The sequence below is a fragment of the Limulus polyphemus genome, unplaced genomic scaffold (genome assembly GCF_000517525.1).
Source record: "Limulus polyphemus unplaced genomic scaffold, Limulus_polyphemus-2.1.2 Scaffold788, whole genome shotgun sequence".
NCBI lineage: Eukaryota > Metazoa > Arthropoda > Merostomata > Xiphosura > Limulidae > Limulus > Limulus polyphemus.
Window position 1 is genome coordinate 66,092 of NW_013666398.1, and position 68,457 is coordinate 134,548.

General features: G+C 33.9%; 2 protein-coding genes across 2 annotated transcripts; both read right to left on the reverse strand.

The window, feature by feature from the left end:
• Positions 1–16,918: 16,918 nt before the first annotated feature.
• On the reverse strand, positions 16,919–28,421 carry LOC106460529 (MDS1 and EVI1 complex locus protein EVI1-B-like). The gene is made up of 3 exons (XM_013920247.2): positions 28,196–28,421; positions 20,700–20,841; positions 16,919–19,525 (listed from the first exon to the last, which is right to left on the reverse strand). Exons 1-3 carry the CDS (start codon positions 28,218–28,220, stop codon positions 17,248–17,250), a joined length of 2,445 nt encoding a protein of 814 aa, XP_013775701.2. The 5' UTR covers positions 28,221–28,421; the 3' UTR covers positions 16,919–17,247.
• Positions 28,422–43,178: 14,757 nt separating this feature from the next.
• LOC106460530 (zinc finger protein 271-like) lies at positions 43,179–60,537 on the reverse strand. The gene is made up of 5 exons (XM_013920248.2): positions 60,208–60,537; positions 50,449–50,572; positions 50,033–50,249; positions 44,834–44,979; positions 43,179–44,218 (listed from the first exon to the last, which is right to left on the reverse strand). Exons 1-5 carry the CDS (start codon positions 60,535–60,537, stop codon positions 43,179–43,181), a joined length of 1,857 nt encoding a protein of 618 aa, XP_013775702.2.
• Between the last annotated feature and the right edge of the window lie 7,920 nt (positions 60,538–68,457).

Sequence of the window (68,457 nt, forward strand, 5' to 3'; positions counted from 1 at the left end):
CGAGTAGTTAGTTCCTATATTTATGCTCAAGTAAACTGACCATATTTATATTCTTGAGGTCATAGGTCACTAAACAATACTCATTACCACCGAATGTTAGTGTGGTAAATCACGTCTTTCTATAAAGAATGTTATAAGGCCCGGTTATTTTGAAACAAAACACTCCTTAGTATATTCCCGTGTCACTAGTACCACGCCCATGGTTGCCTTAGACGTGTGTCATATCTACACGCGCTGGTTATCTCGTGTTGAACTCGAGTCGTGCGTACCTACAATACTGTGGATTCACGTGCCTTTCACACTACTTTCCTTCTTATCCTCTAGGGGAGCAGAATCATTTCTGTTGGCAGTGTTATTATCATATTATCACATTTAACTTTGCTGCTTCGACCCCCGTGTTCACAACATTATTAAGAACCTACTGAAGCGTTGGGGGTCACGCAATAGCGTTAGAAAGACTAATTCTCATATATTACAACTTTGGACATTAAGCTAACTATTCGGCCTCGCGTGTAATTCACAACCTGAAAAGAAGCTGTAAACGGTCGTGCCTTTTGTCCTGAGTGGAACAATATGTCCTACTGTAAGATAAGAATACGAGTAACTGCTTACGGCGGAAAATTTTTTAAAGGTGTATAAATTCTAGCATTCATTAACAAAATTAATAGCGACTGACACATCAAATAAAATTTACAGATACAAAATGTAAGTATTATATATATATCCATCTTTCTGTCTGTTACCTACTTACTCACTTATCTACTTCTCCTAACTGATGTTTCTACTAAGGAACATGAATTGCTCTAAGTGAATTCATGTTATTCCTCAACACTCAGAACCAATAATGATTTTTTTTCAGAATATTTCCACTGCCTAAAATTCCTTCGAATGCCTTGATCAGATAGAATTGCGGATAATAAAAATATTTTTTAAAACAAAAAGACGTATTGCAAATGTAGTTTGTGTGATTGTTTGTATCAGATACTGTCTTAATAAAATAGATAACATTAAAACTAATGACAATCTCCTTTTCATGACATAGTATGACTGTCGAAACAAGATTGTGTGAAGAAAACCGACAGTCAGAAATCTGACACTCGTTCCTTTCAAACATCAGAGCTATGTTAGTCTTTGCGTGTAAAAACAGTTAGAGAGGAATTAACAGTTTGGTTTCTGTAAGGCGTGAAAACTAACAAGCAGGTGATGGGGTCAGCGCGAGCTCTTCAATCTCTCGCGGAGACATTGGCCTCCATCCATGAACCCTAGCAAGTGGAGCAGTCAGATGACTTTCGTAGCTGGACAGTACGAAGAAGGAGCACTGCTCATGAGGCGTGGATTGTGAATCACTTGGCTGGAGACAGGCCTAATTAGATTTCCACCACATGACTATAGTAAGAAAGAGAAGCCTGGATACTTCGACTAATTCCTCTGCGTGATGGACAGACTTTTAGTGGTAGTTAGTCACTTAACCCGGAGTACAACGTATCACATCCTTGATTGAAATGTTAGCTCCTGATTTTTGTGTGCTTGCAATTTTATGAGAGTACCGCTGCATAACTGTAACCTAAATTTAGACACTTCAATTTTAATTGCCTAAAGGAACATGGGAAAATATCCCGTTCAGGCTATATTTCACATATTCCCTAATGATCTTAAATCTATATAAAAATCAACTGAAGTCACTTTGCTGATATTAGTATCTAGAATGTCGTATTTCTGGCAGTTTCTTTTAGATTAGAGTAACGTCCATGCCCCCCCCCCCCAGTAGCACAGCGGTATGTTTGCGGACTTACAATTCTAGAATCCGGGTTTCGATACCCGTGGTGGGCAGAGCACAGATAGCTCATTATGTAGCTTTGTGCTTAATTACAAACAAACAAATACGTAACATCCACACACGTACTTAATAAAATATAAGGAGGTGAGTGTTTAAGCTTAGTGGTTTTGACCAAAGATTGTTGTCGTAAACCACCTGTGTAGAAACTTGCAGTTTCTATTCTGAACAAATAAAGGCTTCCAATATCTTGCTTCTCATACACGACCAATAATTAGTCTTAGTTGTCTTTATTGGCTTTCTTCAGTTCAATCTGGAGCCCTTTCTTTCTTTTTTCGTGTTCGTAAATGATATAATTTACAGGTTAATGTAAATTTCTCACTTGCACACACATAACATAGTAATACAATACCCAGCCAGCAGTGGCATGAGAAAGAAGGTGGGTTAGGCGCTCAGGTGAAGACCGGATGATGGATCACTAGGAGGGTGACTTGTTAAAATCTGTGAACTTTGAAAGTTTTCGTGGGAGGTCGTGCGACTAAGTCAACCTTTGGTTCCTGAGACAATCACGGGCCATTTACTTTAATTATCGGTTTAAAGAGTCGACATCTTGAACTTCTCACGCTGTTAGCCAGTCTTAAGTAGTGGCCTAGTTCAATCCGATTACATCATATAACTTGCTTGCTTCTGGCGGGATTGTTTAACGCCAGATATCTTACACTAAATTAAATATTCAAATTGTGTCGTTATGTTTAGCGAAAATGGTTGTTGAGTTAGAACCAAAGTCACATAAAAATGAATAGATCTTTTATATTCTTTGACTTAACTTTTAAAACGTAAATAAACGTAAAAAAGTTTTCATCTAGGAAAGCGATTAAGCATAAAAGTGTAAAAAAAGCTCAGGTATAAAGAACATATTTCTTTATAGTGTGCCGTGATGATACTAACTTATATATTTCATAAATGTTATTAAATAAAAAAATTGGCTGATTTTAGTTAGCAACAAACTATAGCTAGAATTTTCATTATTTTAAAAGACAAAACTTAATAAACAAAAGTAACGATTTGTTGAACACTGCAAGTGGTCAATTTCTCTACTAGACTTGTCTCTCATTTTAAAGTAAACTTTAAAATAACATGTTCTGAAGTGCATTAAGAATATGTTAATACTAATATGAGACTAGAATTAATAATTTCAATTTAACTAAACTTTTTTAATTTTGACCTCAGGTAAGATTTCCTCATTTTGATGTTAGTCACGATTTGAAATGACGATTGATGTGAATAATAATATTAATCCTCAGCTTATGTAAGCGATGTTAATTCTGACCTGGTGGAAAGTTGGTAATTCTAATGTAATGATATTTCCTACCTAATGTAAGAATTAATACTTCTTGACTAATGGAAAAGTTATACTCCTGAAATGAAAAAAAAAGGTTCTTTTTGACCTGAAAAAATAGTTGTAAAACCTAACGTTAGTAATTCTGCCTTGAAGCAAGAGATGCTAATTCTGACCTGATTTGTAGACTGTATTGGTATTTATGCCCTGAGAAAAATAAAATTTCTAATTCTGGAATAACCCAGAGCTGACAAATATGAGTATTTTGCACAGAAAACTAATTTCTTATAGCTGTACAACAGGACTGAATATTTCACTTTCAAAATCTAGATCTTGTTTAAAATATGTTATAAAATTAATATTTTTACACAAGAATTAAAGTTTATTTTACAACACCAGTTCTGTAAATTAAATAAACTATTTCTGACCTAGTACTCTAACGATAACCTAAAACCTCTTTTTCTTTTTATAAATTGTAATTTCGTTGCCTGGTAATATATATATTATGCCTGAAGGGTTCTTCCACTCGTTACCGTTGCTGCAAATATACATAGTATTGTTATATGATATAACAATTTGTAAGAGTTATTTGTTCGATTTCACAACCAGGTGGCGCTTGTTACTCTCGATAATAATCCATCTTGGTTATATCGTTGCCTGCAAAGGTCGACGTGAAACTGATTACTCCGCGATAAGGTGTTAGGGAAATAAGTTTATTGAAAGAAAACACCTAACTGTTTTGAGCCCTAACGGAAGTCTACATCATTCGTTCCCACTGCTTAATGAATATTTTACACACAGTGACGAAACGAGGTGAAAAGGCCGCGGTGTGATTCTTGTTTTCGCTCGAACACTTGACACCTTATCTGGTTAGTTATGTAAACTGTTCACTTAAATAACGTTAGTTCCCACCCAGAAATCACGGTTACCACAAAAGCCGGATTGCCTCTTTGGGAATATTACAGGTACACTTACGTGGCTGTGAATATATTACTATGGAAGCAGTAGGTAGATGTGTAGGTTGGTAAGCTATCCTATCACAAGCCGACCTTTGATGTCTATAGGTTGTATCTCGCCAGTAATGACACGACCCAAAGCAAGCACAGCCACGCCTGGCAATAGCTAACCCTGTAGCCTGAAAAGAAATGATTAAATGCACGTGCATGGATTGAAGGGTTTAGCGGACAGTTTGATGGATCAGATGAAATCAGATATCTTTTTCTTCTCGTTGTCCAACCGGACCTTCACCAGCCTTCATATTCAGAAACATGCTTTCTTTTCCGCCCCTTGAGGAACTGATGTGGTACCGATGGGTCCAAATTAGCATTATACAATTACACCTTTAAATATAAGTTTCTAGTGTTACAAATATTAAGTTTATTCAGCATTAAACTATTATTGATTTAGTTTTCAATGCCACTTTTCCTTTTAAACTGTAAAAGCAGCACTAATTAGGAGAACACAACAATCATTAGAATACTTAACATCTGGCACTTTGAGCATCTTTTTAACTCTCTAACAATAAGAGCATTTTTTATGCCAAATATATTGTAATACATAAGCTTATCTGCATAACAGCGAAAACAAAAAGTCTTCAAGCTCCGCCAGTTTTAGCATTAAATACACCCTCAGGGTTGTCTCTGATGATTGTTTTGTTTAGAGCTGTAACTGATACTTTTTGGGCATTGAGGTTTATCCTATATAATCATGCCAACAATTTACTTGAGAAATAATAAATATTAAAATAAAATAATAAACTTAATGATATTGATATTAAAAAAAGACAACAGCCTTGGCATTTCTGACATGTTACAAGCTTGGTCTTGAAATAAAAGCAAAAACAATTATTTTTTCGATCCCTTTTTAAGAGGGCGTTAGCAGTGTTCTTTCTTTCTTTTTCAGCGAAACTTTTCTAGGATAACCAGGCCAAATTCATATATATATATATATTTATTATATTTTGTGTGAATTGTTCTATTTCAAGATGTGTCTAATAAAATCTGGTTTTGAAGAGCGATCATTTATATACTCAGTTTCATGCACAAACAACATTACAAATATCTAGAATTCAATCCACAACAAATGCTGTTAACCATATAAGAGCCACTAAGAAAAAACTATCTAACTGTCATCTCTCTTTTAAATCGAGTTTATCCTCAAAAGCAAATTTTTGGTATTTATGATGCAATAAATAAAAAAGTTCAATCCGGCAAAGATTTTGTGAAATAAGATTCAGCAAGAAGAATTATTCAAGGATAATAGGCCTGGAATTGAAAACTTTGTCATCAAGAGTTAACAAGCAAAATAATCATGTAAAATATTAAATAATGCGATATTTTCAAATATACTGTTCGTTAGAGGTTGTTTATTTTCTTCTTATTCGTTAGAACATTTTGATAATAAAAGTAGAAAGAAAAACGACATTACCCTGCACATAATTAAAAGAAACCTTTTTATTTCAACATACGTTTCGCCATTGTAGTTTCATCATAGGTAGTACAAAAACTAATTTATATGAAAATATTTGATTATTTTTAAAATGTTCATTAAAAGTTTTAATTTAAACCATGATAACAATATCTGTCCAGCAGAATCCTACAAAACGTATGCATAGTTAACAAAAACAGAATGATAACTTGTAGAAAATAGTCCAATATTTATCACGTACATTTCAGGATGTCTGAATTTTACAAGTTAGCTTGACGCATGCGTATTATCTAGCTCAACCTTACCTTAATATTTCATTCTTAAGTAGTAAATTAGTTTCAAGTTTTAACTCAACACCCACGATCATGAGGTTAAAAGGTCGTAAAAACACCAACGTCATAGATTATATTAATATGAATGATAATGTTATATTGTTTGCTTACTAGATTAACATTTGTCCGATTACATGTATATTTATTTCAAAAGGTTTACATTATCTACGCCCTAATGATTCATTATCTGCCTCAAAGTAATTATCTATATATATATTATTACTTCAAAAACATGTTTTTTGAAGTGTTTATCATCAAACGAAATGTTCCAACCTACTTAACTAAGATAAGTATAGAAAGGTAGATAGAAAAAAGGTTGCACATGATGTACAGACCTATATATCTAAACGTGTTTAGAAATAATATAAAATATTATAATTTGACATTTGTTTGTTTGAAGTTAAGCACAAAGCTACACAGTGGGCTATCTGTGCTCTGCCCATCACGGGTAGTCCGCAGACATACAGCTGAGCCACTGGGGGGCTTGACATTTGTTTAAGACATATAATAAAACCAATCACCTAATACTCTTCCACTTCGAGAAAAATTAAAAACCAATGAGTCATCCTCTTTCTTTTATTTAAAAATAGTTCACGCAACTAGAAGACATAAATTTTACTTTGTTCTTGGTGAAACCTATACATCAAATACAACTTCCGACAGTTTAACACTGAGAAATTTAATTCAAACTCCTACTGATTATTCTACAGAGTTGTAGAAACGCGTAGAGGTTTTTTGTTTGCGTGTATGAATAAAGACCCTTATCTGCTGATTCATCTTACATTCCGACGTTTCGGTTTTGTACTTTTATCAAAGTCTATTACATATGCTTTATAAAACCAAAATATCGGAATTCAAGTAAAAAAGAAGATAAAAGTCGTTTATTCAGAGATTGTTTAAGATACTACGTCCACCACGCTACGTGCTCTGAAAAAAAAAAAAAAAGGTTTAGGTTTTGTTTTCCAATGCGACATTGCTGCAATAATTGATTTTTAGTTTCACAAAACAAAAAGGCCGAAAAAAATTATCATCTTCTTAATTTACATATAAAATTAACACGATATATTGGTTGATATGGTTTATAACGAAAATCTGCAAGGATAATCAGACAAGGACTTTATCGATAGATACTGTATTCACAAAGTAGGTATTATGTGTACACATCAATCAATATATATGAGATCTTTTTTCCTCTATACTTTTTCTTAGAAGTAAATATTCTGTTACTCTAAGATGTGTTCAAGCAATTTCATTATTTACAGATTCAAAAGTATTACTGTAGATTAACTCTTTAAAGTGATATTACAGGTCGTACTAGTTTATTACCATATAACCGTTTGGTAAGTCAGACTGTACCTTGCGTTTGTGGATATTAATATCTAATATTGCTTTTGTTTGTTTATTTCAAACTTACACCCATCAAATGCTAAGTTTTGGTAGTATAGTTTTTAGATTCTTAAAGTTATTATACTGTAACTTCCTTACATTTGTTTTAGAGGTCGTTGTAACCCAAACTTTTCGTTTAAAGTGTAAAGATGGAATCATATACTAGGAATTATCTCTCATTGTCATGATGTAACTACTAATACTAACGCACTTACGTAACAATAAAAACATTAACATTATTGTATTATTATATTAAATAGCCCCAAAACTCTCGTGAATAATTTTATGTTCACCACCTCAGGGGGAGGGGGAGAAAACAACCTGTTCTGATGATATGGGTTTATTAAATTCACTCCCATTCTACCAGATGGTACATATTATGATCCAATCATAAATATAGCCGGATTTGTCCAAGTTATCAGAACTTGTAAAACTAACGTCACTACGTCAAATGTGGAAGCGACTGATGTTCCGACTTAGATAAAGCCATCACCGGTAGAGCCCGCCCCACTGCCCGCGGTGAGCGACTCATGGTTATCTTCGGGAGTAGGTCTATTGTAAGCCGGTAACAGTCTGTCGGGCCGTATATCACCCAACCATCGATGGCCAGCGAAGTATTTAAATGACTATAAGCCACAATACGCCTGCCTATTTATCTCTGTCACCTTTTTGGAAGGGGGGGATGTCCTCTAAGCCGATGTGTATGCGGAGAATATGAGGATCGGGGTGGATAATGTGAAGGTGCTAGTGCATGGCTGCTACATGATGCACAAAGAGGAGAGATGTTTAGGACCCGTAGCGATCAGCCGTCTGCTGTGAAAGTTCTTTGTGTTATCTGGCCTTCGCCGGACGTCCAGCAGTCAACAATGGAGCGCCCTTCCTGCCATCATTATCGTTCTTTCTTAGTTTCTCTGTCCAATGTGTCCCTGGAGCTTAAAGAGTTGTAACTCATAATTGACACATCAGTGGAAACTGGGTGATGGTGACAATAACAATAACAATTAAAGATAGAAATATGTTGAACACAAACACCTTGAACTGAGTGTTCCCCTCAGCTGGGGCGGAATAGATGATTCTCTTTCTCTGGTGTTGACTGGAAGGGATGAAAATGTGGAGTTTAACGGACAGAACAACTCGGTGTTTGTCTGTTAGTGTTGAGAATACTGCTGATGCTATCATTTTTACTTATTGTTTGTTTAATTTCCACTGTTGTAGGAAACACATATGTTAAACACTTTTGTAGTAAAACAGAGAAAGAAAGTATTTGAGATTCTGCAATTTAGAACAACCTGCTATTCAGACTTAACGTATTTTCGTTATTAACTATCAAGAAACCCAATGAGCTTGATCTGGTTGTTTAATTTTGAATGCAAAGTGTCTCAAATTTCGAAGATGTAATTGATTTATAAAGTTCTTTAATCTGAAGTCTCATATAAGTGGAGCTGAAATACATTGTTTTTCAATAACAAATAATTTCACAGTTGTCCAAATAAGTCTATAGTCACAAAATCATGAAATAATTAACTGTTATAGCGATATAAAATTTCATAACAAACTACAACTTATCTATTACTTATTACAGATTTGAGCTTCTTGGGTTTAGGGTTTGAACCCGTATAGAATAAAGAACTCAAAGATTATTTTTAAAAGTAAAATAACATATTTAACTATTTCTATTCTATAGTATATTATTCTGCAACTTTATCAAAGGATGTTTTCACAGACAGAAAGAAATGAAAGGTCTATTCTTCAATGACGTGACAGGAAATATAAAAACACACCTTGACAAGGAAGCTATTTTTGAGTTCTGGAAAACAAAATATAAAGCTGTTTTTTAAGCTAAGACACATTCACATACCATTTTTGTAAAGACAAATCGTTTGAAGAATTTTGTTTTATTACAAGAACGCATCTTCATCCAAATGATAATAACCTAAATAAATTTCCATGTTAAACCAATACACTTCTGCTTGGCAATAAACAAGTTCAATAAATATTAACTTATTAACAACAACTCTTTTCTTCACGATCGATATAGTACTGACCTGAATGTTGGGATTCTTTCAAAACATGTGTAGATCCTTCGTACATACATTTGTTAGAATAGCATGAACGAGAAACAGTAAACAAATCGTGTCAGCTCATAACTGGACTGGCTCGGTCGTGAATAGCCCAACAAGGTTCGATCTGTAGATGAGTTTTTTCAAAGGCGATCATAAGCAGAGGGATCATTGTATTGTCCAGTTGAGGTCATAGCGATGATGAATTAATAGTCGTAGGTCTAAACTAAAGGGACGTGACGTCAGAATATGTGAGTTATCAGACATAGCTACCACGACTCTATCACAAAGATAAAACAAACTGGACTGTGAAAAGCTTCAAAAATTCACTGCAACTGTTTTGATCTTTAGACCGATGTGGCTAACTGTTCAGATTAACGAATTCTTCTTAATATAACTAGCCACTTAAAGGACTTTAAGTAGATTTAGATATGGTAGATAATATATACTGCCATTTTGTCCGCCGATGGTGTCACACAGTGGATCAGCGATAAGTTTCGGATTTACAGTGTAAAATCCAGCGTTCAATTTCCCATTGTGGACAAAGTGCATATAGCCCATTGTTTAGCTTTTCATAAAAGAAACAAAAATCCCGAAAGTTTGAAATAATGCTTTTCTTTAAGGGTTTCTTACAGTTGTATATAAATTTTGGATTCAGTCGTGTTGTGTTTTTTTGTCTTGCTGATATCGTAACCCTATTATCTGCGAATAAGAGTTTTAGAGAAGAAACGAACATAAACGATAAAGTTGTGATTTTGTTTCATTAACATTTTTCTTTACCACTGACACTAATCTCAGTTTGGCGGTGTTCCTTTTCTATTTTTTTTTCATTTTTTAATGAGGTTTCCTCTTGTCGAGTGCGAACTACTCTTGAATAACATCCAAAAAATGTTAACAAAAAAGAGGCTTAATGAGTTGTGCGTGTATAAGAAATATAAGATAGAATATGTAGTACTTGTTTAGTTCCAAGTAAATCCTTCAACAGCATGATGTTAATCCCATCAAAAAGTGTCACTGAATATACTTTCACATACATACACACACAGATATATATATATATACGCATACCTCAAGAAATATTTTTCATCCCTGTTGTTGTTGTTTTTTACGTTGTCAATGGCTGAAGATAGGAAGTTGCACCTCAAAGATACAACTTTTCTCATGGATTGTACTCTTCACGTAAATTGAATTTTTATATCACCTCATACCACGCGGTTTATTATAAATAAAATAGTTTGAACATTATACTTAATTAGCTATGCTCATTACTAGGTATAAATTTTTAGTTCTGATCTATGTAAGTAGGTTTATTTGATCGGAAGTTATTTTTACATAAAAAAATAAGAAATTCAAAAGGGCTGTAAAGTAAAAAATGATGCAGATTGATTAATTTGTTATAGGCACATGTGCATGGCCTCGTAAAAGAGTAATGTCACCATAAAGAAAGGTATTTCCCTTCAAAGTTTTCAAAGTTTGCTAGTTTCAAGTTTCACACAAGTCATGGAATATTAAAATACATGTTCCTTGCTTTTTATTGTGTATCTCAAAATAACCTAGTGTTGGGAATGTTGATTATGCCAAAACATGACAGTGAAAGAATTAAAACAATGTACCACATGATACTGAAAATCATTAACCCAATTTGTGTGTTGTTAATCTTATAAAATGAACCTATAAAAGTCATAATTGTCAGTGGTTGTTGTTTTTGTGTATGTTTTTGACAGGAGAATGTCAGCTATATGCTATTACTCACTGAAATGAATCCTGTAATGTAAATGTTCATATTGTCTGTTTAACATGTTCTAAACTTCTTCAACTTAATATTTCAATGGTTATTTGAAAGATAAAACAACAGTTTATATCTATATCTACGGGATGTTCGAAAGACACAGATAGGGCTGTTCACTTGTGTTTATTTCATGGTAATTGATATTCAGATATTTCCTTTCAACTTTCATTTGCGTGATTATTACATCGTGTATAAAATTCCATAACATTTTACAAACTAAAACAGAAGTAAGGTTGGGATTAGTTATTCTGTTAGACTGTAATTTAATGTGGCGTATTTTGAAATATGAACCTCCAACAGTAAAAATAGAAAGGCAGCACTAAATAAAAAAAAAAAAACCTAACTTAGAAATCATTGAAAACAAACGAGAAGGAACAGATTCGTCAACAGGAAAGGTGTGATTAATTTTTGTACCTTCTCTGTTCGTAACCAAGTATCCAAATGATAATGCTTACATGCTTTATCAGAGAAATCTGGTCGGAATTTCCCGTGATAAAGCTTATCTTTTGGGCGATAACAAATCAAAGACACCTGACAATATTAGTTGCGTATTACTATTGGATAAATGTACCATCCAGGAAATGCAACATAGTGATTCGGCATGCTGCTTGCCGACATTTAGCTCACTAATTTCTTGGGTGACGTAGAACTTCAAAACTTTCTGCCTTCAGAAGGTCTTGTAAAATGTTTTAACGGTAGGTCAAGAACATAAAATAACTCGTCATAAGTTTACCACTATATATATCGTATGTTTCTGTTTTTTATTAGTTAAGTATGACTTTTTTTTAGAAGTCTATCTTTATATCGGCATTTCAATAAAATCAAACAAAAGTTAAATATAAAGAAAGTCTTAAGCTATTCTGTCTTATCATATAGAATCAAAACTGATAGGCTGTTTTCCTGATGTCTCGTTAAAGGTTCGGTGTAAAAGAAATAAAAAAAAATTAAATTTATGACATATAGTAAACAACTCTACAAACAAGACGTATCTACTTCTACACCAAAGTAAGTCGAACAGGTCAAAGATACTGCTAGTGACCTCAGTGATTTTAAAACAATTTTTATCATCACCAAAGTAACAAGTGAATTACTTAGAAGTCTTTATTTCGTATAATAGTTATTACCCACATTTTGAAAGTGAAGAGAAAGGAAAATTGACCGTGTGTGGCCTAGTGCTAGTGTACCAGACAGCGGATCCAGTGTTTGAGCTGTGATGGCATTGAACACGCTTTGTACTTTCAACATTGAACTAAGCAATAATCTTTAATTCTTCAATAATACACCAATCAAAATTAAATAAAATTTTTATGTTCTTCAGTACTATATCAATCAAAATTAAATAATATTTTTATGTTCTTCAGTACTACCCTAATCAAAATTAAATAATATTTTTATGTTCTTCAGTACAACGCTAATCAAAATTAAATAATATTTTTATCTTCTTCAATAATACACCAATCAAAATTAAATAATATTTTTATGTTCTTCAATAATACACCAATCAAAATTAAATAATATTTTTATGTTCTTCAATAATACACCAATAAGTAGAAAGTAATATAATTTAGTTCTTCGACATTGCAACGATTACAAGTGTTGTTTTGTTGTTGTTGTTGTTTTTGCAGTATTTCAAATAATCTAGTCTTTTTTATAGTTTTCCAATAATACAACGGTCAGAAATATTACTCTATATCGTCTTCAGTCAAAGGTCAGTTATGTACTGTTCTCTATGCCTTTTAATTACTTTGTATGTTTTTAACTTACATTTTATTACTGACATCAAAGTACTGGTTAAAAAATAAATAGTGTTTGTATGATGTTTCGTAGTCATAATTCATGTACGCGGGAGTGCCTTATTAAAATAAAATAATAAATTTGTTGACATTCAAAACCCATTAGATGAATATATATATATATGTATCTTGTCTTTTTTCAAAATATTTTAAATATCGTTATTAGGAAATAAAGTTTCAGTTGAATATTTTTATTTCAAACACGTTTGTTTTATTGCCAAGAACAAAGCTGCCCAATTAAATATATGCGCTGTTCCCACCACAGGAATCGAACCTCGATTTTTAGCGTTAGAAGCTCTCACAAATACTGCTCAGCTTCCATATGAACATTTCAGACCAAAACGTAAACATTTGGTTACATTATACCCTGAACAAAACGTGTAAATCTAAACAAAATAACAAATTATCTATACAGTTGAATTTGTTTCTCTGTAATTTTAGGCAGAAGAATGCTATTGTAAACTGTATTATATAAGGTTTAGGTTTTATCATTATATTTTACATCTCAAAATAACAACTAAACGAAACTGATATAGTAACCTTTTTATACAGATATACATGTTTTATGATTTATTACTTAATTTCAACATATATATTAGTTACCAGAAAAACATGTGCTAAAGTAGATAAATAAAACTAGTGCACTGTATTTGGATGTATATATATATATGAGGGGTTAAGTTTTCCTTTTCCCGTTTAGTTACATCACGTAATGTATAATTTAAGTTTTTATTATTTTATTTTTACAAAATAATTGCCTGAACATGTATATATTGACATTTCTCTGCATATGCAGTTTCTAATTTGTGAACAGGAGTTTTATAACAGTAATGCAGTTGACACGTTGTACTTAATCCTCTATCAGCTAGTTAAGATTTCATCACCCTCCCCTCCGCTTCTCTTTCAAACCGTCCGGTTACTGAATATGGTCTCCGGCGTTCGACAAGAAGTTTCCCAGAACGTTGTAATCTCTTTCTACTGAAGTGTTGAGCCAGAAGCGGCGGAAAACACAATAATACTTTCGTCTTTACTGAAGCTAGGAACATCCATTGAAGGCAGCGTCCCGTTGATCTCTTCATCTGTCCTAGACATACAGATGGAAACTCTTATTGTTACCGCATCATCCCCTTTTTGGCCATCAGAAGAACTCAGTAAAGGGATCAAGCCCGAAGCGACAAGCTATATAAAAGTCCTAAACATGATCGTATGAGCGTCCTTTTTACAGGGCGCGAATCTGCTCACCTGCCACGCGGGAGACTTCACCAAACATCTTTGTTATGTTAAAGAGGACCTGGAACCCACCCGGTGGGCCTGTCTGTCTGGAACAAAGATGTAGCCCGTCCCGGTACATTCTTCAAACCCCTCTCTACGGTGTTTGTTACCAGAGTTCTAAAGATTGAAGACCTTTACAGAAAAGCTATGATGATTCTGATGAAGCGATCACTAGCCGGTTCTTGAAGCCACGTAAGCCCGACCTCTGCTAAGAAAGGGTCCGCAATATTTCAATGACAGATGAGATTCCCTGCTTTGTTGTGATATAGCAGAAAAATCCGTCTATAGAAGTGAAGGCAAGTGGAGCACAGCGAAAAGTTCCGCCTCATTTGATGTCTTTATCAATACTCTCCTGTCTGTCCATGGCTAAGACGATCGTACCTTGACCAAACTGTAATCTCTACTTTTATCTAAATGGTATCGAAAAGGAAACACCGGGAAAATGCTTAGTGAAATTGGCACGTAGAAGAAAGCTTTTTGCTATATTTCTAGAGGTGTAGCAGCATGTAAAGTTACCGCCCCAGTCTCATAGAGATTGCTGTTCTACGCTGCATATATGTTCATCCTAGTTGCTCTGACACTTATTCAAAAGTAAACTGTAGATCTAGGAACTTAATTGACTTATTTAACATCTCTTGAGGATATACTTTCTTGTATCAGTTAATTTGTTTTGTATAATAGTTAGTAGTCGCTCGATCTCTTGACGAATCTAATCAAATATTTGTATAGAAACTCTGGCTGCCCTGCTTGTTGAGTATCAATAATGTCTATTACTTGTTTGTATGCTTGCAAGAAAAAAAAATCAAAACATGATTTTGATTTAAATCATTTGCGAAAAAAAAACAAAAACAACGACTCAAAATGAAGGCTTAAGAATCACGTTATGGGTGATCGTAAAACTCAGGAAAAAATATTATTGCACCAGCAAACTAATATAACTCAGCAAATCTATGGCGTTTTTATTCTGATATTTATCAAGATTAGTTATAAAAGCTATAAATTCATATATAATAGTTATAGTAGAAAGCGTGGGAAATACATGTATTTAAAAACATTTAGAATGAAAGAGACAAACATGATTATGAAACCACTCTGTGAAGTCGAAAATATGAATTTAACATTAAAAAACTGCGTTATCTTGGGAAGTGTCCATCTATTAGAAACTCTTTCTACGCCCACGCTTAGCATTATCAACATAGCTTAGATAAGTAATAACTAACTGCGCGTCATATTCGTAGAAAACCTAATTTATCCAAAACGAATATTTTACTGATAAAAATTAATTATACTATCATTACGATGTAGTTGGGAAGAAGGGTTTTCTTTTTCATTACTATAGTTGTGCTGTTGTGGGGCTCCAGTGACACAACGGTATGTCTTCGGACTTACAACGCTAGAAACCAGGTTTCGATACCCGTAGTGGGCAGAGCACAGATAGCCCATTGTGCTTTATTACAAACAAACTACACACTGTTGTTGGGTTCACCGCTATGTGATTGTGTTAAAAAGTTGCTAATAATTTAACTTCATTCGTAAAGCAACAAAGTACCTGTTTTTTCTCGTTTTATTTTCTATTGGATTAGGGAATTGTTAAGTAGAAAGGATGTTTTCTAATTAATGTATTCGATTTCCATGTAAAAAGCGTAAGTTTATTTATGTCATTTTAAAACTGTTTTTAAAATATCGGTTATCAACTCTCTTTCATTTAGACACAAAGTGATATTAGGTGATGGATATAAATCGCAAAGAAATTTCTTAAAAATGGATTCAATGTTTAACATAATTCGACTAATTTTGTAGTCATCTTTCCATAAATCACTTAATGAAGGCTTCAGTCAGGGGCAGGTATGACGATAGAGATTTATTATAATTAAGTTACAAAACTTCAATGCAAAAAAAAGCCTTGTATAGGGTTAGAAACCCAATAAAAATGTATACGATTATTGTTAATAGTTTATTAATATTAGGATCACATTAGCAAATATTGTATCACCGAAGATCTATACAGCAGGTAGTGAATGCTGTAGAAGAGGTAGTACTGAATTAAGAATGTGGAACAAAGTGTGTTATTATAAAGCGGTGACTGCTGTACATTTGATAATTTATAAAGAAGTTTTTATAAAACAATTGTGTGATAACTTGTACAGCAGTTGCTGTATTGAATAATTTAGAGCAGGCGATGATGTATTGAAAATATGGAACAAAGTAAACTACGTATTATATAGAATAGATTACTGTATGCTTGATAATGTGTACAATACTTTGTGTTGTATTAGGTACAGGACAGCACGTTATGTTGCGCGATGTCTGTACAGCGGGTGTTATTATATATTTTTCATAATGAACAAAAATCAAAGATGAGATTTGCTAAATAACAAAATAAGCATAAGCTTAAAACAGGTTATTCAACATCTAAAATAAGGCAATCGTTCGTATTTTAGTTTTAAGTTTCTGAATGTTAAAACTAATAAAGTTATTGTGAAAACTTGGCTCCATATAAATTGTGTATCAAGTAAATGTCTTAAAAGTAAAAATATTACGAATGGCCTGAAAACATTAAGGTTACATGCATATTTTGTATTTATATAGATTTAGAGAATGTAGTATCGAAAACTAACAATAATGTCACTTCAAAGCAAAATCTTTATTAAAAAATATAAGTTGTGTTCAAATCATAATTAATCCTTATTATGTCAGAAAACTTTGTGCACGTAGTCATGGTTTGCATTAATTAAAAAATACAAAATTACTCAATTTATGTTATTTATTGGAAGAATAACCAAACAAGATATTTTCTTTTACATGAACACCAATCAAAAACAAACAACTCATGATTAGTTTAGGATATTGTCTCCTGTACATTAAATGGCTCAGAAATTAAGTAACTACAAATATCTAAAGATTCCTAAAGAACGGACAATACACAGAAAGATAATTTGGTGGGAAACATAACATATCAAGGTGATAATAATTATTTTTAAGTTAGCAGTATGTTATTTCATGACTAAACCTCACTAGAACATGTAGGAGTATTAAAGAAGATAAATTAGTGAGAGACAATTCTGTACTTGTAGATTAAACCATCACCATACAGTTCTTCCCAGTCATTGTGTAAGGCACCTCTTTGTGGGTCTTCGTTGTGAATTCAACATCTTGGTTAGTAAAATGTTTTTGGACACCATTTGTACCCTTAGTGACCACTGACCATGATATGTTGGGCAGAAAAGAACTGCTGACAGGAGTGGTTTCGGATTGTGACACCGTTTCTATAGAAGATGGACCACTTTTCAGTTTAATATCATACTGAGGGCTTGGCATGCCTATGACTGGAGTACTTTGGTTCTCGTGTAGGTCATTGTAAGTATGAAGTTCTTCGTCTTCTTCTTCAGAGTTTATGGAGCAGGGAGATTCTGATGGATCGCCGCCTTCATCTTGTCTTCTTAATTTCACGGTGTTCACGGGAGTGCATGTAATAGTCTGGGAATCTTCTACTTCTACCATTTCTTCATCTTCTTCTAGTTCTTTAAAACAATCGTCGAATAACATCGACTCATGTTTCTTCAAGTGTCGATCCAGGTTAGTCTGTTGTCCAAAGCTACGATCACACAGTGTACACTTGAACGGTTTCTCTTTGTTGTGGATGTTCCTAACATGACGTTGGAGGTTGGAAGAAATACTGAATGACCTCTCACAGTACTGGCATTTATACGGCTGTTCTCCTGTATGCGTTCTAAGATGGCGAGTGAGATTGGCAGAGCGGGGAAACACCTTACCACAAAACTTACAGGAATACCGTTCTTTTTGTTTTCTAGAGAGCAAAGGGTTCATTTCTTCCAAGATCCTTTTTCCTGGTGTGAAATATGATGGAATATAACTGAAAGGATTAAAAGTACCATTTGTGTAACCAGGATTGAAAAATGGGCCTCGGTAAGGAATACCGACAGATGGACCTCCCAACAAACCTGAAAATTGAGATATAGCAGTTGCTGCAGGTTTTAATTGGTGAGATGGGCTGGTAGCTTTTACTTGAATTCGAGTATTAGGCGATGTAGAACCATTTGTCAATAATATGTTTTGAAATTTTTTTTTCGGCTCTATGTGTTGCGTTTCTTTTTTCGAATCTATTACCTCATTTTCTGATTCACCCGTGTTGTTTTTAGAACCATCTAGAATATCTTTCTTTGATATTACTCTTAGATCGAGCGGTTCGTCAATCGCTTTTATATCTTCCTTTTTGCCGCTCTCTTCTTTAGGAACAGAAGACTTACTTAAATCATAAGGCAAGTTACAAGGCTCTGACGCATGTTCTTCTAATGCCAATTTGTTGCTCTCTGAAAAGTGAAATTGACTAGGAATGTTCAAATGGTTGGCTTCTTGAGATCCTTTATGGAAAGCAATTGATTCACGAATTTCTTGAATTTTCGGGTAAGATCTCCAGGAAGATTTCTTCTCATCAGAGAGGTTTTCGAATTCTTCTTCCTCATCGTCTTCGTTTTGAGACATTAGAAGATCTTCTTTATCTGATTTCTGATCTTCTGACATTTTGGAGTATTTGCCTTCAGAAGAGGACCCATGTTGACTTAAGACAGGCTCTCCTCCAGAAATACTGTTATATGCCCGAAGCTGGTTAAGATGAAAAGTATTTAATGCTGTTGACAGCTGGTTGCTAGATAACAGGGAATGAAAGGGTGATATTGATGCCATAGGAAACATAGGGTAACCCATAACAGGTGACGGATAATTTGGAAACCACGGTTTGGGGTAGAATGGTAGTGATGTAGGTGTTAGGTTTGAACTATTTGACATTTCTGTGTTTTGAAGATAATTGGGCTGTTCGGGTATGACACTACTACCATTCTGTAAGCTGTTCCCTTCACAAAATCTCTTATGCTTAGACAGAGAAGAAGCCGTCGAAAATCTCTGACCACATCGATGACATTTTACTTGCATTCGACAGTTGGCATGCATCCTCTTGTGTCGACACAAATTAGAAAATTGTGTGTATGCTTTCAAACAGACTTCACACCGAAAAGGCTTTACACTGCTGTGGATATGCATATGCTGTTTCAGGCCACTAGATGTTGCGAATGTTTTCCCGCAATCTGGACAGGCGTGAGAACGTGCTCCAATATGTTGAGAACGGATATGGCGCTGCAAGTTGCTGGGATCTGTAAACACTTTATTGCAGTTTTCGCACATATAGTTACGAGAATCGTCGTGTGCCCCCTGGTGGCGTATTAAATTACTTTTCCAATGAAAAATTTTGGGACACTGGTCACACTTGTATTCCTTTTCGTGGTAGTCAGCGTCTTCTGGATTTGTTCGTGATGTTGTACTCAATTGGTCAGTTAACCTGTATAAAGAAAGAATATCCTTAAAGTAAAACTAAATAAATTGTTGATTAATGTTTATCAAATTCAATATTTTCCGATAATTATTGAGACTTTGAAATGAGTCAAGCTAGATAAATCCCAAGTATCTGAGACTTTGAAATGAGTCAAGCTAGATAAATCCCAAGTATCTGAGACTTTGAAATGAGTCAAGCTAGATAAATCCCAAGTATCCATTAGTATTTGAAGTACTTAAAAGGGAGAAGTTTTAAGAATTTATGTATAATTATAATCAGCATTTAAATAATATACAATCATTTCATATATCCTGTACACAAGTCAGTGATTTATCTGGACTATGAACGTTTAAAAACATTTCATGAACATTATTCAAACACACTTACTAAGTTTACTAATATATATTTGCTATTCATACAAATATAAACTGTATCAGAAGTAGATGTATTAGACTATGGCCTGCAATTTTCATATAGTAAATCTGACGGAAAATAGCAAGTAAAATAAACATTGCTTAAGGCTTGCTTATGTAAAGCGTACCGACTGTTGAAAGGTGGGAACTGATCAGCCAGAAATTTGAGTTGACAGTGTTTTTAACATTACGTCAGAGATTGTTTTGACCAGTTTATGTTTTCATCTTTCTTCTCGTGACGTCAATAAATACCTCTTAAGAAAATGTTGCGTTAAAAAAAAGAATTATTAGCCAGATTACCCCAAAACTTTACGACTGAAGAGACAAACCGTGAAAGAGCTATTGAGAATATATAAAAGAGATAAGAAATACTGAAACACGTACCAATTAGTTACTGTTCTATTTAAAATGTAAAAAGAACTATGAATAACAATTTGTTTTTTGTTTTTTAGATATATTCAAGACACACGTAGACGCGACGTTTTCTTTCGGTTTTATTTCAAGACAAATTAATTCTAAACTTTAATAATAAGTCTCGGATGGCTGGAAACTTATGGCCAGAACTAAAATGTTTACAGATCTTATATTGTAAAAACCGAATAATTAACTAATTAATTTCAAACTGTAAATTTATACTCTTGTAAAAACTAAAATTATGGACAGCATACTAAGAACTATAAAAATACGTAACCCGTTCAGATAAAACTTATACCAGATCCACTTAAAAGTTTTTAGAAAAATAATTTTTCATAACTTATATACCATACCTCATGCTATGCTGGATATGGTTGAGTGTTTTCAATCTCAGATGTGATTCTGGTTTGTTTATATCGCCCACCACTTGGGCCCCTTCGTATAGAGGGACAGTTGAAGTTCCGCTCTCGTGGTCAGAAGTTGGAAAGATCGTTTCTATTAGAAATAAACGATTTAGGTTCAATGCAAAAAAAATAATAATTTTGTAATCAATAAAAAGTAAAGTTTTTTATTACTAAGATGAAAATTAGTCTAAAATTCAAAATAGTTATAAACACAGGTCTTCAATAAGACTGGCAACAATCCCATGTTTGTATTTCTATATGCTGACCTGAAAAATCAAGATTTGTCGTGAGATTGCTCCAGCTATTTGATTTTTCTAAAGATCATATTTCTCCCACCAGATGTCCTTTTGCTAGTGATACCATTTGTAGGACGTGTCTGATTACATCACTGATGAAACGGGCAACCTTTTGTGTCTTCTTCATTAAAAGCACTTATTTTAAATTGCCCAAAATATATCTAATTTTAGAATTCGGTGAACGTTCAGGTCTCTTAAGCTTATTCTCTATGCGAACTAGAAAAATAACTAAAAGAAGAGTGGGTGCTCATATTTCACAGCTCATTGGCGCAAAAACGCGCTTCGCAATGAAAGCTGTGGGAGCGTTATAAGAGTGACGGAGAAATCCCACTATTCGGTCAGACTCTGCGTATTGCCGTTCCAATGTAAGGAAGGAATCTGAAACACTGTGCATCTAAAGTGGGATTAACCCTAAATATCGCCAAGAGTTGTCTTATAACCAGTCAATAAATTACTAACATATCCAACATCTTAAGAATTCCAGTATCACCAAGACAAGTGTTTCCTATAACTAACATAATGGTTCTCATGGTACTTGTTACTAACGTAACCAATTAAGTAGTAACAAGATAATTTGTAGAAAAAAAACAACAATATCGTAAGATACTTCACGTCACCAAAACGACTTGTCAGTAACATTGTAGGAATTTCCAGACTGCCAGTTAGTTCTTTACTTAACTAATTAACACACACACACACACAAACAAACAAACGATTATTAACAACTACGAACCAGCTGATCTATGTCAAACAATGTCTGCCTTTGTGATATTTAACATAAAATAACTAATTTCTTTTGTTCCTGACAATATCGATATGAAGCCAAGGATGTTAGGTCCTGTTTAGTATAACAGTTATTGACAGTTACTGTTCAGTGTAAATCTATGAAATGAAGCTACCAATTCTCAATGAATCGTTCCAGACTTAACTGTATATAACTTCCTCGACGAAAGCAGTAGGGTGGTAAACAGAGGAAACACACTATTTCCTTTGTTATCATAAACCAGAGACGCCTTGCTAAAGGTGGGAGTCTATAGCGGAAACTGATGGATACAAACCGGAAGTGACGGCTTAAGTAAGAAGCTACAATAACTACAATAACACGTCACTTCCGATGTCAAGCACGTGAATAGCATATCTCGCGGGGTAATGCAGGTTCACTCCAGTCCTTTCCCGACTACTTATTAACAACTTATCATTTAATGCTTCCGATTCCGCACTGCCTATAGCGAGATCTCATTATTTTAAGGAAGTGTAATATTCTTGATAACATCCAACTTTTGGTGGATATCCTTGAAAATTAATTAGGGTCCGAGTTAAAGGTCACTATTCAAGTTCTGACCACAGTAATAAGGGAAAGGAATAGAATTGGTTTTATAGCAAGTGTTCATAGCAAATATGGCACAGCTGTAATGAGTACTCGTGCAAACGTTCATGCTTACATAAGTATATTGATGGAATATTTGTCCCCAACAATTAACATAATTAATACAAATACGCAAGTATCTCTTGCAAACAAGCTATACACATACATAAATATACGTTTGTATAAAGTTCTATTTATTGTATTTATTCAACAAGCACAAATATTTTATTGGTTTATTCTCTAATTTCTTGGACTCTTTAACCATCATGATCGTTTGAAGTTCACGTTGTAAGTAAACATTTGTTTATTCGAGGAATTTATAATTTTAATTTCTATTAATTTAACTAACGTCATTTCCTGAACCGTGTTTCGCTTACATTTAAATTACACTAACTTGGGTTATACCAAATGTCTACTCCTTCCGATCCGTGTTGTGTCTACATTCAACTCTTGCTAAGGCTTCTTATATCTACAAAGTCAACTTTTTCTATCCTTGTTATACCTATATCTAACTTAAGTAGATCTAGACTATATTAAAAAATTCAAATCCTTTTGATTCTTCTTAAGCCTACATTTCATTCACTGTAGCGAATATGATACCTAAAGACAACTCTGTTTGATCTGTACGATTCTTAATCTGCATTATGTCAAAAATATACTCAAATTAATCAGAGTTAAGACAAAAATAGACGTGTATTATCTCGCTTTATGTAATTCACTCTTACTAGTCTGCATTAGACAGAAATATGTTAATTCACATTAAAACTACCCTGGGTTGTTTTCAAAATTAATTTTCACTAATCTTAATCTGGTTTACTTAATTTTAAATAACGTAATAAAGAAACTTAGTGAACATACACAAATAAATACAATAGGAAATGTAAGTTTATATGTAAGATAAGTGTGATATGTTTTTAAAAGTAATGAAATATATGCTGTAAATAGATATATTCTTAACTTCTCTTTTCATTCCAGTAAACTAATTGTGTTATTTATTATTTTTATGAATAATGTTACACGTATCTAGATAGCTCGAAGTAGTATAAATGTTGATTCCCTGGTATTGAAAGTTAGAATCATTGTGACTAAGTGAAACTAAAGTTGTTTTCATCTATGAATAAAATCATCCAGATCCTTTGTTTGCACTCACTCTATATGACAACAACAATGAACAAATATTAAAGCTCGTGTGTTACCATCAACACCAGGTTCATTGTGGAACTAACACATTGCGGTGCCTTCAATAATATCCCCTCTGTGAATAAATAGAAAGGTTAGTTAACAACAGTACCAGGTTCACTGTGAAGCTAAAGCATTGCGTTTTTCAATAATATCCCCCTCTGTCAATAAATAACAAAGTTCGTGCGTTGCAAACCAGACGAGGTTCACCAAGGAGCTAACACATTATGGTGCCTTCAAAAGTATCCACCGTGGCTTATAACAGTATCCCCTCTGCCGACAAACAGTAAGATTCGTGTGTTACCAATAACACCATGTTCACGGTACCTTCAACAGTATTCTCACTGCCAGAAGATGATAATTATTAATTTACTGTGTGCTTTAGTATACAAAATATGAGATGTTTTGTTTTTAAATAGTATATGCCTCACTTGTCATTTTCTCGCATATTGATAGAAATATGAAAAGTTGCGTTAGATCTGTAATTTCTGTAATTCCATAAATACTTGCTCTACCACAGTTAATAATAAGTTACTGGTAGTGATATATAAAAAAGAGCAATGTTCTCTTGTTATTTCTATATATATTAAACATATTTATTAAAGACAGGTAGAAATACTTATTTTTCTTTCATTCGTCATTATTGAATGTTTTTACGCCCAAGACGGATGGCGAGGTACACATTATCTTGTTCTGCCTGTACTGTTAATGGATTAGAGGCAGACAGCAAAACTTACGTCACCCTACATTATCAACAAGAACTTCTGAGTGAAAGTAAAGAAGAATGTATAATAATAAGTCAATCACACTATATCTACTATATCCAATGCCGACAAAGTATTTCATCTAATACCAGGACTCTTCAGGCCGGCTGTGAAGACAGCTTGTGGTAGAACCGTTATTAATATTAGAACGTAATTGATAACAACGGTTATGGTGTGAACAAAAGTAAGACGGTGAAGTGTAATTTATTTGTGCCATTCTTAACTGTTAAAACGTCCTATGTTAGCAAACCTTTTATTCTCATTGTTCACTGTTAGATGTTATTATGCCAGAGGTAGACAGAAAAGGAATATTATTTTGTAATTCCCATATCATTAGATGATGAATGCTGTAATACTTTGTAAATCTCAAGGCCTAAGTTGTCTTGTCTATACTAACCAGTTGTTATACTAGAAACATTAATATAGAAGATGAAACGAGAAAAAAATATCATCGTTTTTCTGTTTGTGGTTTTCTTTGTTAAAATTTTACATTATATTTTGTATATTGTACATATATTAGCACAGTATCTTTTAAAGAAATAAGTTTAGCCAAAAACTAGTGAATGAAATATCCTTCATTCAACCCCGTACAGAGGTCTGTAGCTTAGTTAAACTGTAATATGAATTAAAAAATTGACACAAAGGTTTCTTTTTTCTTCATTAGTTCCAAGATTGTATTGTTTCACACGAAAGGCGTTTCTACGCAACCATGTACGTTATAACTAAAGCCGTAATCGGCTTCCTTCATGACTTGAATAAACGCAATTCTATAAGTTGCTATAAAACTTTGTGTAGACGCTGCTGTCTCCAAGGGAACCAAGCACGGTTTATTTGAAGAAGTCTGTTTGCAAAAAATATAACCTTCAAATTTAAAGATGTTACTTACATCGGCCAAAACTATAACCACACTCTATACTATAACTAAAATTACATATAACTGGCTTAGATCTAGATAACAAGCCACGCATTTGTAAACACGTATGAATTTAGCAGATATATTTTCGTCTAATGGGCCGTGCATGGCGTAGTGATTAGCTTGTTTGTTTGTTTGTAATTAAGCACAAAGCTACACAATGGGTTATCTGTGCTCTGCCCACCCCGGGTATCGAAACCCGGATTTTAGCGCTGTAAGTCCGCAGACATACTGCTGTGCCACTGGGAGGTTAATGATTAGCGTACCTAGAACCGTAGAATACACTCCTCACTTCCAGCAGTGAGTGCGTTATAACAGTGACAGACAGTCTCACTACTCGATTAATTTTAATCGTGTAGGCAGCAGGTGTTGCTAAATAGTCACCTTCTTTCTGGTCAGAGGACGCAAGATGCCCTATGGTAAAACTCTGAATTTCGAACAAAATGGCCTTATGGTAAAGCCCTGGATTTCGGACAAGATGGCCTTATGGTAAAGCTCTGGATTTCGGAGCTGGCGAGCCGTGACCGATTCCGTGCGATACCTCAAAATATTATACGTACTTTAAGTTATGGGTGCATTATAAGAATGACAGTGAATCCTTTACTGTGGGCGATAGGTTGTAGGATGCTATTTATTGGTTGCCTTCCCTCTGATCATTAGTTCAAAATTAGGGACTGAAGCAGATAGCCTTAGTAGCTTCGCTTTAAATGAATACAAATGCAAAATCTCCTCTGGTCAGCAGCTCTAATTTAGGGGCGGCTTTGCTCGAGCCTTGTACTCTCCCTCTTAACCACGTGTCACATAAAGTGCTGTTGAGATTCAAAATGTCAAATGCTATTAATCCTTTATAGGGTGTTAATAGAGTTTGGATTTAATGGTTTCAGTTTTATAAAACATTCTCGGTGTAATTTTCTAGCAAATTACTCATTAAAATTATGTAGTGAATTACCGTAATTCTGGGTTAATCAATTGTAATTTGCAGCAAGTAATTTGTTAATATGTTGCATTATATTGCTGTAACTCTGTAGCAAAGTCCGTGTTAAGGCTTTGGGTTTAATTTATTCACTAAGAATCTCAGCAAGTTACTTAGCAATATTTTATAGAAAATTACGTTTTAAAACTTTAAAGTAAACTACTTTTTAACGTAGGTTAAAATCATGTTTTCCAAATGTTTTTTTTTTCTCATTGTTACCTTATAGATGATACATTATAACTTGATTTCGCAAGAAGAACTATCGTTAGACACACAACATTGCATGCACTTGAAAGACTAAGTTTCGGCAGCTGCAATAAGACTATAGTCATGTCTGTCACTCCTCATTCAGAGACACATTTTACGTCCGACTCGATTTCCACCACGTGATGGAATTCCTCAATGTATGATTAATTGCATATAGTGTTAGTTAAAAGTTACATATGATGTATCGTTAGAATTACTCAGTCAGCTTTGAGCTTATAAAACCTTATAACTGACTTACCATGGAAACACGCAGGATAAAAAAAAATATATGAAAAAATGAGAAACCTGATAAGTCGAGCGTTTTCCGAAAGCTCTCGGGCTATCAACGTGGTATTTGATATTACCCTCCATTTCTGCCGCTATATTACACCGGTTGAATAAACCTAATAATAATCAGTTACATTAGCAGCAGTCAGGACAGGACCATTAGCCTCGACATGTGTTGTAAACAGAATTTTCATGAAAAAACAAAAACACTCCTTATCAGACTAAAGACATAAACATCGTCCATGTTTCCACACTTGTTAACGTCATAATTACCAACAAGAAGATGGTAAACTGATGAACAAGAAAGCTGTAATTCAGTTTTTACCCTCTTGTTTCTCTCGTATAACAAGATTCACGTACATACCTGGTGTTTGTAATGCTAGATTTTGTCTGTATATCAAGTTGAATCAGGCATGTAACAACCCAAATTATGAATTAAGTTTCCAATGAGAGAACAGTAACATAGAATTAAAACTATAACATCAATTTACAGTTGATGAAATGGCCAATTTTAGAAAATCAAAAATATCATGTTGTTTAAATTCGTTACAAAACATTTCTGTGATTTTTACCAAAACCTAGCAAGTAAACCTAGATTTGTACACTCATCTGTGTCCACTGGACAGAATAAACGTTACACTAAAAAGCCAAAGTTTGTTAATATGCTTATATCGTTGAATGTAATTACATGATTAGAGAGATATTAATTGTCGTATTGATGAATAAGGAATATAATACATAACGTAAATCATATAAAATAAACTTGTAAATAATTTCCTTATTAACTAATTTTTCCTTGTCACACCTACAAATATTTGTTAATCTATATCTTTTATTTCGCCAGTGCTGATAACCAAATACTGGATAAAACATCACACAAGGTGGCTCCACTTATTGAAGGGTCTGTGGAGACAGACATCTTGTCGGAAATGATAAGTTAGTCTGAATACACGAAGTCCATAAATATCAAGTCAGTTCCTGCTTTGTCGAGACATACAATTATTTACAAGCGCAAGAAAAAGAAGAAAAACCTCTATAAATGCAAATTCAGAATAAAAAACTTATTTGTTATTTTAAGATGCTTATTTAGGTAATTCTTACATTACAAAATTCGCTGTAGTTTTAGAGTATGCGGAAACAAGTCTGAAAAACTTTAATTTCTCTGTAGCAATTGGTTTAATAGCGTTAGTTGAAAGAAGAAAAGTAAAGAAGAAGCAGCTTTTAAATTTGGATTATATTACGTAAAACACACTCTTACCTTACCAGTAATTTTTAAACTAACTCCAGGAATACAAGTCTAAAAGAAATTTTGTATCCAAATTTTATGTGACAAATGAAAAATGTAACTAGAATTATGTTGTTGTTACCATTATTACTACTGTAGTTTCTAGTACGAGCACCAGATTTATATCTTACTTACCAAGTCCGTTGAGGCTCTTTCTCATACCGAATATCAGTGTACTATCGTTGTAACAATGATGGGCCAATTTATCTTATACCTGCAGATTTCATACCATATAAACGCTCATAATATTCAAAAAACAATAACCCGACAGGGTGCAGCACTGTTTAACAAACTAGCGTGATGAGCACGTGCATGTGATCTAGGCAAGCGCGTGCACGAAGTCTTAGAAAGAAGTCGTACGTGTGCGCGTTAGAGTACGATATAGACGTCTCCCTTCAGACTTTTTGATTAGAGGTGGAGTTTACTCGTCACATGACCAAAAAAGTATGATTGTGATTGGTTACCCTAATTTATCAAGAGAGCCACCTGCTTTGAGGCTGCGATTCATTTGTGTGGTTGCTTTATGTCCAGAAGAGGAACTTCGTTTAGAGGCTTATCTGGATGGCTGTTCAATGCTTTGAAAAGAAGTTTTGTTTAGAGATTGGCTCATCTGTGTGACTGTCTGATACTCTGAAGAGGTGATTTTTAATGACAGTGGCTCATCTCGTAGTTTTGTGCTATTAAGACACAATTGTAGATGTTACATTTATTGTAGATGTTACATCTTCTAAACAAAAACATGTTTTAAGCTGATAATCTAAGTTATATTTGTATAATTACTTTTATGATATTTTAAACAATAATTTTTTTTGAAATTTAAACTATAATTATGAAGTCTTATAACATTAAATAAGAGAGTTTCGATATCAATTGGTAGGCACAGCATAGATAGCCTATTGCATAGTTTGTGCTTAATAACAAACAATTTAAACTGAAATAATCGAATAAATATATGCAATAACGTGATAGTTGATTAGCTGACATTCTAGTCAAAGAATTTGTACTGCTAGAATGTTCTGTATAGAGTGTGTTAAGTCCTAAATATCTTTACATTTCTGATTAGAAATCTATGAGACAAGCAAAGTGAAACTGATAGGATAACAAACTGATCTGGGTGGCATAAGTAATATGTCGTTTTCATTTTTATTATCTGATTTTGTCCAAAACTTGTTCATAACGAGAGGAGGTTTTCATGTGAAATTATTATTCAAGTTGAGCGGGCGTGGCCTACTGTTAGCGTGCTCAGACTATGAATTCGAGAAGATTCGCAACCTGTTGCTACAAAAAACGCTTTCCACAATTTGAGGCCATGGGTTCGCTATAAGAGTGACAGTCAAGTCCCACTATTCGGTTAGACAAGCGTAGTTCGAGAGTGGCCGGTGAGTGCTATTGAATAGCTAATTTACCTCTATTCCATCAGCTCAAAATGAGGAATGACTATGCGCAGGTAAATTTTTGTGTAACTTTGAGAGAGAATTTTGAAGCAAACAAATAGTTATTGAATTTACACGGAACAGCGAATGCGTGTGCTACACCATATAAAACTGATTGTTACTAAACAGACATCATATTCTGTTAGTATGTCCCTTTTCATTTTGTAATATAAAGGGAATTTCCAAAGTATTAATTTCTGTAATGCGGGGCAGTCTAAAACTCTTAATGTTAAAACAAAAAACATTAACATGGCTTAGTGTGCTTAAATATGAACATTCACATGTAAACCTTAGATATTTCAAGAGAGACACTTTCCAATACTATATAGAAAAGATCGAACAATTCTAGTAACGAAAACAATATAACAATGGCGTTAAGTTATACATATAACCTACTTAATGTGGAAAATACTTAACGTGGCTTATCGAATTTAAGCACAGTAAGCGTCTGTTACAGTAATCATTTTACATTGTCCCTATATATTATGCTACTACTCTTAGTGACAAGGAAGCACGTGATAATCATCAGTTCCCGAATAAGGGAAGTGGTAACCTCGAGTGCAAGTGTAACGCCTTGTATTGTACAATGTTTAATTTGATGTATTTCAGACCCGCATATTTGGTAAGTGAGGTAAGACAGTAAAAGGATCGTGTTAAGTATGTTACAATAGGTTGTTTTCTACGCAAACGTTTTCCTTGCTAGTTGTTAAACGATTGTTCTTATCCGCGTATGTAGATGATAAAACAGGAAAGCGGAAAGATCAAACATAAATCATGTTAATGTAAAATCAGTTAACAGGAACTAAAACTACATTGTTGTTAAAACATTAAAATGTAAATCATCTATAGCTAAACAAACTTTGCCGCCCTTCCAGCCGGATCGTATGAAAGTTATTTGGGCAAATAGAATCCGGGTATTTCTCTAAAAACATCTGATATAAACTTCAGCTTTTCTCGAATAACTGAAAAAAAAAGTCTTAGTACCAAATGGTTCGTTTCTTCAGTTTTTAAAAGAGAAAGAGAATAGAATCCACGCTAGCTCTTAAACTGCTTAAACAAAAATCATGTGTGATAGAGGGCGTTCAGTAAAGATAAAGGGAACAACCTTATGTCCTCAATTAAAGAAGTATTATCAATAAATATACTTATAAAGGATGCCCCTTTACCTTTATTGAACGTTCTCTATCACTTGGGATTTCCGTTTAAAAATATTAAAAGCTAATGTACATTTTATCCTCTTTTTCTTTCACCAACTGAAAATGTTTCTCTTAGGAAGAGAAATGTCTTGCATAGGATTTCTTTTGAGTTGCCTTGGAGAAGCTGAGGTATTTTCAAAAGATTTACTCAACTTCTTGACCAATGTTTGTTATTTTTCTCTAACAATTTAGCCCCCAGTGACTCAGCAGTAAGTCTGAAGGCTTATATCACTAAAAACCGGGTTTCAATACCCGTTGTTGGCACAGCACAGATAGCCTATTGCGTAGCTTTGTGCTTACTAACAAATAAACTCATAACTTAAGGTATAATCAGCCGTTAGAAGCGTTTGGTATTGGATAACTACATTGATCGATCTATTTCCACGTTTAAGATCAAAAATTTGTTTTACAGTTAAAAGGAAATATTCTTTTCTCAGAGAAAACGGAATGTTTGTTCTAAGAGTTTTACATAAATGGTTCGGCATATAAATATATCTATAGTTACAATATAGTTAAAACTCTTGGAAAATATCCTGACTGGAGTTGGTCTAGAACACTATGTTTGTCCACATAATTACCAATATCATTCCGAGGTAAAAATCAGTATTTACTTGTGAAAGTTCGATTTCAGAAGCACGAGAAGCTACTGGTAATGTACTTCAAGTGTAAACATGAAACATGGCTTACTCACGAACAAACTTGACTTTTTCTTCTATTTGTTCCTGAATGATATTGCACTAAATTTTGTTGTATCATTACATTTATGTAACATTAAATGTGTACTGGAATACAAATCTAAAAGAAACATGCTGTAAATGTATTGTTTTTCGTTTGTATTTCTAAACAAAATGAGTCTTTGCGATATTAATTCTAATTGTCGTTTCATATGCAAACTTGGATACTTGTTTCCAAATAAATGTATTCAAATGCAAACCATGTTTAACTTTATTATTTGGGTTATGATAATAAGTTGTTGTTGTTTTTAAATACGATGTAGACATGATTTTTGACGTCTTTGCAAATTTATTTAATTAATCTAATTTAAGCCAGGTTAAATGACTAGTTAAATGACAGGTTAAATGGTTAATAAACCACAAGTTTACTGGAGTACCACGAGAAAAAAAAAGAAAAGATATTACAGTTACTATGATTATATCAAACACTCCAAAAGAGCACTAAATAAATATACTACTTATACATTCCTTCTTGCTGAGCAGAACAAAAGAATATCTTTCTTCTTGAAAGAAGATAAAGTTTTAACTTCAAAGCGACTGATGGGACAGTCTTCACGGTTCAGACATCCTAATAAACGGCTCTTTGTTGTGACGTTATCACCAGTCTCAGGCTAGTTGCCGTCTCTAATTATCGTCTTGTAAGGGGGAGTTTTTCTGACATAAAGACCACCGAACCACACTGTCTATTCAACTCAGCCTAAAGGGTTTGGGGAAAGAGCAGGAACTTCTGGTTTGTTTTTGTGTTGATTACAAGTTTATCAATATACATCGCGCCTGTAACTGTCATTGCAATACGACGATATTCTATGTAACTGTTTATTTCTCTGTATGTTATCACATAAAGAGCCCCCTAACCCCCAAAGAAATAGGTAAATAATTAGATACCGTCCGGTTATCCCTGGGATTAAACATTTCTCGCTGGTGGAGATAGCTCTTCGTGACTGTAATAATTGTGTTGAAAAATATCATATAATATCGTATTATAGTTTTTATTTCTTTATTTCAAGCATTATCTTTATAAACTATATTTTCATTTTGTATTTTATTTTAACAATTTTTGTATTTTAACATATTTTTTGTATATCACTTACACGTACGTAATATGTGTATAACATGTTTTTTTTTTATTTTAGCGACTTACTAAGTATACTATGTACTTTATTATATCACCACGCCCACTATATACAGTGCACGTACTTTGTTAATAATTTTACGATTTACTACCTGTAGTCCCCAGTAGTAAGTCTGAGGTCCCACACCGCTAAAAACCAGATTTTGGTACTCGTAGTAGGCGCGTACTGATAGCCCATACTTAAAAACAAACAAGAAAAATTACCTGTAGTTTACACGGTATGTTTGATTTTAACCTTACAACTCAAAGTCGATATATAACCTACTTTTATACTAACGCCACCTCTCACTGTAACGCTACGGCTCGTTACTCGAAACTACGCTTTTTGTTATAATCGTTACAACTTACTAACAGTCTTCAATCTGTGCTTTATTTGCTACGTCGCAACGCAATACCTCCAAGGTTTTACATTCAACCTTAAATTATTTTGTTGATGGTTAACTAGGAGATTGCTCTAGTAAACCAATAATACTGATCAGAAAATAACGTAAGTTGCAAGTGTTTGAGTTATACTTTATAAACTTATTTGGTATTTACTTTCGTATCTCTATTTGGTTAAAGTGTGCAATTAGGGTTTTACATTAATATATTAAAGGTATTTTTTTTTACAGTGGGCTTTCTTACTATTCAACGTTAAAAAGCTATAAGCCTTTCTATGCATTAATAGTTAGACCAATTAAGAAACTTAAACTATATATTTTGTAAATATTTTACTTTATTCTTAAAATAACAGGCAATGAAAAGCTGTCAACTTTTTCTTAATTTTGATATCAAAGTTGTATTCGTATAATAATAATGGTTTTATCAACAGATAAAGTTTTGTTCAGTAAAAGTAAAACCACGTCCAGTTTCATTGATCCTTTTATTAAATATTAAACAGTGTATATGTATATTCACATAGTTTGTATTGTAGGTTTTGGCTTACTGCATTATTTATATGGTAATGTCACGTTTCAATTTGTATAGTTTTAAGCTAAATCCTGTATTTTATATAACTGTACCCAACCTGTTTTTCAGTACAGTTAAAAAATTATTATTTTTGCAACGATATATTTGTTTATTTAAAGAATAACATGTCTTTCTTTCTATTTCTTTTTTCCATAAAAGATTATATAAGAATCGATATTATTGAAACTGACACTTCTGTGAATATATTTTTCTGCAGAAAGTCTTGAGTTGAATAGCATTCTGGCCTCTGTGCTCAATCCTTCATCTGATTAATGGGGCTTTTATGTCATTTGCATTTATCTGAGTAGCATCGTTACACCCCAAGCACATTGTTCAACTCAGACTACTCTAAGAAAAAAATGTTATTTTTTTCATGAAGCTTCCAAAACGAGGTTTGATACGTGTTACGGTTTGTTTCTAAGATTACCTATTCGAAATGTTAGAGAGTTTATTTTACTGTATCTCATTTATTCATTAAACCATCAAATCAAATATTTCTTCGAGTTTTACATTTAAAAATGGAAAATTGCACATCAGATGTGGGTGATAGGTAATGATATATAGATACTCCGTTCAGTTTCACTTCACCTGGTTTTATAGATCTGTATTCAAAGCTATTAGTGTGGCGTAACAATATAATCATACTAAACCGTTAATGGTAATGTAATACCAACTTCAAACAAAACGCTTTTTTGAATGGTTTCTCTATACTGCTTCTGCCTTATATTTGTTTGTGCAGTTGCGGGCTTCATATTAAGTTATTTAGGACTCGGCATGCAGTCCGAAACGTTGTCTTCAACAAACATAAGGCAGGGAAAGCCATCAAAACACTTTCCTCAAATGTCTATCTCACAACCTAAACCTACATCCAAAGAATAATTAACATTTTTGATTCTAACCAGTTAAATATTTCTGGTATTGAGATGTAATTCAACGCGAAGACAACGATAGGAAGACTGTACATTTAGGGCTCTGACTCTGCTTTTAATATATACGTAATATATATACTCTGATAAGAAAAAGTTATTTGGATGCTGCAGAGTATATATACACTGAGAGTTTCACACTATCAATATATATTCCCATCATCTTCTCCCATCATACGTTTTTCGTTCACCAAAGTGTTGACATTTTCTTCCCGATTATAATGATAATTTTTTAAAAATCTTATATTATGAAATTTATTATTGAAAGATGTAATTGTTTTGCTAATAATTAATATAAACAGAAACCAGGTTATTTGTATATTGTTGGGTGATTGAGGATGAAAAGTTGTTATGTTGGGACGCCTAATTACTGGAACTCTGAGATAAATTTTGAATGGGAAATTTTGTATGCACAAGGATAGTTAAAACAAGTTACTAAAAACATAATTTCCGGTTAGGAGGAAACGGGAGTAGAATAAGAACGTTTCGCAGTGTCCTGAAATTAAGAGAAAAGGTGCCAAAACTGTCGTGTCGTTAACATAGGAAATAATCTCAACTAAAAAATAAAAAACAAGTTTGAAAAAAATTGCTTTTGCAGTACTCTTTTATTATAAAGTGTCTATTAAAATAGGAGTAATTTATATAATTATTTGACGTGAAGGTAAATAGTTTGATGAAAACCAGCTTGCATTGACTCTTTTAACTTTGGTATTAAAATAATAATAAAAAATTGGCTTGGCTTGCTAAGCGCCCAAAACTTCATTAAATCAAATTTATGGCTTCTTAGATCTCTTACCAACACTTCCTAACCATGAGCAGAAGACGTATCACTTTGTTTAGTCAGAAAGTGGTCTCCCCCATAAGTAATTCAGGAGGGGTTCTTCTTGGTCTCAGTTATCTCCAAATGGTCAGGAAGCTCAAACCACAAGACGGGAAGATGGTACAAAAGTTGACAGCCGTCTGTGTCATGTTTCACCAATTACTGGGTTCGGAGGCAGCAGACGCTTCCCAGAATCACTACATAACAAATGATCCTGTCTATTAGATGAACACTCAAATTCTGATTCAAGCCAGAACCGAAATCGAGCAGCAGGACAAACAGGGCTGAAAGACCGCAAAGCTCGAGTTTCTTCCTTCATCCTTCGCAGGATTTCAATACTATTGGCTAGTAGGATGTGTTTTTCTGAAGCTCAAAAACAAAGGAGACAATGTATATGATTTAAAGGAGTCAAATACATGAAGCCTTAAGCTAAAATCAACTTCGTGCATCTTATGAACGACTTACATGTTGTAGTTGACCAATGCTGAACATTTAATCTTAGAAGGATGAACTTGTTAATTACAAGTCTAAGAGGTGTTTTTTAACCATTACTGAACAGATAAGCTTTAAAGGATAAACTATTAAGCACAATTTCTATATCATATGTTTAATTTGGTCATTATCGGGTAATTAAACTCAGAAGAGTCACGCCTTTAATTTCTACTCCTTTGACATATGTTCCATATTTTTGACTTGGTAGTTATCGAACATGACTTAGAATTACCACACCATTAACTACAACTTCTGTGTGTTTTAAAAAGTTTTCAAACAAAGGGATTTCCAAAACAGAAGGGAATTTAAACAATATACGTTTACGAAAATGAATAATAAACATTTTGGGCTTAGAATGTAGAAACAAAGATAATAATATATATATAACTTTGTATTCATATATGTACATATATAATACTATCACTGCAAATATATATACGTATTATACATTATTTAGCTTCAAGAAAATAATAATTTTATGTAGTTACGGCCAATGAAATAATGAGCCCCATGAAGAGAAAATACTCTCTTTGAGCCTTGTGGACTACAGAAAATATTAAGCAATTTCCCATAGATAAGAAAAAATTTGATATACATTAGTTTTTCTTAAAGATTTACCTGGTTAAATTTAAAGCTAGAAATAATAAAGCCTAAACCTGATGTCTACAGTCAATTCCAATTAACAGTTATGTTTACAGCGCCACGTGTGAGACCTACTAGAGTAAAAAGAAATCAAAGAATGTTTTCATTACACCCTGTCGCTTCAGTTTCTTTTTTGACTGACAGTGAACATGTGAAAATACATTTAGTGAAGGCCGAAAAATGTTGCTTTTTTCGGGGGCTTGGAGGGAATTCACTGACAGGGTTCGAGAAGGGGGTGTGTTCATTAATTGATCCTTGTAGCCGAGCTAAAGCAGAGAAAATCTAAAATGCACGTGCAAGCATGTCAACAAGCAGCTGTAATTAATCATACAAATCTAATATGTATAGCGAGTTTTATCTATATCTCTCTCTCTCTGTTTCAAAAGTAATTTTCGAAGTAAATAGAGTAAATGGAACAAAGAACTCTTGACCATGACAGTTACATCAGCAATGTGTTAGTTTCGTATAACTTATTTATTTTTCATCATTATCTTAAATCAATAAATTAGGGCTTATCATTACTTGAGATTATCATGTTTTGTGTTTCAATATGAAAATTTGCAATTTTTTGAACTTTTTTCAGGTAAAAAAGTATTTTTTATTCTTGCAAGAATCGTAAGAGCGAGAAAAATCTTTTAAAATAACAAAATTCGTGCTGTGGGACTAACGCATTTAAATATATTATTTTACAAGTAAGCCTTAAAAAGTAAATATTGGGATTATGGCAACAATATCAGAGTAATTCTATATAATAATCTAAATGCACAGAATGTTAATAACGTTTATTTCTTTGCTTCAGAATTTCGTGAAAAATTACTAAGTAGCCATCTATTCACATTCGTCCCTAATTTAGAACTGATAGACTAGAGGGAAGACACCGAGTCAACAGCATCCACCGCCAACTCTTGTCTAACAGAATAAAGGAATTTCCCCATTAGTGTTCAAGCGTAGCTGCAAGCTGAAAGTGAGGAGCGGAAACGTGACGCGAACCATGAATCTTTGAATTCGCAGTCCAGTCTCGTTACCTGCTAGACAATTTCCGGCCATTAACAATATAACTAACTATATTAAGATAATATAAGATTGAAGATAAAATAATATAATGTATTAAAATAGTATAAACCTGGTTATATGAAAATATAGTGTAAAAAATAAGAAAACGACAATATAAAACTGAAGTATTTAAACATGGAGACGAACTATTGTTTCAAGGGTATTTTAGGCAGTGTAGCCATGGTAGAGTTGTATATTTTAATGGACTATTTATGCCTATTTCTTGAGTGGACGACGTTTGGGCTCATATACTGATGTTTCCTTCAGGCCATAGTATAGAAGCAGAAACGTTGTCCCATTCTAGAAACAGGCAGGAACAGTCAGTCAAAATCTGAATCTCTATTGTAGAGATGGCGTAAAAAAAAAAGCGAGAAAAGTATCTTATGAAAGTATGAGAAATAAGAATTGCTGAATTGTAAACCCTAACAACAAAATGCAATGGGTGAAATCGACAACTGGAATCAACACTGATGCTTTTGTTATCTTTATTTGCGATACTGTGGACAATTTTACCTTAACAGGAAAGTGGACTACCGATATAGCAAGAATTAAACTAAGAAGTTTTCGTTGTTACTCTTCAACTATGAAAAGTAGAATCATGGAAAACATACTTATTTAAAAGTTTTCCAGGTGAACGGAACATACCTGTAATTAACTTAACCAACATTCAAGAAATAGGCGATATTTTAAATACCAAATGCTTAAAGTTCTATCTTAAAACAGAAACTTAAATATGCTATACCTACTTGCTACAAAATCAAGAAATTAGTTCTTTGAATGGTAAACTTCATTGATCTGTAATTTGTTGGTAAAGCGAAGAAGCATTAATTTCAAAATTAGAAAAAAATAGGGCTATATTAGTTTAGAAAGAATAAGTAAACACACACTTATTTATAGTTATGATTTGTGGGATTAAGTCATTGAACTTCAAAAACTAAGTATTTAGTATAACATGAAATTCATTATATACATGAAAAGGAAGGGAGAAAGACAGAGTCATTGGTTACTACAGATTATTACACGACCTGAAACATTATGGAAGAGCAAAATGCTTGTATAATTCTATAATTTACCTTAAAAAACAACAACAACCTACGTTCCGTAACTACACATTATAACTCTTACCCGAGAAGCTTAAAGGCTTGTAATTATATAGTCTACTCCCCAAAAAATTTCATAACTTTTGAACACCAAACCATCTCGAAAGGCTTAAAATCTTGTAATTTCTTTGTTCGCCTTCCAGATATTATATTCTGTGACTAACTATACTCTAACAACCTGTCCCAAGACGCTTTAAGGCTTTTAATTATTTAGCCATACCCTTCAAAGTTACATTTTGTAACTACATATCAACAACCTTTTCAACTGATGTTTATCATATCCGTTCCTTGATGTTAAAAATACCTTTTCTTGTAATGGCAGCTTAAACTTGCATGCATAACCCTAAATAGTGTACCAATTCCACGTTGGAAATGAAATATCGGTCATTGTCGATTTTCAGGTCACATCCTGAGGAACCAGATTAATGTATTATACAATTCCAGCTTTTGAATGTATTTTTCTTAAGAATTAACTTTGATTGTTTATTATCACGAAGTTTTTACTTTCCTATTGTAGATAAGCAATATATATGTTAAATGTTTCAAACTAAAATGACATTCTGATCCAAACAGTAATATAATCTTACAAATCAACAATAGTAGATTAAAATAAGACAACATTTAGAACATTTCTGATACACCTTGAAATAAAAGATTATTTCCAACTAACGGCAACCTCATAGTAGATTTATGCTGGATTAAAAAAGTATTCCTATTTAAAGTTTCTTGTATACCGGAAGTTGGGATTACCTCAATCCCAACAACGTGGTGCCATATACTCGCTAATCTTATTTTCTGATTGGCGCATCTGTTACAAATCCCACTTCCAATTGAGCGGAACAAGACTTTTACACCGGCTGTTATAGCCGTCAATCCTGAAGGCGTGTGCTACCAGTGGACGGATATCCAGTTATGGAGTGGATAACACTCTCACCCTCGTTTACTTCCTTAACACATGTAATGTTTTAACTAATAGAATAGGTTTACAAGCTACCTCTAGTGAGATTAAACCCTATCTGGTATGGAATTTCTATGGATAATTTACCTGTAAATAACGTTTCATCATAGCTTTTATGACTGATGTTACACAAGTTGTCTTTTGATATACATCTATGACGTTTGTAGTGCAAACTGTTTCTACATTTTTGAACTTATATTGCTATTTTTAAATCGTTTAACAAACTATGACTGAATTGTTACTGATTACTCAGAATAGAAAAGTTTGTAGAATATATTTTATTTGTGTATACAAAATAGACTAGTTATACTTGAACCCTATAGGTTCCAAAAAATAGTAATATAATAGTTAGTCAAGACAATGGGTAAGAGCAAGGATCTATTAGATTTCCAAAAGAGCATGATAGAGCATACCTGTTTAACAAAAGCGTCACTGCCTAACACTAAACACTATTACTGACTCTTGAAGAATATCAGTAAACAAAACTTTTCAATTTTGACAATCGAAGAAAAAAACGTTTCTCACTAGAAGAAATGTAACAGTCAACTGTCAGTAACAGAACAAGAAAAATTGATTTGACAGGTTTGTGAAACACAATAGATATCAAACTCTATTCAAATTGACAAATTATTTCAACAGAGTCAGGTTTGGACTTTTATATGGACTATCTCTAGCCATATCATGAGAAGTAGATTACGAAAGTCGTCTATGACTACCAATAACTGCTTATGTCAGATATAAACAGAACAGAATGGCTTCAGTGGTGCGAGTAAAAATTATGGACAGTGAATGAATGTAAATATGGGATGTGGTCTATAAAGTCCCGCTATACCATTCTCTAATCTGATTGGAGAAAATCACATCAGGAGCTAATATTTCTTCTTCTTGTTGTTTTTAATGAATAGTACATGCTGCTTTAGGTGATGTAATTGTGTGAGGAAAGCTCTAGTGGTAAAGTTAGGCCTTGAATTTTTAAGAAAGTAGAGTGAAAAAAACAGAATGTTCATGAATGTTTTTGATGATTGTGTCTACCCCACAATACTGCATTTCAATTTTCATGGACAAGTGCTCTCCAAAACAATATTGCAACACCTTACTGACTTCGTATTACCCAAAACTGATTTGAAGAGCAAGAGAAGAAAAAGACTCCAGTCAATTTTCTGAGCCAACACAACCACCATATCTCAATACCATTGATTCTTTTTGGGATTATCCTGAACGTTGCATTAGCCACCATAATCACCTGTGGACATCTGTGGACCCATTGTAGACCACACTAGTTAACGAACGGGCTACACTCAAACAAGGCGTATTCCAATAGTTTGGGAGACTGTGCTACTCCATTTTTTAATGTGCGTGTGTGTAGCGAAAGGTAGTTTGTCTCGATATTAGGTGAGAATACTAATAGAATGGTGAGTAAATGTATATGATAAGTGTCTGGGAAATGTATTACATCTAATAAAAATCTAATTTATGTTCTTTACTAAAGAGTTTTCTTAAACGATATGCATTTCTCTGTGTTAAAGTATTCTACAATTTTCACTCCTGTTTATATATATCGCGTTCAATTAATATTATATAATGATGTTAGTTAAGTACGTAAACATACAAACACTTGTAGAGGTACAGGAACTATTGTACTGTGTTAGATGTGTTTCAAGGCATTCTACATAATACAAGTATTCTATCTCATAAAAACAAGAGAATCAGCAATTGATAGAGGATAAAGCAGTGGAGTGTGATGTTGTGAGGACGCTCAGAATATTAGTTAGGAACAAGGTGTTGATTGATGTTTGTGATGAATTACATAATCATAGATTTAAAGTTTGAGGTGACTAGAAAACGTAGTGGCTTTAAACTTTCATTATTTTCAACTAAAACTAGAACCTCTTACTGATTATTGTGGAGATTCAATAGCTTTTTTCTTTCGTTTAATTATTAGTAAATGTTTTCCGTAAAATGTGTTTGCCAAAGTACAAGCTTTTGAAGAGTTTTCGTCGAGACGAAGTTTTTGGTGTAACATTTCGGTAATCACATCTAACACTATGCTGAGGTCAATTTCAATTTGAATGGATACCCAAATGTTTTCTATACACATGGGTAACATTTATCAGTATCAAGTAATAAAGTATCACAAACAAATTTATACCAGCCGCACAATTAATGAGTTATTTGAATATATGAAAACATCGTAAAGTGACATATATTAGACACTAAAAATCATACAAAATATTTAAAAACATACTAAGAAGGTTCCCGTGAGGTACATGGGTGATTGTTGTTACTTTATAATAAATGCACGATTTTATAATAGCTCAATTTCTTGTCTGCGATAACAAATCAATAAGTAATATCCAGCCTGTTTCTATACCACAGAGATGCAACAGTTGTATACACAATGACGAATAATGATTTTTTAAACAATAAAAGATATCATTCAACTTTTGACGTCCAAACAAATATATATATATATATTTATTCCATGTTTTTCAAATTGCACATGTTTCATTACCTATGCAAATATACCATAGTTAAAATGCAGCATGTGGTAACGTTTTCTGATAAGTAGGATTAACTTGCTCGCGTGTTTTATATTAAATACGAAAATCTTATGCATATTTCTGTTAAGTCAGACTTTAGTGCAAAATCAAAGCATTAAAGGTAGAAATTATCATTTTAATATCTTTTTCGGACTAAAATTTTAAAAACAAAGTGTTTAATTTTGAGAACGTTATTTACTATTTCTGCTTGTAATACGTAATGGACACATTGCATGTTATTAAATCCGACATCAACATCCTTTTGAAGAACGACACTATAGCATGACATTCAAGTGTCGTGATAAGCTAACACTTGTAAATCGCAGATCAGCTTTCGGTATTTATAAAACACGATAATTCATCTGATAATGTCCTGTATTTTAACAACATTAACTTCTATTTCAGACAAAATATGATCAAATCTCGAGCTACGCCCTGAGGATAAGGCTTGCAGTCCAAGAGCAAATTCAAAAATAACAAAAAAAATACAATTAGTGTGCTTTACAAGACGTCTACTGAACTGCAGTAGATATTAGATGCTCTGATGCATTAAGAGCTATCTATGTTTCATTTAATTTTTAAGAAACGGCCATCTTATATGGAAAATTTTGTAAGTTCTTCTTGTCAATTGTTCCTCATTTCTTTTGGATTTGTAAAATATCTTCATTTAGAAACATGCCACGGTGATATTTTCACACCAAGTGGAGGAAAGAAAGTCCTGAAGATTCTCAACAATACTCTGGTAGTTCTGAACAATATTATGATAGTTTTGTGGTATTCAATAATTGTCCACTGATTTCTTTCGTTGACACTTTTCAACATTATCTTATTTAATATTAAAAAGACCTTTGATGATTCTGTGTTTGATGTCAACCAAAAGAATCAAGCATCTTGAACCAGAAGTAATAATAGACTTTTTGGACTGAATGAGAGACTGGTTAGCAGTATTCTTCGTCACACAGAGTTTGTCTTCTTTTGAAGCTTCTTCTTGTTTCGCTGATATATCTACATCTACTAGATCTATTAATGAAATTTTATAGATCCAGTTTTTGCATGATATTGTTTTTTTTCTTTGGTATTGAGATCGGTGATTTTCTCAATGATGTTCCAAATTTCGTCAAACGGAGTTCCATAATTATCGTCATCATGCTTCGGAGAATGTTTGGGAAAATTTTGTCCCATCGGTTTCATGTTTCTTCAAATGTCGATCCAGGTTGATCTGCTGCCCAAAGTTACGATCACACAATGAACAGATGAACGGCTTTTCTTTGTGGTGGATGTTTCGGACATGACGTTGAAGGTTGGAGGAGATACTAAACGATCTTTGGCAATATTTACAAGTATACGGCTGTTCACCTGTGTGAGTTCGAAGATGGCGCGTAAGATTAGCAGAGCGGGGGAACAGTTTACCACAGAATTTACAAGAGTAACGATCACTAATTTTATGTAACTCTTGAGAAATTATTTTAACAGTTTGGTTACCATTTTCGTCGATTCGACATTTCCAAAGATCAAAAGAAGACACGCCTGGTTTCAAAAGGGAATGTCTTAGGTAACATAGTGCTTCCAGTTTAGATGTACTTGGAAAGAACGGATGTGTGTACTGAATACTTTTAATATTATCTGAAAGCAATGGGGGTGCAAATCGTCGAAAGGCGACTGGAGACGTTGGTTGAGTAAACTGTTCTGTGGTACTTGTGCACTCATCAGTATTAGTATTGTTTCGTTTCGGTTTTTTGTTCATTGACAATGCCATTTCTTCAGTTTTGCTTGGGATAGGCTTTAGCATCTTGTTAATCAAAAAATATTTTTCTTTATCGTCATATGAAGAGTTTTTTGTCTTAGAAATACGAAGGTCAAGAGGCTCATCAAGATGCGTGTTTTCAATTTGGTCAGAAGTTTCGCTCGTTTTTTCTGCGTGTAGACAGAAGTTTTTCTGAGAAAGTTCACAAAAACTATTTAGACCTTTACAATTTGGAAAGATCGGTGTCATCACTGTAGTCTTATCATTCTTGTTCTCTAGTGGTTTGTCAATGTGAATATATGGATCTGAACTAACTAACATATCTGCACTGTACTTCTGGCGGATTAAAGAGAGCTTCATATTTTTCTCATCGTTGATGTGTTCATCCTCAAGAAAAGGTAGTTCGTTCAAATTACTAACGGATACCAGTTCCTCTGAAGCTATTGAACATCCAGAACTTTTCTGTTGTACAAATTCTAGGTTATTTTTGTTAGTGAAGTGATTTTTTTGCGTGGATGATGATGTAGAAAAGCTCCCCCATTGGATAAATGGGTATTTATATATGGAGGAGGGACAAAGGAGAAACTTTGGACTATGCAAAAACTTGTTTGCTTGAGATTTTAAATTCAATGAATTTGAAGATTTTCTGAAATTTTGACTTTGACTATAAGATACTTTGTTAAGCGAAGGAGAATATATTGATGGACTATGAACGGACGTCCACCCTCTAATGTCACAATATCTTTTGTGTTTTGATAATGATGTCACAGTTAAAAATGGTCGTGTGCATTTGTGGCACTTGATCTTCAAACGACAGCTAGCATGCATCCTTTTGTGTCGACACAAGTTCGAAAACTGGGTGTAAGCTTTGAAACAAACTTCGCAGCGAAACGATTTGACACTGTTGTGAATGTGTGTGTGCTGCTTAAGGCCACTAAGGGTTGCAAAAGTCTTTCCGCACTCAAGACAGGAATTAAAGCAGGATTCGCAGTGCTGAGAACGAATGTGGCGCTGTAAATTGCTGGGGTCGGTAAACACTTTTTTGCAGCTCTCACACACGTAACGGCGAGAATCGTCATGTGACACCTGGTGACGAATTAAGTTGCTTTTCCAGTTGAAAAGCTTTGAACATTGGTTGCATTTGTATCTTTTGTCACTCTGTTCCAGATTACCACGCCTCTGAGAAAAAAGGTCATTCCAGCTAGAAAAGAATAAATTTGAAGTAATTACGTCATTATGTGTTTTGTAATATATTTTTTTAAGTATCGCACTCTAGCATGTAAGCTTGCTAAAGCCATAAAGCTTAAATTATATATATATGTACAATAAGGCATAAAGAAAACCTCACATCGAATCTATTATTTCCTAAAACTATTTACACAAAGAAGACTAAATTGTCATAGAAGCACATTAAAAATCCTAAATTTTATTTAGGAAAGCCTGGAGATGAACAGGATATTTCTTAAATTGTCATAGGAGGTGTTCAATATGTTTTTCGAAACACATCACATCATGTCCATATTCTTTTAAACAAAAGGTGTGATTTCAAATGTGCTTATCTCCCCTAAAAAAAGCAATTTTTAAGCTATCGTTTTAAATATAGAGATCTCTTTACAGTCACTCTGCATACACGTGTGTTAAAAAAAAGTGTTTTTTTAAGCACATTTTATCCAATAATATTTCAGGAACTGGTAAAAACTTTGTAACAACTTAATAATTAAAATTATGTATTCATATAGGTTACTTATAATGACAACGACTCGTATCCGATCGCTACAACCTTACCGTACATACATAATGACTCGCTACGGCCAAGGAACTTGTAAGGAATGAAAACATTTAGAACATGTTAATTGTAAGTTAACTAAAACAAATAACCATATTATCTTCATAATTTAATTATCTGTCAACACTCCATGTTGTCAGTTATTAACTTAGAAACATAACAAAGCCATGCTACAAGATTAGATCAAACATAATACACAGAATGATATTAATAACATCCATCTATGAATAAATAATACAATAGGAAACGTTCTCAAGATATCGCACAGCTATACACATTTCATACCAACATTCATTTACTAAGGACGTTCGCTTATTGAAAGAAAATAAATTCACTTACCTCTTCTTCAAACACCTCGAGTGAAACCCAATGGACCACATCTGCCTATTAATTTGAGTAGTTCTAAGCGTCATCCTTGACTTAACAAACAGATATATAGTCCATAAAAGTGTCCTCTACCTAAAGTTTCTCGGACCAGTGTTAGTGAAAACTCTTAATAACTATAACCACTTCGTTTTCAAACCATCCAGAGTCAGCAGCTATCCGGTGTTCTTATTAAGATGCAGAGCTCTCCAAGTCATCACATAATGTCTTAGATCACAGATATATCCCCTTATTTCCTCCCAAAAATTTAACAAAATTCTCCAGTTATCACTGATCTTTACAGACAAAAGAAAAAAAGAAGAAGCATCTTCTTACTAGCCGATAATAGCTTACTTGGTTAGTTTCTCAGATCCTCTATTCAGAAGAGCAAACTAAAAATTTCAGTTTCAATGAGAGACCCCTAAGTCTTTCCTCAGGATATCATGAGTTGACACATATTCAGAACCTCGAAAAGCATTTGATAGAAAAAGGTCAAACTGCAACCCTCTAACAAATCAAGATTCTAAACCTAAGTTCAAAAAACTTTTTAAAAAACTGAAGAAAGAGTTATATCTCTTGATTTCAAGTTTTCTCTAGCTCCGAAAAAAGTCCTCGTATTGACACCATCGCAGCTATTCCCAGAAACCCCTAACATCTATGGAAATAAGCTTCGATTATAAACTTGCACTACCTTACATCATCACCACCACGTAAGTAACCAGGATAAAACAGTCATAAAAAACTTAAAACGACCATGTCTATCGCGATTCTCCAAACTGACAAGGGAGATACGACTGTTATAGTAAAAAAATCACAATTCCATGAAAAACTGCACATCCTCCTTCAGAATGTCTCATATAAACTCTTGGAAAAAGACTCAAAGAGCAAACTGGAATACGCCACAAGAAACGTAAACCTGAAAAAGTCATCAATGTCACCTCTCAACTTAGCAGTTCACCGCAGCTATTCGGATTACCCAAGATACAGCATGCTACTCACTTCAGACCAATTATCAATGCCATAGGTTTTCTATTCTACAATCTAGTATCCCAGTCAACAAAGCTGTATTTATTGACCGAAAATAACTTTCTGAAGACGCTTCACTGAAACGACAAACCAGCTTCCCCCATTGATTCTCTTCTCCCAACCGGCCTCAATGATTTATATATGAAAGATATTGAAACCAGAGCTTTATAGTTTGCCCCTGAAACCAATACCGAGAAAAGGGTACATTGACGACACATTCTTGGCCCCACATTTCGTATATTCTTAATAACTTTTCTACTACTTCTCAACTCCTGTGAAAAGACAACTCAGTTTATCATGCAATCTGAAGAAAATGTTACCATTTGTTTCTAAGATATTCTCCTCCACCGACATGATCATTGCCTCACAATACATATTCTTTTTTTACAAAAAAAACAAAAACAACGCACTTTGGTGAGTATCTACATTTGTCGTGTAACCACTCTCTCTCTCTCTGTTTAAAGTGTTAGGGCTACGGATTTCGAGATGGCAACCATATTCGAATCCGCGCAATGCTACAAAATGTTCCTCACACTTTAAACTGTGGGCGCATTATAAGAGTAACGCTGAATCTCTTAGTATGGACAGTAGGTTGCTACTGACTTGTTTCCTTCCCTACGATCATTAGTTCGAAATTAGGGACGAAGCAGATAGCATTAGTAGATTTGCCATAAATGCAAAACGAGTGGAATAGTGACCTCTGTTATAAAAGTTAACTTCGAAAAGAAAAATAAGTATTTCAAAGCAATAACTATCCTTACAGTTTTATCCAAATCTCTTGGAAAAATGGTTATACCCTATCAAACCCTCAAATGAATATGCTAACCACTATCATCCTTTAATTTATTCCACACTTTAACACCCAAAATTTACAAAAGTTAAAAACCAGACCTGCAGAGATGAACAGGTGAATATTAAGTATAAGTTACATTGTTTCTATCAAGAAACTACAATAACAATATTTTAGAGCATAAAAAATATCAGAGTGCCATCAGACTACTGTATTATCTGTAAAAACATTTTTTTCTTTGACATAAGTACAACACGGTAATATTATCAACTGGAATCAATATCAAATTCCTGATTACGCAAAACACTGGAAACTGGAGTGACTGAAAAAAGCCTTCTTCATCAACTCTCAAACCGACCGCGAACCTCGTTAAAGGTATAAATTTCAACTACATGTGAGCTCCTTTCTATTTCAAAGAACACAAAAAACAACTAAAATATGACCATTCAACCCAAGCATTAACTTGACACTGATGACGTCATATGACCTTTTTACCATGGAGCTATTTTTAATGCTGCTTTCTCCATTGTTTCAATCCACCTTTGCCTAGCATGGCCTGATGGGCGCTCGACTCGCAGCCTGCGGGTCGTGGAATCAAACCCCATTATCAAACATACTCGCCCTTTCAGTCTTAGGGGCGTTATAACCTGACGGTTACTCTCGCTTTTCGTCGATAAAGGGAAGTCCAAGAGTTGCTGGTGATATGGCTAGTACAGATAGCACAAAGTTTCAAATTTTTCTTCTACATTCTCGGGATTTCTCACTCCGCAACTCTTTATCATCTAACTCATGATGTTTGACTTCAATAACGGTTTATGAGCGCTGCGTTCAAACAAGGTCGTTATTTTTAGTGCAATTTCTTCCGCCTTTTTTAACGGATCTCAGTTTTACTGGATTGTTCTAACAGTTCTTTTTAGAACTAACTTTCGTTTGTTCCCATAACCTACTTTTTTCGCTGTTTTTCCTACTTCTTGCTGTTTTGAATATTCTTCGCGTCATTTCCGATGTACAGACACCACTAACGCTTCATGTTTTGGAAGGTCTAAGAAAAAGGTAAAACCAACCTACTAAATATGGAACCAGGCCACCCATGATACTTTAATACCTGAATGACACCATGCCCTACTCCAAGCCTGCCATTGTAATCTCCTAGTTACTGAAGAAGAAACCAACCCATCTTGTTTAAATCATTGAATAAGAGCTAACCAAAAACTCAGATGTAACTCCTTTTCAAGCCAGGCAACAATGTCTTTAGTTCAACCCATGTCCTCTCCAAGTCATACTGCTGTTTCTAAACAACAGATCACGTCGTTGCTTCAACTACTCACTTTGAAGACGTTCGACGGGTAAAGTTCTACTCCTGACATTTCATCCCTCAAATTCTGCACAGACATTGCCGTGCCTTAGTTTGTGCTGCTTTAGGTAACGGCACGTTGAAAACCCAGACTTTCAAACTGCTGTTATAGATGAAGGAATTCCTGTCTTCTTTAGGTAACCACAAATCGCTGTCCAACTTCATTGTCTGCATCCGCCATCTCTTTACCAAAGTTAGTCGTCTTGCTAAATGAGGCTCTGTATCAAGTGCCTAATTACATTATCACATCTGAACCGGTACATTAGGGTAATTAATTGATATCTAGTTTATATACATACGATTAAGAGATTGTTTTTCTCATCATCCTATTTCTAATTCCAATAAGTTTATTTTATGTAATATTCACCTTCCAAATTATCAAGTTAACTGGTTATTTGTCTTTTTTTTTACACTTCTTTCCTCCTTGGAAATTTTTCAAAAATCCATTATCAATATACACCCAGATCAATTATTTTAAACATCTTGACTCTCATTGTTTTATATATATATATATCGTACTACCTTCTTTTATGGAAAACAACCTTCAGAAGTCGCAACACAGTACGATCTTAGTGTACACCAAACTGTCTAAGGACCCAAGGAAAGCAAATACACTATATACAACACCTCATGTAAAAGGACTCCAATTCAATGGAGAAACAAACATATTCAGTATTCAAAAGCACAATAAACATAAAAGACTCTTATAATACTGCTTTTTTCAATAAGTGATATATGTTGCCTTCAATATTACATGGATCATATTATTTATTAGCATACATATCCAGTCACTTTAATAGAAATGGAGAATTGGTTACTATCTCAAAATAGTCTTCGATATCTCCTCATAGTAATTTCTAATTTACGTATGTTTTGGAAAGAGACAGAAAAAAATCTACTGCGTTACCCAGTATGTTCTATGAATCCAATCTTACCTTTGCTCATGACAGAGATAGTTACATTTCCATTCTGCTCCCATTTCAGTGAACTGCTCTTCTTTGGTTTGTAAGGAATCTCTATTTTCAGTCCGCATAGATAGTGATTTGATGAGGTGGGAATAAGCTTGACTTTCCTGGCTAAATGACTGTGATAGATTTTCACTGATAATGCTGTTGACAGTGGTGTAATGCGTAGAACCAGCAAAGTCTTTACCTGTAATTAAAAGAAAGATCTGTCAAGTGTCTAAATTTGTAACAACTACTTACAAATAATTGAAAACCAGATTCATCATAGAAATCAGGGCCTCAAAGTATTGGAAACATTTAATACGTTTTCTTATGTAAATCATAGTGTTCATTTACTGTTTCTTCCGTTCTATTTTTATTCAACAAATGTTTTTTGGATGACTTACGATTGTTTTCAGAAAGGATTTTATGTTTCGTCAAATCTAATTCTCTTCGTTCGGGAACAGTTTCTTCAGCTGATAAAATCAATTCCGTTGATTCTCCTAAATCTAATGAAACCTCCAGATAAAGCTGTGGGAATGAAAGGAAACTTGCAGTATTAGAAAAATCTTAAAAACAACTGGGCCCCGAAAGTGTTCTGCTTCAAGAGTTAATAAAACCAAAATTAAGAGTAACAAATATTTATAATTCTTGCTTTTGAAGTTCATATGTCATACTGTGTTGTAGCCTACAGAGTGCATAATTCTTCTCGTGATTCATGGCTTGTGCAAGTTGTATTGACGTCACGACAGTACAAGTTGCAACATTAAGCCTCCATTATGTGAAGTCATATTAGTGTCTAATGGCTGACTGACAGATAGCACATTATTGTATAATGGTGCGAGTGGTTAAAACAGGTAACCCCTCTAGGCGGCCTTCGGCTTCCTTTGGGGAAAATTATGCAATTACGTATACGTCTACACTCATTGTCTTCGCCAAAATTCTGACATATGACCAGATATATTATTTTGCCGATATTGTTGGCAATTTGATAAAAGCTTAATTTATTCCTGAACTCAATTCAGTGTGTGTGTGTGTGTGTGTGTGTGAAGATCAGTATACTTCTATATAATTTATTAACACCTAAGCTTAAGAAGTCCAGTACAAAGCACTGAACATTTTTAACCTCATTATATATCACCAAAAATTCTGAGCGCCTCATATTTCAATTTCATTTTCATTGTAAACTTCGTTGTAAAACATCAGAAACTCTAAATTTCATTTTGGAATTTTGTTTTTATTCTAAACCTCTTCACAGAAGAATAGAAATTCTGTGCTTCAGTTACGGTCTCTCGGTGGGACAGCGGTAAGTTTACAGATTTACAACGCTAAAATCAGCGTTTCGATTCTCCTTGGTGGACAAAGCAGATATGTGACTTTACTATAAAATGCACACGCCTCAGTTATGAATATGAGCTTTGTTTTAAGCCTCGGTATAAAGCAGCAGAATTTCTGAATTTCAGTTTCAAATAATGTATTGTCTATTAAAAACAGTTTAATTCTGAACAAATTTTAAACATTCAATTTTAAATGAATGTTTCAGTTTTAAAGAGTTTAGAATAATGCCTATACAAGCTCTAAACGTTTAATGTTTTTGCATATGATATATTAGATATGTTGTGAACAAGTTATTGCAAAAATTAAATTGCAGCTTAGACTTGAAGACATTCAATTTGTGCAAATAGTTATAGCGTTGGCAGCATGTTTCAATGCTTGTTGTTTGTCATTTATAATTTCTATTCAATGCCATGCATCATTTCTAAAAGCAGGTTTTATGTTTATCTATGATCTAAACTATTATTTGACAAAAGTCCGTTTGTATATTGTATGCTTATAAGTGGCAAAACTGCTAAATCGATTGTTACCAAACGTGGAATGTATCCTTAGAGGTCTCCAGTGGAATGACATAGGAAAGTTGGCACTCAGGTTTGATCCATTTGTATTACCCCTAAGGGCCCCTATGTATTCTCGTACATTGAACGGACACGTCAGCTTTGTTTGTTTGTTTGTTTAATTTCGCGCACAGCTTTTCGAGGACTAGCCCCACAACCAATCCTTAATTTTGAAGTGATAAACTAGAGGGAGAGCAGTTAATCAACACCACCCACTGCCAACTCTTAGGATACTCTTTACTAACGAATAGTGGGATTGACTGAGACAGGTAGCGTCCATAGAACGGATACGTCAGCTATGTTTGTTTGTTGAATTTCTCTCAAAGCTACTCGAGGACTAGCCGTACAACCAGTCCCTAATTTTGAAGTGATAGACTAGAGGGAGGGCAATTAGTCAACACCACCCACCGCCAACTCTTGGGATACGCTTCACCAACGAATAGTGCAATGTTCGAACCCGGGGCCCGCAAATTGCGGGTTGAGTACCCTAACCATATTGCTAAACTAAATTTTCGATCAGAAAACAAAACAAAACACGTGTTATCATATGAGAAAAGTTTATAATATTACTCTTATCTACATCAAACTATTTCCTTTACTTATAGAAATTCAAAAAACACACTTAAAATATAATCTACACTATGAGTACATTATTTGATAAATTCGCGATATTCTAAATTATTCCATTATTTTTTAATGAATAAACTAAACAATTAACTATTAGTTCACGGCTCTGAGTAAATACCTTTCCATCTTCAACAACGAAACAGGTGTTGTTGGCCACCGTTCCATTAGCCAGCCGCACGAGACGAGTCCAATGATTATTTCTAAGGTCCAATAATATTTTGTATTTCTGGTCGTGACAAAGGATCTGTTTAAATAATAGGTTATTCGTAAGTTTTTTTTCACGCCAGTGTCGTGTAATTCTGTTTTATATCTACTCCAAATGTTACTTTTTTTGTCTAAGTCATATGTATAGCATATGGTGTTTTTTATTTATTTTCACGCATGTGTATTTGACTAATTTTATATATCTAAGATTTTTCTACATAAAAACAGCTTTTGCAGAGTTTTCAATCGGTGCTTCACCCACGATTAAGCATATCATTCTTTGATACATATATTAGACACATATCAATATAAAGTGTAGTCTTAAATAAATAGAAATATAAAATTTCGTATTAGCAGTTTTTCTGTGTTTAACTTTATTATTTTCATTAATAGTTTACTTTAAAATGTGGAACGTGATGCAATAGAATGCCACAGTCAACAAAAGATGATGCAACTCACACATTAATTGTATTACTGAAAGCGATATACATAATCATACACAAATTTATCTTAGTGTTGAAGAGTTGAAGGGGTAAATTAGTGTATAAAAATGATTTTAATCTGAATTTTATTTATTAGTTATTCATCAGACAATGATTATTTTCTTTCTTTTTTTTCGGTTTCATGAATGTCTTGTTTGTTGTCTGTTTCGCGTCGTGTGTATTATTTAGAAAGGAAATAAGGTGTTCTGTTATTCGCGCGAATGTACATTACTGCAGCATAGCTACGTATAACAACGGTTTTTATCCCTTCCGTTGTTATCACCCTTGCAAGTATTTAAGTGGGAAGCAACAGTTGTAGAAATATTTGTTGGTTTCACACAGACTCAACCAAGAGTCATAAACTCAGGTTCGTACTCAGTATTTTATCATCCGGGAACACAATATTTTGACACGTTAAATATATCTGATGAAAGCACGGTATTTCAGTAGGCTGTTTTCTGATTTTTTTTTATTTTATTTGTACAACGTTTCCGTCGCTGGTGCGATCATTGTCAAATACACGAAGCTTTGCGTATAACATAATTCGAAGTAAGTTCCTTTTGTATTTTAAGCACAAATCTATTAATGAACAGTTGTTTTACAGAATTTCTACTCGAGTGTAAGATTATGCTACAGTTTTTCCTTGGATGTGTGAGTGTATCAGGACTTTAGTTCGGTTAAACATTATCTAAAGAAATGATAATTAAACATATACAGAGAGTGCCTAGGTGTTTGGTAGTATTAGGCTCATTGGGTTTAAATAGCAAGTATATTATAACTCTTCTTTTGTTAATGTCTGATTCATATTTAATATGATGACACTTTTGTTTTTATTCATGATAGAGAGGTTTTTATTCGTACGTCTAATTTTCGGCCTGTGTAAAAAGTAGGGTAGTTGTTGTATTATAAATTATTATTATTATTGAGGGTTGGGTTCAAAGTATAGTTTTCTTAGCATGACTTTGACTTTTATTCCTGGAGTGAACACGAATCTAGTTGTTATATCGAGTTCATGCTCTCGTATGAACTTTTTCTACATTATAGGTATCCTAACATTTTCTACATAAAGAACGATGCTCGTAATGAGCTTCGTTTGGGTTTGGAATTCATGATTTTTACTTGTCATGTTGTTCTTGGTGCATATGGTAATATGCTAGATTTAGAAGGGTCTTTAGGTGTGCCTAATTTTTTGGGGTTTATTACACGGTTAAAAAACCAATTTTATGTAGTTTCCACCCACAAACCAACCAAGAACACCTAAAATCAAGAATAACCCACTAACTTCACATCTAACTATGTTCTCTTACAACTCTTTGACAATAATCTCAGCAAAAACTTGAATTTGCTATTGAAACTTAACGTTTCTGTAATAAACTCGCAAATGTAATACACTTCACACTTTCTCAATATTTACAAAGCCTAGACAGTAATATCACTATACATACTTTCAATTGTGTATATTTATTCACCTAATACCTTCCGCCAAAAAAAGCAATACAACACAAGTTATTTTACCAAACTCAAAAAACCGAAACCAGAGAATTTAATCGAACTCTTACAGTCATTTGCTTTCCGTACAGCCATTTGCTTTCCGTACAAATGGTCGTACTTTCTCCAGCTGTATGGGTAATCCCCTATCAGTAACATTAGTCACAGTTTTCCTGTATTAAATTGAACAATATGCCATAAACACATCCTTAGAAAAACCTTCGTTTTGGTTTTGATTTTTTAGACGATGTTTTCTATGGGTTTGAAAACAGAAATGAACAAACATTTTCCTCCCAACACATAAATAGCGTGTATAAAACATAAATTTCACTGCTGAAAGTCAAAATAACTTCAAAATACAAATTCTAAACGTAAACAGTGCACGATCCTCTGCAAGGTTTCAACACAAAGATCCCTAGAAAAACATAAAACGGTTTTCTTACCATTAATTCAGCAATACCTATGTATATTAAAGGGCTACGTACATCTAACATATACAATATGCATCGACAAAAGCATTGACGAAGAAATTAACATTTATTACAATATTTCATTAACATCAACCAGTTCCCTTCTAAAATAGTTATATAAACCGTAAATGAATTTAAAAAAGTGAAAGAAAAAAATAACTCAGACAAAATAATATTAACAGACAGTCAAATATAATTAAAAACACAGCAGAACTCACCGAACTTAATTACAAACATCACTACTTTTATAGAAAATGAATGGTGTTTGTAAACCTGGAAAAAGTTGACATAAAAGCGTGACCTGGAGATAATAATTATATTTATGTTCACTCCAGAAATAAAAATCAAACACTTGCAAAAAAAAGTTATAGAACGAACTCAACCCCCAGGAAACATTTACAACACAACAACTGCCCAGCCTTTTACACGGGTTAAACACGAGGCAAATTAAATGCACAAATAAAAACACACCAAAACCTCCCTCTCAAGTACATGGACACTTGAGCAAAAACAACCATAAATTTTCCGTCAAAACTTTCACCGTATTAAAACACGAACCAAACATTAATAAAAGGAGTATTGGAGAAGCCTTACTAATTTACTATAACGAACCTACTAAACACTCAATCACCCCTCTGTATATTTTCAATTACCATATCTTCAGATTATTTTCAATTTAACAAAACCCCTGAAACATAAACACACAAAATAATAATAAAAAAAAACATTTATAACATCACCTTTATACGTGATTAGAAATTCTATTGAATAACCAACTACACGTTGGTAAATCAGCATTTAAAATACAAAAATAATTTAGTTACGTTTTGACATAAATTTTTTGTACTCAACAATGATGAAAACGTCGTACAAGTAAACGAAAATTTCAGAAGAAAATCTACAGAAAGATTTCGATATAAAATTTAACAACTAAATCACATATTAAATGTAATACGTTTTAGTTACTATATTTTCTGTTAGCTGTATAATCACGAATCGTTTGAGTTAACGGTCATTACGTGTGGTAAAAAGAACCATCAGTGACAAATATTACGTGTACAATGAATAAGCCCGTTAACATCCAATGAATAAATCCTTCATTGACATTTATTTTGCGTACAATGAATATAAATCTTAGCGACACGTACTACGTGTACAATGAATATATCCGTTAGTGACAAGTACTATATGTACATTTTCAAACCTCTCCATAAGAACTGACTTGATTTTACAAAGATAAGCCATACTTAAATGTGCAATACCACGACGTGTTAAATAACATCCAGCTTTTTATCTATCTATATCTCTTTGTAGGCGGTGGTTTGTTTCAAGTGCATGTGAATCAACTTTTATATAATCTTGTTTTCACAAACGATTTTCTTGGTTTACTTGCTGATGCACAGGCACGTGCACGTCGTAACTTTGTCGGTACATCCTTTCCTTGTAAGTACACATCAACCTCACGTGGTCTCGTGAAACGACGCCCTTCCTGCTTTATGTTGATAATACTACGCCTTCTCCTCATTCCATTTGCCTCAGTTGTATCGTTCGTCTATCTGATGATTTTAAAACTGATGTAAATTTGGGTTCTCTCTCCTTTCTTCCTAAGTACTCATATGTGGAGATTTCGTGTTTGCTTTGTTTTTATGCAGCAACACGATCTACCTCACACTTTGGACAGCGTAAATGTTAAGATTAAACTTATATAGTTTCTACCGGATTTACGGAATTCATGACGTCAAGATTACTGCTTTCAGGCTGTTGTCACGCAGAACGTAAAGTTAGCAGTAAAACATATGACCTTCTAGAGTTTATTAACATCTTTTTGTTGTTTTTTTCTCACGAGAAATTAGTAAGGGAAATATTGACTTTATTTTAGAAATTATGAGAGTAAATAGCGGGTTAAAGGAACTCAAAGAACTGAAAAGGGGAGTTATAAATACGTGAGGTATAGTGAGGTCCTCATACACAGAAGGGATAATACGTAACATGAAGAACACCTGCAAGGATGAGGCGAAGAGTAGATTCTGAATACTGGAAAGTGATGTGATCTTTTGGATATCAAATTCGAAATTGAATGAGTTATAAAATCTCAAAATAAAGAAGTTCAAAAAGGATGGAACCTGGTACCAAAAATAACAGAAACGTAATGTGAGCATGACGAACTAAAAGAAAGAGATGAACTGCTGTTCTTACTGAAAGGATGGTGTAATGAAAGCTCAGTTACTACATTATTGCAAATTTCAAATATCTACATACTACAAAGTACGTGAGTTAATAAAAAATAACAGAAACGATCACTTAAATGCAAAGTTTAAAAAGGAGTAAAAACCTCGTCTATGCGAGTTTCTCAGTTTTATACCTCATTTGAGAAATATTTTCCGTATTTACCAATTCAATTCTTAGGGTACTTTATAGTTCATAGAGAGAGTGACGTTTTAGTTTTTATAAATATTCTTAACGCTACACGACCAAATCGGTAGTCAGAAAAATTGAACGAAACACTTGGTTAGAATGAAGATCACAGAACTAGTAACATTCCTTTAAACTTGGTTTAACTAAGTATACTATAAATTCACTATTGATCCAATATCTGTCCGTTCGCTCGTCCATTTATTCATCTATCAACTTATCTGTTCAGGTCAGGTGAGAAATTCCAGGAAAACATTGAACCAGATTTTTGATTTGAAGACAGCAGATTATACTATTTTAACCTTCCCTGTATTATGGGGTTGCTTTTTCTGATAAAAACTGAATAGTGACAAACAAACTCTTTCAAGCAACATATTACAGAATAAGCCCTTCACATATAAATTGGACACTGAGCAGAGTTTCTTTGGGGACTTTCCTGCGGAACTCAGCCTGAGACCACCGACGACGGTTGACACGTTGTACGCTGTTATTCCTCGTCTTCTCGGGGTTAGCGCTCGAGTGGAACATGTGGTCAGAGACAGCAGATGAAATGACTACATGGGTTTCACACCGGCTCTTCCTTTATACTGTCAGAGATCACGACACTAAACAATCCCGACAAAACACAGGGATCAAGCTGAATTTTGGGGTAAAATCTGCTTGTTCTAACATTTCGAGTTACAGCAAAAGAATAATTTAAGTTTGTAGGTGGTTCAACTTGCCATTGCTATATGTAATGTAAATCATATATGAATGTATGAGTGAAAGTAAAAAAGAATGTAATATGTCAATCAAGCCATATCCAGTGCCCACGAAGTCTTTCGTCTAACACCAGGACTTATCAGACTAGCTGGAATACGACATATTAGTGGTTGAGACACGAATTGTTTGAACAACAACTTTTTCGGTGTGAACCAGATTAAGTTGTTGAACTAATCTAGATCACTGATGGTTAATCGCAACTTATAAGACCACTATTCCAGGTGTTGTCCTTGAAACCACTTCATTACTTCTTTGATATTGGGCCGGCTGTGGTCCAATGGTTAATATGATTCAGCAAACATTGAGGTTGTGGGTGCGTTATAAGAGTGACAGCCTAATCCAAGTATTTTATTCAAGTAGCCTAAATAGTTGATAGTAGATGTTGTTGACTATCTGTCTTATTTTTAGTCTACCAGCTTAACAATAGGGAAGACAATATATAAATAGTCCTTTTACAACTTTACACGTTTTTCCGAAACAAATAACCTAAAAACCTCCCTTAGTCGTGCTCAGTTTTAAGATGATTATTATTACGCACTGTTGCCCAATATTGTAACAAGTTTGCGTAAAAAAAGATGAAATAAGTCTTAAGCTGCACATTTTGATAGTCTTTCCACAGACCCTCCATGGTCCTACACTTCGGCTTTCAACTTTTAAGCAAACAAAAATCACATTTTATTGGATCTTCGGATATATTTCTCTTGCAAACTGAGTTTGATTTTGGCAAGAGGGTTGTGAACTTTGGATTATAAGCCTTCGTCAGTTCTAAACCTTTGTTCATCATCTTGTTAGAGGTAAAAGGAGATATGTCCAGCTTCAGTGAAGAAACGTTTTAGGTCGGGCGATCCTCTTTTGTATCTATATCCTTCTCTTTTCGGATGAGGGCATTGTCTCGTATTGCGTAGGGGTATGATTTCAGAGCCAGTTGTTGTCCTAAAAGCTCTGATTTGCGATTGTTGTTTTGTGATTCCATGGAAAACATTGAAAGCTCCCTCCTTGGAGCTATTCGTTGGTAAAGAGTAGCCCAAGAGTTGGCGCTGGTACTGCCAACTGGTTGCATTATCTGTAGACATTGGCAGGTATCCTTAACTCATGTTTTACATAACAACCCCTTCTTGGAAATGCTTTGGCTCTGTCTCATTTAACAATCTCGCTATATAAACAATTTTATTTCAAAGGACTGTGATATATATATCTAGCCATAAATCTACCTTGTTAGAATTTTACGGTAAAATGGTTTGGAATTTACTGTGAGACAACTAAATAGGTACAAAACATGTCGCCCATGTTACTGCAACTTGTATCTGCGACGATTCGATACTACATTAGCATATGTAAATCGCTTTTATATACTGAGATTGGCACTCTGTATTTTAGCAAAGGTTTAATAAGTGAACAAAAAGAAATGACAAAGGAAATTGGCTTGAAAATTAGTAAATCAAAGCGATAATAGTTTAGTTGGTAGGTTTTCAAATAAAAGTAATTTCTGTAGAACATTTTTGTGAAACATAAAATATTTGATTATGAACATTCTGTAATTCTAAAGTCCATTGTTACTTTTGTGCTGTAAAATATTTTAAACTAGATCATAATTATTTGACCCGAGGTTAACACTCAGGACGATCCAAACCAAATATGATAAAAGTATATAGATAGAAAAACACAAATATATATGATAACCTCGATCCTCTCAGGTGGACCGCTCATAAGGTCTTCAATTTTTCTAATATTTATAAAATCATTTTGCAAAGTGAAAACATTTGAGCGGCAAATTGTTTACCAGTACAGATTCACACAAGTAACTGAATAATCTGCTAACATTTAGTTACCTTCCTCGTCAGTGTAGACGCTTTTGTTGTTTCAAGGATATCCGGAATAGGACCGAATCGTGATCCTTTACAAATCTTGGCTCTAGTCCAAACGCCAATCTGGCAAGTTAAACTGCTAGGCCTAAACTCCAGGTCATTCGGTAGAAGCTGCAGCTGAGACGTGCCGCCGGTGGGATTAAAACCATTAATAGCATTCTCTGACCATTTACCTCGATTTGACAGACACTCTTCTCCCACCGCCTGGTTCAATAGTAAAGAATCATGGAGGTGCTCACCTGTTTCGCTACCTGGTGGCAAATATCGTTTTTCTTCGCCTACAGAGGAACACATTCATTAATGCAATGAGTCGTCAGCCTTTTGAGTTCATGACAGCTAACGTATGTGGATGAAAATATGAAAATGTAATTTTAGTGAAATCATATACAGAACTAAATTTCAAACGCAACGGAATTAGAATGAAAATTGCGCTATTTATGTTATTAAAATACGAGTTCTAGTCTGCTTCACACGTTTCGTTATGGAAAAAAATATTACTTTGTTCATTTTATTTATACATTAAAAGCTATGTCAATGAGTTATAATAACACCTACCCTCTCACGTCGTCTTCCTTCCATCTAAAGATATGATTACAAACAAGTGTTTTAAACAACAGACATAGAATTCAACTCATTATTTGTTACCAGTAAAAACATTTTGCTTTTCAAACTACTTGACACTGTGTTGCTCAATCTTTCTGCATCTGCATGATTTAAGAGATTAATCTATATTTTCTACTAGTAGAATTAACTTAAAAGATCTACATAAATACTTATGATACATTGATTACAAACTTCCTTATAATAAGTAAGTAATAAACCAGTTATAATTTTTATATGCGAATTTTTATGGTGGTTTTTTTACCAATATTGGCACATCCACACTTAAGATAAAATACGTTTAAATACTAGCTTTAAACTAATATTAACGAATCTTAAATTTCTTATATTTAGCATAATAAAATTCTATAAATGTCCTTTTGTATAAATATGTTAAGATGTAACTTGAACCGGAGACCAAGTTGATCTTTCAAAACCACAATAAACCTCATTTTTTTAACCCATCAGATAGAAGTAATAACTTCTGGAATTCCAGATCATAAATATGTACTCACATCAGGGATTTGGAATTTCAGAGCTGGGATATATCTTGTATTTAATCTAATTGGAAAACAAATGGAATGTGGATCAACTTGAGAAAACAGGAGTACTCAGAAAAAACCCTGCAACAAGTCCTACCCTAAATATGGTGAGCAAAGTGCGGCATCATGGAACAGGTGAGATTTCACAAAGGTCAGTGGCAAAAGCCGTCTATTTGTCCCAGGCAACAATACACAAGTTAAGCAAGAAATAATTCTGTCTGGAAATGAGAGCAACAGGGTAAAAAATTCACAAATATAAGGCTTCTAATCATACCTCCTATTCAATTTTTGCATACCTAAAGCAGCTGGAAAATGAATCTGGTATTTATGCTATTCTATACAAAGACATACAGTAAAGTCACTGGAAAAGGTGTTGATGGATTTTTTTGCGATCTGACTGTTGAAACAGGCACTGGAAGACCGACGCCACCGTACACTAGGTGGATTACAGAAAACAGCAAGGAGAAGTGGAGTGCTTTGGAAATGACAATATTTTAGACTTGAAAGAGCTTTTCGAAATGGAAACTATGCTACAGGGCTATTGACAAGATATACGATCGCTCAGATAGAGCATGATGACAGGACATGGCAAAGTGGACTGCAACGACAAGGGTAGACTTCAAAATGATTTTAACACAACATAGGAAATCCTTTTAGAAGAACCACCTAGTAGCATTTATTGAACTATAAAATACTTTTCTTGCATTCACTACTTCTTCCAACCCTGTTTCATTTTTAGTTTTTAGTAATTATTAAATGAAGTAGAATGCACCAAAATACAGTATGGCTTACAGCTTGTTTTTGGAAATATGAATGTGTCCCCGCCCCCTTTGGAATCAGGATACTTTTAATAAGTTATTTTATGCCTTTCAAAAACATATCCTGAAACTTTCAGCTTCATTCGAATGTTTTAGGGTTTGGCCGATTTTTCACCTAAAATTACTGAGCAAAAACCAACTATGCTTACGTTTATACTGTCCTCATGATTACAGTCCTCATGATTACTGATTAAAGATTATAAGAATAATAAGTTTCAAAATGTCTATTATTAACTATGTTTTCATTCTTTCTCTCCAAACCCTTATACGTCTGGTATTACAAGTTGACCAGATGGTCTTGAAGAGCCCTCATTAGATGTCAACGCGAGGATAGATAAGCATGATTATTGCCGCTGTTCGTTTAATTTTCTCAGTGTTTCCTTCAGACAATAAAAATGAACGTAAACGCTGTGTCAGAATAAAGTATTGACAATGTTTACACTTGTTTTGCCTTGTCAAACATACAGATTACCAAACCGCGAGGCGCAGGTAGAAGAGGAAAACCACCTGGTCACAGTGTTTTGCACACTGATCAGTGCTGCCTGTGTGATAAGAAACAAGACAGCACTTAGGCATTTTTCAGTTCTACAGTAAAATGTAGTTTATATAGGGTTTATCTCATCGGCGTTTTGATAAGAATGCTACCTGCCTTCTGTCCTCTACAGGGTAAAAAATAATGAGACTGAAATGAATGAACAAATTTGAGAGTAACGGTGAATTTCAACAGCTGTATTTCATCAATGAAACAGGCACCTCTTTACTAAGACACTGAAGAAGCATGACCTGTGAATTGGAAAATACAGAAATACGGTCGTATATTTTCAATTCAAGTTTCAGCTGGACAAAAGTAAGAGACAGAGGATTATTAAAATTGAATTCAAGAATTTCGTCATGCCCATTTATTGAATGGAATTTTATTTTCAATGAAACTTCATAAGGTTGTTATTTAAAACAAACAAACAAAGATTTTACGATAAAAACTGTAAAGAAAATGTAGGGAAAATTAAGGTAAGACGGCCACTCCTGTATATCATCTGTTATGACGTGCTGCCATCAGAGCGAATTATATGTAACTATTGTTCACGTGGCCCTGTACATAAACACAATGGCGGAAGCGCGCAAGTGTGAACAATCAAAGTGTGACCAGCTCTGATCTAAAGTAAGCACATTGATTTTTTTTTATGGTTGCAACGTAGATATCTCAGGAAATTTCACTTTGTTGCTTTCAAACAATGAAGTCTTATAGAGAATCGAATACACTGTAAACATAGTTGAAGTTCACTGATTTTATATGATGTGCGATTACATTACGATGGGTAAGATATCCTCCCCATACACACACGCACACGTATATTTTAGCCATAGAATTCACTCACAAAGTATGACGTTACACACACAATAGTATCCATGTTTTCTGATGTCGTTACCCACACTAGTATCCATGTTTTCTGATGTCGTTACCCACACTAGTATCCATGTTTTCTGATGTCGTTACCCACACTAGTAGTCCATGTTTTCTGATGTCGTTACCCACACTAGTATCCATGTTTTCTGATGTCGTTACCCACACTAGTATCCATGTTTTCTGATGTCGTTACCCACACTAGTATCCATGTTTTATGATGTCGTTACCCACACTAGTATCCATGTTTTCTGATGTCGTTACCCACACTAGTATTCATGTTTTCTGATGTCGTTACCCACACTAGTATCCATGTTTTATGATGTCGTTACCCACACTAGTATCCATGTTTTCTGATGTCGTTACCCATACTAGTATCCATGTATTCTGTGCCATTTTCCTAGATATTGTACAAGTTGCGCATAGCGCACGCTCTTCCCGATCCCTACTGAAAACATTTAAATGATGATTTAAATGACTGAAATGCAGTTGTTAAATGCAATTATTTTAAACTGTAATGAGTCCATTTTTATCCTATCTTGAGAACCCTCTGTATACATTCTTATTGGTAAAACGGACCCATTCACAAGTCTATGTCTAATCTTTGTTTTAACTAGAAATGAAGTTTAAAATAAAACAGAGGTTTATTTTAAAACATTTTGCTTTTCATGACACTAATTTTGAAACAATCTCTATGATAATAACAAACAGACACATCATTGGGTCAGTATTATTAATAATTTGATTGTTACCAGTTTTCTAAACCAAAATCAATGGAAATGTGAATGCTACCATACAAGGCAATTTAGTTTCCACAACGCTCTTACGTTTCTGTGTTGTTTATCATTAATCCCTATTTTTATTAATATTTTAGTTTAATAAATGGGGCAAGTCTTTGTGCACAGATATCACTCCTAAAATAGCTACTAGCGTTGGCAGCTAGGGAAGTGAATCCAGAAACTCTTGGAGTCAGAGTGGCATTCGAGGAAATTAGGGCTAAATGTACTTCTTTATCTTGGTGGACGTCTCTAGGGCAACCAAACGATGACATGAAAAGTGGCCATTTGAACGAAGAATTCTGTTCCGAAGTAAAGCAGTAGCTTTGATAAGACGAAAGAGATAAGTTGAGATTCCGATTTCCAAACCTACGCAGATAATTAAAAAAAAAAGTGAGCTACAGTAAAAATGGAAAGCTAGAAAAGAGACCAGAATGGGAAAAAATTAATGTTATTTTGGAAAGCTGTGATAACTCATTCACGGCTCTCATCACAGGCTGCAAGAATAGTGCCATTTGATGAAACACAAGCAGGACTATTGAACGTTTTTTATTTGTCTTTTATAGCTCTTTTTAACGTAGTTAAACCTAAGTATAACCTCCACAGTCAGTGTTAAACAACAACTCGTACCCTAACGTCATGGGAGACATTACTTACACGCATATTGAACATGCCGGGAATCCATGCCTTAGGGAGATTAAACCCTGATGAGATGTAAAAAAAAACTCTTAAAATAGAGAACACGGAAGATTTTGAAATGACTTGTTGTTTTATTCATTAAAGCCTAAAATATTTTACTTTCTCGATGGCAAAATAAAATCACGAATAAACATTGGAGAGTACATACAAAGAAAAGATGGTTTGTTTTCAGCTATATATGAAATTTGAAATTAATGTCTTTGGCTTACACTATTGACATCTACATAACTTTTATCTTCATCTATATGCACCAGCCCTCCCGTGACACAGTGGTATGTTTGCGGACTTATACTGCTAAAAACCGGGTTTCGATACCTGTTGGGGGCAGAACAAGATAGCCCTTTGTGTAGCTTTGTGCTTAATAACAAACAACAACAATTATATGTACCGAAAAATGGCCAACATCTTCCAGTGAAGTGGTTTGGCCAATATCTTCCAGTGAAGTGGTTTGGCCAATATCTTCCAGTGAAGTGGTTTGGCCAACATCTTCCAGTGAAGTGGTTTGGCCAACATCTTCCAGTGAAGTGGTTTGGCCAACATCGTTCAGTGAAGTGGTTTGCTGAAACTGTAATTGAACTTTTCATCTCTTATGAATTTCTTCTTTTCTTTTACGTTTTAAAATCTACAGATTAACTTGTTTTGTTACTTTTATACCACGTGCATTACTAACAAATTAAGCGCTACAGTTACCCATGTTTTACACGTCCGTTGCTTATAATTTTATTACTTGTAAACTGTTATTTGTATCCTATTTTCCGTCTCTTTAAGTTTATTGTAAACTTAAAAAAGTAGCATCGCCAAAAAAAAGAAACAAATTCAGAACTCACCGACAAATAATACAAAAAAAGTACCACTATTATAGTGGTGGAGCCTCCTTCGCTTATGGTTTATGTTATTAACCCTTTATCACGTGGTTTAACGATAATTACAATATACTGTTGTAATAGGACCTATCACAATACATGAGGAAAAACACAGCGCGTGGCTGTTGACACACGTAGGCACGAGCTGAGGCGGTCCGTGTTCGACTTGACATTGAGCAGTGCACGGTTTGGATTTCCTAGGACACAAAGCCATATCTCATCACAGTCTTCTACATCATCAAAGCAGCTCTCATTCGAACAATGCCTCTGTATATACTAAATGAAACTGAATTATGTGTAACTTGTAACAGGGTGGCAGAATGCTTCCTGTGGGGAGAACCTCGAACCTTCCGTCCTCAGCACTATCGTCTACGAACCAATTCATATAAGTGATCTACCTCACGTGGCTGTCAGCCTGTTTAATGTCGTCATGAAAACTCTCAAGGAAGAGGTATATTAGAGACAGCTACAATAAACACTGAAAACGTCAAAAGCCTCTTCTCGGTATTATTATTTTTTTCTAAATTAAAACATTGACAATTTATCAGTCAATATTTTAATGCACTCTTGCAACTTCCTGTTATATATAATGCCTCCTTGACAGCAGTTTTAGATGTTAAAACCCCTGTTTATGCTCAGACGTAACGAACACTTAGTATATGATGTATTTGGCGTGAAATCATGCATCAAGTGAAAGAAATATCATCTTAAACTACATATCAATCAACGTGTCAGCTGCAGCATAAAATAGCCATATCTTTCACAAACATGTTATATTACTGTTCCAGAGATACGATGCTGTTGCGATTTGTGAGTTTACATATAGAGGCACATCGTATGTTGCTTCTCAAATGGTTTGTATTTTAAGAGAGACATGCAGGTCGTATATGCATGGCCCTCAGGTACTGAAGCCATTAGGGGGTTAACCGATTATCTTAGATGGTAAGGCTCTCTTTTTGGCACGTAGAAGTTGCCGGCTTCGATCACGGAACCTTTCAAAATTTGGATTACTATAAAATAATTTGACGCTGTCGCCGCATAACCGTGATACTAGGCCCAAGGACGGGTCTTGCCAAAAAGCATGAATACGGTAGACAAGTAGTTTGACTTAATAAAAAGTATACTCAACATCACTAGTATAAACTAATGTTTAACAGCTTTTCAGTTTAGCCTGAACTTTTGATTCTTAGTTTCATTTCTCCTCTACTATTGTTAGAGTTTTTCTAAGGAGTCTGTTTAATATACTACTCTATTTTCCTCCACGTACGATGAATTCTACGTTATAATCATATATCATTGTCATTGGTAGTAGCTTATATGATTACCTAAGCCTAATTATTAATTGGTTACTCTTCTTCTGTTACATATATGCTTTATTACTTGATCTTCTCGAATGTAATTAGAATTATTCCTCCTAATTATGTTTACTTTGTTCTCTGATTCTCTTCCTTTGTAGTAGAAGGTATTTTATGATGATCATCTATATTTTACTTCTCCCTCCAAAATAGTCTTGTTTACATTACTCTTCACTTATTGTTCAGTATTATCCGAGCTCTTTCTTTAAATCATTGTCTCTTCTCTGATTCTCTTCCTTTGTAGTAGAAGGTATTTTATGATGATCATCTATATTTTACTTCTCCCTCCAAAATAGTCTTGTTTACATTACTCTTCACTTATTGTTCAGTATTATCCAAGCTCTTTCTTTAAATCATTGTCTCTTCTCGGTGTAGTTCTCTATCTAGAAGTGACAAATAACACAACTCTACATTAGATCATGTTGCATTTAAAATCAACGTTTTGTCTTATGTTTTTTTTTTATGGAATCGCAACGTCATATATCAAAAATACTATTTGTATTAAAATCATAGTAATAGAAACTTATTTTACTTTTCGTATTTCCCCAGAGTAATCTCAGCTATTCCTTGTAAACATCTATATTTTACCACTCTTCTTATCTCCTCTGTAACTGTTATGGTAATTTAAACATGTGGTAGCATGTGTAGTCTGTGGCGCATGTAAAAAATGTGTCTTTTGAAACGCTATGTTTATAACAATATTTTTAGCTACAGGTTGAACTCGCAATCTTCTCTGCAGACTTTGAAAATAGGGGAAAACGACTTTCTCTTTCTTATGAACAATTTGTCTTATATTCTTCATTTTTCGTCTAGTAAATCCTAACTTCTCTCTATAACTATCTTAGTTTGCTTAACTTCTCCACTCTAATCCAAAATAATTTCTGTTCTTTCGTAAAACAAATCTTGTTATATAACTTTCGTTCCTCCCTTGAATTTCACTTGGTTTGTTTCTTATAAGCATTTATAACTTGTTCTTTGTCTCTCCCCTAACAATTTGAGTTCCTGGCCCATGGAGCTTAGAATCACTTTGTCTTCTCTCTACAAAGTTTTATTTGTTTTGTTAAACATGAAACACAGCATACTCTACTTTTTATTTGGATATTGTTTGTTTTGTTTTTTTTTGAATTTCGCGCAAAGCTACACGAGGGCTATCTGCACT

Bases quoted from the DNA above. Each gene is read 5' to 3' on its own strand.
- LOC106460529 (XM_013920247.2), bottom strand. From the start codon at position 28,220: ATGAGAAAGAGCCTCAACGGACTTG. The intron at 20,842-28,195 runs GTAAGTAAGATA...TATTTCTAATAG, and splicing joins AAAGAGCCTCAACGGACTTG to AAACGATCTTTCCAACTTCT. The intron at 19,526-20,699 runs GTATGGTATATA...TTCTTTATACAG, and splicing joins CATATCCAGCATAGCATGAG to GTTAACTGACCAATTGAGTA.
- LOC106460530 (XM_013920248.2), bottom strand. From the start codon at position 60,537: ATGTGTTCCTCTGTAGGCGAAGAAAAACGATATTTGCCACCAGGTAGC. The intron at 50,250-50,448 runs GTAAGTCATCCA...TTTTAATTACAG, and splicing joins AATCCTTTCTGAAAACAATC to GTAAAGACTTTGCTGGTTCT. The intron at 44,980-50,032 runs GTAAGATTGGAT...ATTCTTTTCTAG, and splicing joins TATCTCTGTCATGAGCAAAG to CTGGAATGACCTTTTTTCTC.